The sequence below is a fragment of the Prunus persica genome, chromosome G1, assembly GCF_000346465.2.
Source record: "Prunus persica cultivar Lovell chromosome G1, Prunus_persica_NCBIv2, whole genome shotgun sequence".
Classification (NCBI taxonomy): domain Eukaryota; kingdom Viridiplantae; phylum Streptophyta; class Magnoliopsida; order Rosales; family Rosaceae; genus Prunus; species Prunus persica.
This window is the reverse complement of record NC_034009.1, coordinates 10,470,238-10,539,524: the sequence shown is the minus strand read 5'-3', so window position 1 is coordinate 10,539,524 and position 69,287 is coordinate 10,470,238. Positions and strand designations below refer to the sequence as shown.

General features: G+C 36.8%; 9 protein-coding genes across 14 annotated transcripts in view; 4 read left to right on the top strand and 5 right to left on the bottom strand.

Annotated features, from left to right (window-relative positions):
* Positions 1-261, bottom strand: part of LOC18793444 (bidirectional sugar transporter SWEET17) — a 6,483-nt gene extending 6,222 nt beyond the window's left edge. The window contains exon 1 of one of the 3 annotated variants that reach the window (XM_020554416.1): positions 1-261. In XM_020554416.1, the coding sequence (XP_020410005.1) occupies positions 1-34 (34 nt within the window). In that variant the 5' untranslated portion in view covers positions 35-261. The other 2 variants (XM_020554417.1, XM_007227484.2) reach the window with 2 other exon arrangements.
* Positions 3,837-4,378, bottom strand: LOC18788490 (heme-binding protein 2). The gene has a single exon (XM_020569374.1). It carries the CDS (start codon positions 4,368-4,370, stop codon positions 3,837-3,839), a length of 534 nt encoding a protein of 177 aa, XP_020424963.1. The 5' UTR covers positions 4,371-4,378.
* LOC18792635 (glyoxysomal fatty acid beta-oxidation multifunctional protein MFP-a) lies at positions 10,938-16,769 on the bottom strand. Its single transcript, XM_007221904.2, has 18 exons — positions 16,384-16,769; positions 16,110-16,181; positions 15,966-16,034; positions 15,821-15,874; positions 15,659-15,726; positions 15,499-15,580; positions 14,924-14,979; positions 14,502-14,804; positions 14,331-14,417; positions 13,619-13,793; positions 13,285-13,406; positions 13,021-13,184; positions 12,684-12,938; positions 12,449-12,570; positions 12,168-12,289; positions 11,896-12,044; positions 11,674-11,812; positions 10,938-11,250 (listed from the first exon to the last, which is right to left on the bottom strand). Exons 1-18 carry the CDS (start codon positions 16,484-16,486, stop codon positions 11,215-11,217), a joined length of 2,178 nt encoding a protein of 725 aa, XP_007221966.1. The 5' UTR covers positions 16,487-16,769; the 3' UTR covers positions 10,938-11,214.
* On the top strand, positions 17,707-25,005 carry LOC18789914 (Fanconi anemia group I protein). Its single transcript, XM_007226225.2, has 13 exons — positions 17,707-19,162; positions 19,408-19,489; positions 19,604-19,795; positions 20,181-20,245; positions 20,322-20,481; positions 20,849-21,094; positions 21,173-21,289; positions 21,467-21,658; positions 21,841-21,922; positions 22,447-23,372; positions 23,473-23,974; positions 24,054-24,244; positions 24,364-25,005. The coding sequence occupies exons 1-13, from the start codon at positions 18,138-18,140 to the stop codon at positions 24,814-24,816; spliced, it is 4,233 nt and encodes a 1,410-aa protein (XP_007226287.1). The 5' UTR covers positions 17,707-18,137; the 3' UTR covers positions 24,817-25,005.
* LOC18790080 (dynein light chain 2, cytoplasmic) lies at positions 25,497-28,279 on the top strand. Its single transcript, XM_007223417.2, has 3 exons — positions 25,497-25,941; positions 26,085-26,190; positions 27,928-28,279. The coding sequence occupies exons 1-3, from the start codon at positions 25,771-25,773 to the stop codon at positions 28,008-28,010; spliced, it is 360 nt and encodes a 119-aa protein (XP_007223479.1). The 5' UTR covers positions 25,497-25,770; the 3' UTR covers positions 28,011-28,279.
* Positions 32,446-33,975, bottom strand: LOC18794053. Its single transcript, XM_007223593.2, has 2 exons — positions 33,168-33,975; positions 32,446-32,970 (listed from the first exon to the last, which is right to left on the bottom strand). Exons 1-2 carry the CDS (start codon positions 33,434-33,436, stop codon positions 32,772-32,774), a joined length of 468 nt encoding a protein of 155 aa, XP_007223655.1. The 5' UTR covers positions 33,437-33,975; the 3' UTR covers positions 32,446-32,771.
* Positions 42,967-45,242, bottom strand: LOC18788654 (protein DETOXIFICATION 55). Its single transcript, XM_007227661.2, has 2 exons — positions 44,919-45,242; positions 42,967-44,796 (listed from the first exon to the last, which is right to left on the bottom strand). Exons 1-2 carry the CDS (start codon positions 44,964-44,966, stop codon positions 43,309-43,311), a joined length of 1,536 nt encoding a protein of 511 aa, XP_007227723.1. The 5' UTR covers positions 44,967-45,242; the 3' UTR covers positions 42,967-43,308.
* On the top strand, positions 50,382-54,018 carry LOC18788401 (lipoamide acyltransferase component of branched-chain alpha-keto acid dehydrogenase complex, mitochondrial). The gene is made up of 8 exons (XM_007222082.2): positions 50,382-50,881; positions 51,041-51,193; positions 51,317-51,442; positions 51,808-52,181; positions 52,327-52,574; positions 52,703-52,791; positions 53,074-53,301; positions 53,621-54,018. The coding sequence occupies exons 1-8, from the start codon at positions 50,684-50,686 to the stop codon at positions 53,732-53,734; spliced, it is 1,530 nt and encodes a 509-aa protein (XP_007222144.2). The 5' UTR covers positions 50,382-50,683; the 3' UTR covers positions 53,735-54,018.
* LOC18791053 (protein GAMETE EXPRESSED 2) lies at positions 53,802-60,820 on the top strand. Of its 4 annotated transcripts, none has more exons than XM_020568698.1 (18): positions 53,802-53,897; positions 54,280-54,381; positions 54,472-54,792; positions 55,016-55,315; positions 55,682-56,011; positions 56,106-56,312; positions 56,401-56,486; positions 56,602-56,743; positions 57,072-57,380; positions 57,565-57,689; positions 58,120-58,337; positions 58,413-58,640; positions 58,787-59,016; positions 59,282-59,520; positions 59,830-59,986; positions 60,094-60,257; positions 60,342-60,433; positions 60,524-60,820. In XM_020568698.1, the coding sequence occupies exons 2-18, from the start codon at positions 54,306-54,308 to the stop codon at positions 60,666-60,668; spliced, it is 3,369 nt and encodes a 1,122-aa protein (XP_020424287.1). In that variant the 5' UTR covers positions 53,802-53,897; positions 54,280-54,305; the 3' UTR covers positions 60,669-60,820. The 4 variants fall into 4 exon arrangements, with proteins under 4 accessions (XP_020424287.1, XP_020424285.1, XP_020424282.1 ...); XM_020568696.1 differs by having other exon boundaries at positions 54,971-55,315; positions 55,685-56,011; XM_020568693.1 differs by having other exon boundaries at positions 54,971-55,315.

Sequence of the window (69,287 nt, the reverse complement as noted above, 5' to 3'; positions counted from 1 at the left end):
CTATGACCCCAATAAATATAATTAATCCTTCCATGTTTAGAAAACTTTTTCCTCTTCAATTTGGATCAGGCGCCAGGAGAGAGCTAGCTAGCTAGGAGGTTGAAGAGAGAGAGAGAGAGAGAGAGAGAGAGAGAGATAGCTAGCTAGGAGGTTGAAGAGAGAGAGGGAGAGAGAGAGAGATAAAGAAAGCTTGTTTCTTCATTTTAACATATACATGGTTTGAACTTAAAGCATTTATTTGACAACAACCAAAAAATAAAAAAAATAAAAAAATTGAAGCATTTAACAATATCAACATGGTTCAATAATTTATGGTCCATGTTCTTTGAGAATTAAAATTATATTTTTCTTTGGCCCAAAAGTTGTGGGTCTACTCAAGTGAGAATTATTTCTTTTCTTGTTTGGGAAAAAGTCTTATGTCTAATTAGTTTACTGTATTAATTAAACTAAAGAAAGAAGACTTGAGTGAAGTCACGTGCTAGCTAGACGTAACTTTAACCTTCAGGGAAGAAATAAACCCAGATCATTTGGGATTTAATAAATATATTACCATCAGGATATAAGAGCTCTTATATTCTTGTCAGTAGCAATGTAACCTGTATGCAGAAGTTTTTCTTTTTATGTTTTTGATGAATTATTCTTGCATATGTGTCAAACTGTGATTCTCAAAAAAAAATAAGTATCTCCTTACGGGAAAGAAAACAAGCAACATCCTTATCATCATAATCATGTTCCCCATTTATTCATATAATTGGTTTTTTTCTTTAATGTTTGTGCTTGAGATATTTTTTTAACTTTAAAAAAAAGAAATATAACTAGATTAAGTGCCCGTTTGGCATTGCTTATTTAGGGTAATAAGTTATTTTTAAAAAATTTTGAGAAGCCCAACCCGTTTGGTAAACTGTGAGAAAATCACTTATTGTTAAAAATTGTTGTGAGAGAAAGCTATAAGGAAAAACAGCTAATTAGCTGCTTTCATTTTTTGATTATGCAGGAATCAGTTTTGAAGAGGCGCTGGGTTTAATGATTATGCGGCAATCATTTTTTGATTATGCATAAAATCAATACCAACAATACTTTTAACAAGATTTTACCAAACGCCAAACTGCTTTTTCTCACAGCTGATTTCTCTCACAGCAAATCTGACAGCGATTATTTTCACAGCACAGTAATGCCAAACTGGCCCTAAGAGTTGTTGGTTATATAATTGGTTCGAAAATTAAGATTTAAAATAAAGAAAGTGCAATCATCTTCTTTTGTGCTGAGGTTTGATTAATACAACCTTTTTTTCAGTTTCTTGTGGAAATAAGTAGAAAGGTGCACGAAACCTTATGATGATTCTCTCTCGCTAGCGAAGAGAGTTACAAGCTAGGATTAGGGTTTAGTCTATGTGCGTCGTCACCTCCTCTACAGTTTCGTCTGCCTTCCTCAGTCGTTCTCTCTACCCGCACGCCTTCTAGAGTCGTCGTTCCTATCGCCCTCGTCACTTTCTTTCGCTCATTCTCTCCGCATCAATACCCTCGACTTCGCCTTCTCGCGTCGTCGTCACAAGCCTTCACCATCCAGCGTTTGTAGGCCTGGCATCCTCCGATTGCATTAAAGCTTGATTTTTGTCTCAAGTTAAGTGGCACAGGCCAGTTTTGTCTTCCTGATGCATGCTCTCCCTTTATATTCTTCTTTCCTAGCATACCAGTGTGACTTTGACTGCCTTATCGACTATGTTTTTCATGGGAGGTTTCCTTTGACAATGTAAAGAAGTTTGAGTGTGTTTTTTGGGGTTTTTCTTTTCTCTAGTCTGCTCGTGTTTTTGAGTTGTTTCTCTGTTGGTCTCTATGTTTGTTTCTCTTATAAACGGTCCAGCGTGACCTGAATTGGACTCTCTTATTAGTTATTGACATATGTAATACTCTTTCTTTGTTTGAATTTTCATAAGAAAATTTTAATAAGACTACTATTTCATGTCGTTATATTCACGTTGTTGATATTATGAATCTTCTAAAAAAAAGTAGAAAGGTGCATTGTGGGCCTAGTTAAAGCTTCATTTTCAATAGTATAAATATTTAATTACAGGGTTTGTGATTATTTTAGATGTTACTCTCACTCCTCTTTCTTTTTTCCCCCTTTAATTCGATGGTCCAAATTATTTTAACTTATTTATTGCTGTAGTGTTGTTGATAGACCAAATAATTGGTACTGGCGGGGCCTTGTACTTGACTGGGATGACAATATTTTTTGTACTTTTTTATTTCAGAACAGATATTTCTGTGGAGATTGTATATACGTACATTAGATTTTGGACAATAGGGAGGGAAAAAGGAACCCTCACCACATTACATGAAGAGTCAAACCGATATTTATATTTCATATTTTTTATTTCAAGTGTAAAAAAGACGTATCACTAGATCAATAGCTAATTAAATATTTAATTTCAGACTAATTTAGCTTGATAAATTTTTAACTTATTTCTTATTACTTATAAATAAAAAATAAAAAAAACTAATTTCTTATATATGAAATATTGTTGGTGTATTTGGTAGTTGGTTGTTACTAGTGTGCTGTGCATTTGATGTGCCATCCATGTCTCACCAACTCAACCAATTCATTACAATTTACAATCTACAAAAACAGATCATCACATAATCAGATATTGGAGCCTTTAATTTATTAATATTTATCACATATATAAATTTGATTTTGCCTTTTAGTTGGCCAATTTCTCAAACGTGTGCAACGTGCTGAAATTTCTGCCCTTCATTTTTCCATTAAAAACAAAACAAAGGAAGGTGGATGGATTCCTTGAAATAATTATAGGGGGCCATATCCTTCCAATGCATTATTGCTTTCCGAATTCTTTTTTTTTCTTTTCTTTTCTTGTTGTTTTGGTGGAATATTGTTTTAAAACTTTTCTTATTAAGAGAGTAATAACATATTAAATTCACACACACTGTACCGATGCTAAGATTCGAATCCAAAACCTATCCTAGAAGAGCAATTTATCGAACCTCAAATTGTAGGAATAGTTTGGTGTAATGCGGACAAAAATGGACAGGAATATCTTCAAAAGCAAAAGATTTGGAGATCTGATGTTTTCGTAGTATAATATAGCAGCGACAACACAAATGACAAGTATAAAGAGCAAACTATATATTATGAAGGCTTTTGTGTTTTAATATTGTACTAACATGCGTACACTCATCACTTCATTCTTCTTCTTTATCAACGTCATCATTTTATCAATTATAAATTATGAAATATACACGTTTCTAAAGCTTCATGCTAGGGTTTTTTTTTCCCTCCTTTTCTGTAAGCAGAAGGAAGGAAAAATAAAAAGTGTTGTAAAGTCAAGGATGGATTCCAAAATAGTAAAGCCCACTACATGATTGATTGAAGAGTAATGATGAAGCATGTTTGCCATCATCTCTTGAGAGCCAACCACATCTCTTTAGAGCCAAACACTACCAGATTTTGTTTCCTATAAAAAGAGGCTTCCTCCTCACTTGTAATAGATAGAACAAACATTCAATGAATATATTGAAGAGAGTAACCAATCCAAGGGTTTCCTCTGCTTCTAAATTCTCTCCTCAATACTTTGGTTTTATAACACGTTATCAGCACGAATATCTCTAAAGATACCAGCTGACTTTTATGATGAAACCCAGTCAGAAAAACACAACTGATACACTCTCTTTCTCTCTGTTTTCCTCTCTGATTTCTTCTTGAGCTCAAATTTTGCAGAGCTTTCAAAACAGAGCCAGCAGCAACAGCAACTTGCTTCAGATTTTCCAACCATGCCCGCAAGCCAATCACTCCCAGTCTCACAAGGCCTTCAAGATCCATTAACAGAGCAGCATGACCTGCTCTTCATTGTGCTCCCTCAAATTAACAGTATAAACTGAAGTATGATCAGCTGCATGGCTTTTCTCGATGGCGGCAGACCAAACAGTACCTGCAAGACTGGCCTTCAAGGCAGCAGCTTCTTCTCCAACGCTGTCGTCTGATACAAACCCACTGAATTGTCTCACTGCAACATATGTGGTTTTCCATTTTTGGAGATGGAGGCCTTCTGCTGGTGGTGGGTTTTCTTGGTTCTTCTTTGGCACATAGAAGCTCACCACAAATGAAGATTCACAAAAGGGTCCATCGCTTGGTGAAACTTCACTGAGCACTGGGGCAGTCATCTCTATTTTCTCTCCGTACTTGTTCTTCCCTTGAATGTACTCAAACAGCCATTGATCAAAAGCCCATGGTCTGTTTAAGACAATATATCCCCGATCAAGACCTGCAGGAAGAGGATCAACGACCATAGTTGGGATCTCATCCATCAAGTTGTCAGGATTTCCTGAATGCAAAATTCGGGTAAAACCTCCCATCTCCGATCCAGGCATCCCAATAATGGGGTCAGACAGTAACCCACCATTCGAATTATCACCTACCCACTACCCACTTCACGGATTTTGACCCGCAGTAGCCTCTGCACCTTGGAGCCGAGCAAATCACCGAGAGCTCTCCCGATCTGCGCCACATCACCGCCATCATCACAGGAACTTCGTCTCCACCAGAAGACCAGGTCAAGCTAGCTCATCCGACCTTTGCCATGACAGCGGAGGCGAGGCTCCTCTGGTACTGAGACTACAGGCATCCGCCCTCGTCGACCATGTGGCCCGCGTCGATTGGTCCTTGCTAGATCAACTCCCAGGCGCTGCGTGGTGAGATTGCTTCATGGGAGAGAGTTCATCGACTTGTTCAGAAGAAAAGGCACTTTCCTTATTGTTCAATTTTTCTGAAAGGCTATGAGTTCAAAGAAGGAAATCCAGTTTTACCTTGGGTGGCAGAAGGGTAAACTCCACAAGCGGAGAGTTGGCTGTCTCTGTGTTTGGGGCAAAACGATCAGATCTGTCGCTGCAATTTATTGCTGAGATTTATCTCCAGTCGGCAGGGACAGCGAATAAAACGGTGTAAATGCAGAGGCAACTTTGACAGACCCATGATGACGGCCACGACCGAAATGATGAGCAGCACCCACCGATAAAGAAGATCCAACAGCAAACCCACCGACAGAAAGAAAAATAAATAAATAAATATATATATATTAAAAAAAAAAAGGCAATCATCTTGCTCTCAGACACTCAGCAAGGGCACTGACTCTAAAATAGCGATAAGATCTCTGCTCCCTGATCTTCCCTTTTATTTCCTATTATATTTATCTGTTTTTCTATTACTAACCATTAACAAAAATGGACCCTTGGTAATACTAAACATATTATCAGTGGGAGACCGTTACTAATACTAACATTTTTCTTATTTTATTCGGTGGTGATTTTAACCCCACATTTAATTTTATTTAAAGTATGGTGCGGGATTAACGTCCATACAGCAAGCAATTTAATTTATGCATTTAATTTACCGCACATTTACATTTATTTAAAGGGTGGTGTGGGTTTATCGTCCACGCCTTTACTTTTATTTAAATGTATGGTGCGGGTTTATCGTCCATACCAGTAATTTATTTACCAGCAATTTATTATATGGATTAAATGTGCTATATGATGAGTTTTTACAGTATGCAGATCAGGACCAGAAGTTCCTTGATCCTCATCATACAATTACATCAGGACTTGAAGATCCTTGATGATGATGTTAATATGAGAGCTGGCAGTCTCTCCGGTACTATATTTGTAAACATGTGATCGGACTTGAGAGTCCTTGATCCCTGACATGTAAATAAGGACCTGGGGTTCCTTAATGATGTAACAGTACCGTATTGGTTCATAATGCCGTACACATGGATGATAACTGTACTGGCAAATGTACTGTACACATGAATAGTGCCGTATACATGAATAGTGATGTATGCATAAATATTTACCATTTTGGATAAACCATCACTATTCAAAAAGGGAACCTGCAGTTCCTTAAACTCATGGATGAGCAATTAAATGAGATGCTAGAAGTTCCTCAAAATATGGACAATTATGTAAGGGCTTGAAGTCCAGAAATATGTACAGAAAATTGTAAAAATGTCCATACCATGAGAATATGTGATTTTGGCCCGAAGTTCAAAATCTAAGAGGATTGAATGTCCATACCATGAGAATATGTGATTTTGGCCAGAAGTTCAAAATCTAACAGTGTTGAGAACCTGAAGTTCCAACAATTAAATGGACAACCCTTGAGGTATTATTGCAAATTGTGGTACGCCACATATCTCTTTGGCATAAGAGAATGATGAATTGAGGCTCCTCACATATTTTGTTATATCTGGGCCGGAAGCTCATGAACCAAATATATGAGATATTAGCGTGGCTTTTACTCAATTCATATTTCATGTCCATTTTGAAAAGGGCAAATAAATTCTGAGTTTGTGTTTAGCCCAGGCCAAAAGTTCCGGGCTCCCATACGTTGAAATATGAAATTTGGGAGAGTCGATGTGGTTATTTGAACCTATAAGGCACAAGGTTCCAAACCGTCATTTTGAAAAGACGTAAAAACCACAGGTGCAAATTTTAAGAATGTGCGCAATTATTATAACAGGAAAGGAGCAAGTTGAAACGCAGTTGCTCCAATCAAGTTTTGCAAAGGCCATATCTATAGGAGGAAATATGGCTACAGTTTCCAGGATCCCAACATTATCTCAGATCCCCATATTATCTTTTTCTTTCCCAGAGTCCAAAACTTCACGTGGCCTCTGATAATGCCTGTCGGCACTTTCGGCTTTTTCAAGTATTATTTTCGTCAAAGCTGATCTTGCTTTACGGATTTCACAAAGCTACTTTTTCAAAAGTGCCCCGAGAATCTCGCAATTTTCCTACGGTTAATTTGAAATTCACCAGTTCTACCTATTCATCTTATTTGTGTATAAATGTGTTACTAACGAAATTTTCTTTGCAGAAGACATCCAGTTTTCTCCATACCTAGTGATGCGATATCTACTTGTTTTTCTTATCAGTGAGCACTCAATATGCCCGAGAAGCAAGACTATCTCTGATCATCCATTCAGGAAGCGAGACTATCCCTAATCACGTTTCCGCTACATCAGGAAACTGTGAAGGCGATCTTATGCTCTAATCTCCGGAAGTCCTTCTAGACTAGGAGAATTGAGAGCTTATTGTCTGCTCCCACCAGCTTCCTTTCTTGATTGCTTACCTTCTCTTGCAATCAATATCACATTATTTTCGCATTTTTTCTCTTTCTGTAACTCTCTGAGGATTATTTGTTTTTGACAGCGAAAAGAGTTGTGATTTTACTCTTGCAGGATATAACTAGATCATCAAGCGCTACATTTACTGGGCCGATACAAGCTTGAATGATACTTGAGAAAAGTTTCTCCCACCTAAGGATGTAAGCAATACTTGTGTTATTTTGTGCTTATATACTTATTTGATATTTTATCTTGAAAGGTAACCAAATGGGAAGATAAGTCTGTTCCAAAAGAATGGCTTGTATGTATCCATGAATTATTAATGCAAATTTTACAGATTGTAAGTTGGATACATTGATAATACACTGCACAGATTAAAGTCCCATAAGCACAGAATATGGGTATAGCAGTGATCAATATGATGCACGCCTGTTGTGTAGCAAATAATGTGGATTGAAGTCCCGAAAGGACAATCCTTTGACATGTCAATATTGATATTATGCACGCCTAATGCGTAGTAAATTATATGGGTTAAAGTCCCAGAAATTAATTGACATGTATGTATTAATCTGTGGCATGCCTGCAGCATGACAGATATATGTATCCATGAATTATTAATGCAAATTTTACAGATTGTAAGTTGGATACATTGATAATACACTGCACAGATTAAAGTCCCATAAGAACAGAATATGGGTATAGCAGTGATCAATATGATGCACGCCTGTTGCGTAGCAAATAATGTGGATTGAAGTCCCGAAAGGACAATCCTTTAACATGTCAATATTGATATTGTGCACGCCTAATGCGTAGCAAATTATATGGGTTAAAGTCCCATAAATTAATTGACATGTATGTATAAATCTGTGGCATGCCTGCAGCATGACAGATATATGGGTTCTAAATGTTCCAACTCCCTAAATGGAGATTTTCCACGCCCTATGTAAAATAACGCTCCATTGGAGGTTATAATCCACATTCTCACATAATAAAAGCCCCATGAAGTGGCTTGGGTACCCAAAAGCAAAGAAATGCTTATAATTGATGCAGGCGCATGCAAATGAGAATGGTGGGATCATGAATTGATGAATGACAATTTTTAGTTTTGGAGTAGCTACTCAAATCATCAATGGGCTGTGTTGATTGGAACCACGTTCAATTATTAAATGTCGACAATATCATTGGCCAAAATGGAACGAGGTAATTCCATTATAGATGAGAATGAACGTGAAAGAACAAACCCACAGTACGAACCCCAAAAGATGTTAATACTGAAATTTATACTTGGGTGTTCGGAATAAAAGGGAATATACCTACTTTGTATGACACACTGTTTCTGGCAGAAACAAGGAATGTTGGGTTTTCTCCATATTTACAGATTCAATTGTGCTCCCCCTTATTACACAATTACGGAGACCAACATATTATCTTTAAGGGTTATTAAATGCACGGAGCATATCGCCAGAAGCGATTCCCTAAAGATGTATAAATAGCTGGGTTAAAGCTATATAATGTGTCATAAAGCTTAATCTCTTTTAGACAAAATCCGTTGAGAGGATTGATATTGCATAAAGCAAGTCCCTAAAGGACATGTGCTTGAAGCACAAAATTTGTACTCAATATTAATATGCATAAATTACCTCAGTGAGTACATTGATTATAATGTGATTGCAACACATTAAAGCTTCTGCAGAATTCATGAAATATTTGTCTCGATCGAGCATTATGCCAACGAGATTCTTGCTTATACTAAGAGAGTCTTATCCGTTGATCCTTAAATGTTTTTTCTGGAAGTATACTAGACCAGATAGAGCTCAGCTCCATCACCACCACTTTGGGATGATACTATGAAAATTTTTATGGTCGCTTACTGGACAAAAGCTAGTCATAAATTTTTCAGGGGGAGATATTCATCAGGGGGAGCATGGTTTTAATAAAGACCTCCATACACTGTACTCTTTTTCCTTCATCCAGGTTTTTATCCCACTGAGTTTTTCCTGGTAAGGTTTTAACGAGGCAGTGTCGCTCAAGATTGACTCACAGAAGCAGTGTCAACTACGATATTCAGAAAGGTGAACAACAGTATGACTTAAAGATATTTTGCCAAGCATCAGGGGGAGCGCGCTATCAATAAAGATCTTCAAACACTGTACTCTTTTTTCTTCGTCCAGGTTTTTATCCCACTGGGTTTTTCCTGGCAAGGTTTTAACGAGGCAGTGTCGCACGCGCGTCAATATACACAGAATTTTATGTTACACATGATTATGTACTCTTTTTCCCTTTGACCAGTTTTTGTCTCACTGGGTTTTTACTGGCAAGGTTTTTAACGAGGCATATTCCATACCATTTGTGGTCTCCAAGGGGGAGTGTTGTAAAGTCAAGGATGGATTCCAAAATAGTAAAGCCCACTACATGATTGATTGAAGAGTAATGATGAAGCATGTTTGCCATCATCTCTTGAGAGCCAACCACATCTCTTTAGAGCCAAACACTACCAGATTTTGTTTCCTATAAAAAGAGGCTTCCTCCTCACTTGTAATAGATAGAACAAACATTCAATGAATATACTGAAGAGAGTAACCAATCCAAGGGTTTCCTCTGCTTCTAAATTCTCTCCTCAATACTTTGGTTTTATAACAAAAAGAACATTGTTTGCAAGCATTTTAACCCAGGTAGTGAAGGGAACACAAAAGGGTTGGGACTTCAATCCCATCCCAATGTATCAATTTGTCAAACGAAAAGAGAGAGAAAAAAAAATATTTGGTCTTTTTGTCAAAATAAAATTTTGCTTTCTTTTGTTGGATGACATTTGCTAAAGTAAGACATTCAAGATGATTATTATCTAATAATATAAAATTACCATCAAAAATTGTTTTTTTCGTTGTCTTTTAAGAAAAGTAGAAGATGTCAACGGGGTCTAGTCTAGTAGAAAATGGTATTTACTTGTAGAGGTCTCAAGTTCGAACTCCTATAGCATTATAGTTGTGTATATTTGTGAGAAATTTTCCCTAATTTAGACTATCGCTTATACTAAAAAAAGAAAATAAAATAAAATAGGAAACAAGATATTTAGAATGTGTGAGGAAGCTCAAAAGATGCCCCACAACAATCATTGAACTTTTCTATCATACTGTATGTTTGTAAAGTACCGTATAAACGCACAAATGATGATATGTGCAGTTCTGCTTAAGTTTAGAATGGTTGAGATTTAATGTTCACTGCATATAAAACGGTGAGGTTGTGAATCACGTGGCTCGAGTCTTGACTGGTAGATGAAGTCGCATTTTGATAATCAATTCCCCAAAGTCTACAGAAAAAATATGGTTCACAATTTAAATTATATCACCCTGTTACTGATTTCCCATGTCCCTACAAGAAAGACAGGGACATGGTGATGTGAGGTTTGTGTGCTTACTGGGAGGACTGAAGATGATCATGCAATCCGACAATAATTTTTTTTTTTTAATGATCATGGTTTGACAAGTCAAGGGGTCAATCATATGAACAACGTTACGATTAGTCCGCACACACGAAAATGTAGTCAGTAAGTCATTCACACGAGAAGAATGTAATTGTCTCGAATGACTGTCAACTGTAACATTCGCGTGCGCGCCTCGACACGAATGACTGTCAACTGACCTTAACATTCGGGTGCGTGCATGGGATGTGACACAGCTTTAAAATCATAAATCAGCAGGCCGATGGATTACAAGGAACCTGTAGCCATATACTCTTTACAGTAGGATGACGAAAAGAAAGAGTATAAATCTTCAGCTGGCAAATATATTACTAACATTAATTTAAAACAATGAGGAATATATATATATTACCCTTTCTGGGAAAAATCCCATATGAACTATATATGAAAATGTGAAGTATTATCATCCAAACTTCTCTTATAAAAAAATTATTATTATCCAAGTTAATCACTTGTTTACATATCCTGACATTCCCATATGTTCTTATCTCCTCGTGTACATTTTTATTTATACCTAAACCTTACTTGTTGCTGAGCCATCTTCAACATGGCTAAAGAAAATTAGAACCAAGAACTCCAAAGCAATGGGAAAACTTTCTTATAACCGAGAATTTGCTTGCTTCGACGGAGCACTCTGCAAGGAAGCAGTGGAAGGCACTGTTAGACAAGAAACAGATACCAAATATACAATAACCGGTACTCTAATTTATACTAGCCCACAACCCACGATTGTTACTGTGTTCATGAAGCATGAGATAACATTCAATTGTACAATTTTTCATGTGTTAAAGAGGCTTTTTGCAGAAATGATATTCCAAGAATGTTTACAGGAAAAAGGAAATGTATAGGAATATAAGCCTCTTGCTTTTTGAGTGAGCTAAGCCCTTCACTGGCCTGTAAGTTGCGACAAACTTCAGATTTGTAACATTGTTCAACAGGAAATCGACGAAACTAACAGCCAAGGAATACTATTGATAAACAATTTTCATGATGAAACACCGAGTTTGTTTCAGATAGTCACCGCAAGATAAACATCACATAGTTTCAAATTTCTTACCAGAGAAGCCCCCTTTGCAGCTCTTTCAGCCAAATAGGCACAAGGCTTGAAAAATTCACCATAAATATTTGACCATTCCTCCAATCTTGAATATATGTATTTGGATCCAAGTAAATCAGCCCAGAACAAGATGCCTCCCCTGATCAGAAATGCCCAAACAAGTTATTGGTGCATTTTATGGCGTTTAAGAAGGTATTCCCAACAAAATATATAAATACAAACCTGTAAGGTGGGAAACCCATGCCCATGACTGCAGCAATGTCAAGGTCAGCAGCTTTTACAGCAATACCTTCAGCAAGCACTCGACAGGCCTCATTCACAACGGGGAAAAATATCATCTCCACAATGTCCTTTTCTGATAGCTTCAATAGCTATTGTTCAGATGGCACAAACATGAGTCAGATTCATAGTTTTTATATTTCAGATACTGTCATCCAACTTGAAGTAGCACGAGAGGGGGAGAGAGAGAGAGAGAGAGAAAAAAAAAAAAAAACCTTAGAATCTATTGAAACACCAGAAATGCTCCTTGACTTCTCAATATATTTTTTCAATTCAGGATCTGGGCTAGCTTTGCGTTTATCACCATAAGTATAGAACCCTTTTCGAGTACTTTCACCTAAAACAGTATAAAACCATATCATGAGATTATTTTTTATTTTTTATTTTTTGTTATGAGAGAAAATGAGAAATACATACTCATCTGTGCTGAAGTTTAACAGAAGTTTGTAAATAAATATTTTTACTAGCCAAGTAAGCTTCAACAACAAATTATTACCTGCTCTTCCATCCTCCTGCATCAGAGGGATAAGCATTGATTTATATGTCCTCTCAGGAAAATTCTCAATAAATTGCATGCCAGTTGCAATAGCGACACCAAAGCCAACCAGATCAGCCAATCTGCATGAATAAATAAAATATAAAAGTCAGTTCAGCGGAAAACAACAGGGTTTAAAGGTGGGGAAAAACAAAGGAACCACCAAGTCATAATTTTTCATAAAAGTATTATTGACCTGAATGGGCCCATAGGCATTCCAAACTTGGTGATTACTCTATCAATCTGATAGACGTCAGCACCGTGTTCAACAAGCAAAAGACCAGCTTGTGTATAAGGAAAGAACATTCTGTTTACAGCAAATCCTGTGCAGTTTCCGACAACAATTGGGGTTTTCTTTATCTTTTTCCCAACTTCTAGCAAATCAACAACAACTTGGGGAGAAGTCTGATTAGTACGAACAATTTCCAAAAGTGGCATGACATGCGCGGGACTGCATGGAGAGCACAAATTAGTTATCAAGTTAACAATTTGAGGAAGATAAACAAGGGAAAACGTACACTTTATAATATTACCTAAAGAAATGGGCGCCAATAATCCGATCATGAGACTTTGTCTTCTCTCCAATGAGGTTCAAGTCGATTGTGGAAGTATTACTAGCAAGTATGCAGTGTTGTGGGCAATATTTTTCAAGATCCGCAAAAATTTGTTGCTTTAGAGAAACCTTCTCAATAACCGCCTGCTCCAAGCATAGAAGATGAATATTTCAGACCTTTTCCCCTTGTTTTCAAGCAAAATAACATAACGGTGAACCAAAAACAACATGCTTTGCGAACTACCTCTATGACAATGTCCACATCTTTAAAGCTTTCATAATCCAGGACACCCTTAAGAAGAGAGATGGTCTTTTCAAACTTTTCTTGAGTCATTTTTCCTTTCTTGACACGGCTCTGTAGATTGGCTGGACCACAACATTGACAACTTATAGCAGACTCGCATTACAAAAACTTAACAAAGAGCCGTCATTATAATTTATAACACAGGAACCAAGACAACTAGTATATATAATTTATTATAAAATATTAGAAGGATAAAGCTTTTAGAAGCAAATATGAACTGAACATAAAATACTAAAGTAGAAGCTCTAATCTTAAAAAGGACTTCAAGCCTCACCTCTGACTCTACCAATCCCAGCCTGCAAGAACTTATCATTTACTTCTTTCAGGATCACTGGATAACTACTAAGAATCAATGCTGTTGCTATTCCAGACCCCATTAATCCTCCACCAATGACAGCAACCTTAGTAACTCGTCTAGGCACCAAACCACGATCAGTCACCCCAGGTACCTATATATGGTTATGAGAGGACAAGTATTAAGAAGTAAAATTAAAGAAAAGGTGGTTAATATTGGTAAGGCTGAATTTAAGTTTGCAACTTAGAGAGTGTAATAGTGTTACTCTTATCCAAGAATAATCGGTTGTAGCAATGGAGCAGTATCCATTTTTATATCATTAATATACCAAGATTTTTAGATTAATCACATGACTGAAAAGCTTATATACATTATAATAGATTATTTTGCAGTTCAGATTTTAAAGACATGCCTATTCTTGTGAATTTTCAACCTACGCCAGTTAAATTTCAGTCACCAGGGTATGGCAGTTTAACAAGCACGGCTCAAAACTTCTTAAACCTTCCATTGAAAAGCAACTAAATGATAACATATGGACAAAAGTTCCTCCAGTTTGGTACCACGCAATCATTCTGCTTCAATAGGAATCAAATCTGGTTGAATTGATCAAGTATATATCATTTTAAACTAACAGTATAATATAATTAATGTCAGTGATCTACTTTAAAAATGCTATTGCGGGATGTGAAACCTTTGATGTTCCACGTTGAGCAAAGAAGATATGGATCAAGCTTTTGGAAGTGTCAGAATGCAGAAGTACTTGAAAAGCCTCAGCCTCCTGCAAAATCCAGAACACAATGTCTCATAATTGCACGTCAATAATTTTGGCAAGGCCAAGGAGAATATTGAAACAGAAAAAAACCTTCCAAAGTCCAGACCGGCCACCAGAGGCTATACCCTCTTCAACAACATCAATGCAAACCAATGGGTGTTTGAGATTTGGAGCCTGCTTCCTGACTTGAGCTCTTGCAAATTTAAGCATTTCCCTAGCTTCTCCAAGGGGCTCTAACTTGTCAGTCTTGTGAAGAGTAACAACCCACGGTCTTCTACGCTCCAAGATATCCAAGGCCCACTGGCGTGCAGTGCTCACCAACTGATCAGGTGAAACAATAGCATCGACAAGGCCTAAATCACAAGCCTCTTGCCCTTTAACTGGTTTTGATGTCTAATAAGGCACACACAAAGGGGAATTGGGGAGGTAATGTGATCAGTATTAATAAAGTTAGCATGTCAAAACTACATAAGTTATTAAGATGTTGAGAAATGACCAAATACACAACAGACCAGCATCATCTCAAGTGCCTTTGCGATTCCCACAAGACGTGGAAGCCGTTGCGTCCCTGAGAAAATTCAGGATCATGTGATTGCAATCTAAAAAATGAAAGGAATATCAAGTCAACAATGCCAATATGCCATATACATTCTGATATGATAATGCGACTATTTTTTCTCTTTTCATGGCTAATAAGATCAGCTACAGAACAGGGGATGGCCTCGACCGCCAATCCAGGTGAAGGAAGTATTTGATACTAGGTCTTAGTACAGTTTATTGAAAATTAAACAGTTCTTGAGTTAAAGCCTTCAATATGAAGGAATTTCAAGATAATATCTCAACAGGTTTTGATAGCATCATTTTCAACTCAAATTTGCAGTGAAAACATAATGTTAGAATTTTAGGGAGATATTAAGAGCAGAAAATGGTAAGCTAGGTCAAGTAAGATGTGGTAGGCATGAACATCAACCGAAAAGTTAAATATTACTCCAGACTCAAGAGTGTTAAGCATTTTAGTTCCTCATTTTCTCAACCATAACAGCCACTACCAAATATAAACAAAATTTCTTAATCGATTTAGCCATACCTCCGAATCCAGGAATAAGTCCAAGCTGTAGTTCGGGCAGGCCTAATTGTGCATTAGGAGTTGATATTCGGGCATTGCACACCTAACACAAGAACATCAAAATTTCATCAAACAAAATCCAGTATTAAAACTTTCAGTCAAAGACAATATCAACACATACCATTGCAACCTCCAATCCTCCCCCGAGTGCAAGGCCATCAATGGCAGCAACTGAAGGTTTACTAGTACCTGGGAAATTAAGCAACCCATCGTAGGTCAATTCAACGTACTCTTGATTAGAAAGAAAAAAATGTTAAGAAAACAAAACAAAACAGATATATACCTTCAAAAATGTCAGTGATGACTTCCACAGACATTAACCCAGGCTTTGACTCGTCTGTAAAAAAATAACAAGAACAACTTCATAGAATATGTAGTAATGCATTATTTTTTACTAGAATATGAAAAGCATGGAAAAGCAAACATACCCTTCTGTCCCCCTTGGAGTCCACCAAAAGCAGTAATATCAAAGCCACCAGAAAATTTGCCTTTTGCACCTGTTCCCCAATAACAGAAGACATCAATTAGCACCACCCCAGCTGTTAAAAAATAAGAACCAATTGCCCACTTACCCGTAATAACAATTGCCTTCACATCATTTCTGCGCAAAGCCTCTTCAAAATTGTCCTTCAAGCTGTATAATACTGAAAGAGAGAGAGGCCGTTTTGGGTTATTGCCAAATTGCCAATAGAGTTAATTGAATCAAATTATGGATCAACGAGCAATTATTTCAGCTAAAAAAACCCAGTAACAATTCAAACATATACAAAATATCAGTCTAAAACGCACCAAATAATTGAAAGGGTGTGATGGGTAAAATTGGAGAAAAAAAGAAAACAAAAATACCATCAAAAGAGAGGGAATTGACAGGAGGGTTAATGATGGTGATGAGAGCCACGCCATCAGCTCCTACTTCCAAAACGGTACGACCCTTTCCTCTGCTACCCATTTGCTAGTTTGCTCTGCTTGCTTGTTTCTCTCTGGTTCTCAATTTGAACAGGCGCTGTTCCTTCTTTAATGGAAGTTTGATGGGTTCGTTTGGTGGGCGTTTTAATTGTTGTGTGTGACCGATTGTTTCAGAGTGACGTTGGAAAGGTTTGTAAGGAAACTGAATTTGGCAAGATCTGCAGTGTAATGGACGAGCAAGCGACGCTCTACTTTTACTCGCACTTCTGGGGAGGGAGTGACCACGCTCTACTTTTACTCGCATTTATGAATAGAAAAAAAAAAAAAAAAAATTGGTAATCAACCAGAACGGGTCGTTGCATGACACGCATATTTCTTGCAATGGTGGCGGGGCGGGGAAGCCCCGCCTCTTCTGTTCACTAAAAAAATACACTTTTTCTTGAAGTTTTCAATATCAGAAAGCCACGTCAGACATCTAAAAGCCCAATCCATATATTATCATAATTAAGCGATTATTGTGCTGGCGGCTCCTGATTGGCTGGCGCTTCGGTGACCCATTCGCGGGGGAACGTGGAGTAATATTCCCTGGAAGATAAACGGATCAGATCAGACACTTGGACGAGTCGGTTGCTCATACTCATACCAAGTTTCACGAATTACGATGTCGTCGTCGTTTTCATACTCTGTAGATAGAAGAAAGACAGCGTGCCCAAATCAAATTCGGCAACTTTTGTGCTAGCTGCACTCCAGTTTGGGACACGCGTCGTATACAGAAGCAGAAGGAAGGTGAAGATGGACTGCATATCCATACCGGATTAAGCCTCAAGCTCATGTTTAGATGCTGGTGAAAGTTAGCCAAGTGACTCACGTAGGCTCGGGTGTTTCTCATGTTATGAATTGTGCACCTGCAAATTTGATCAAAGCACCCATAATGTATTTTCTTTTTTATTTTCAATTTTAATCTTGCATTTTTGATCTATTGAAACACTTCATTGATGACATTTGAGCTAGTCTACATGTCACTTATGTCTAAGTAGAGAATATAATGTCATGAATTGGTAATTATAACTGTTTTGCATGTAAAAAAATCAATAACAATTTGGCGACGATCAACTGAATAAATCAAAACTGTGTTTGGGTGTCGTCATTTTCTTTCTATTCTAGTATATTTTCAGTGCTCAAAATTACTATTAACGTTCACAAAATTGAATGTTTTTAGGATAAACTTAAAAACTTCGAAAGAAAATTGAATTGATCAAATTGCTAAATGAAATACTATTACAACAAGATATTGCATCAATCTTTGCGCTATCACATTTAGTTTTACAATATGATTTCATTTTCAATGCATGTCACCAAGAGTTCACTTTGGTTCACAATGTATCAAAAAAAAAATTGTGAATCCAAGCGCAAAAAAAATGATTTCTAAAACTTTTAAATTCTCCCCAACCAAAAAAAAAAAGAAAGGTACTTTTCAATTTAAAAACGCTTGAGAAAAAAGGTACGATAACCGAGTGTTAATAAGCGCTTAATAAATTTTAAAAACCCCGGCCAAAATTCCGCACGAAACTCTTCCCGCGCAACAGAGAAACAAGACCCTACTGTAGTGTCCACAGCAAGCTTCCCTCAACCGCTCTCCACCACCACCATCAAATTTGCGGCGACTGAGAATTTCAGAGAAAACCCGAGCAACCATGAGCCCAACTACAACCACAGCCCCAAGGGAACCGCCGCAACCTCTATCAGACGCCGATATCATACGATTGGCCCAATCCGGCTCACCAATCCCCTCCTTCCTCCTCACCACCTCGTCCCACCAAACCCTCCTCTCCTACCTCACTTCTCGCTCTCAATCCTCTTCGCCGTCGAAGCCAGTCTCTGATTACACTCTCTCTCTCCTCTCCCTCATCTCTCTATCTCCCCAAACCCACTCTCTCTCTACCCTTCTCTCCTCCGTCCTCCTCTCCTACACCGACCTCTTCACCTCCTTCAGAATCCCACACGATCCAAACTCCCTCAAGACCATCCAGTTCTTTCACACCCTCTTACCCTACGTACCCATCACCGAACTTCCCCAAATAGTCGAACCCATTGTGTCATTTTTGCCCCAAATCGTCGATTCCGAGAATGCCCAGATCCTCGATCTCCTTCCCCGCTGCTTCAACTTGATTCGTAATGCCGAGGAGATCGAAGGCGGTGGGCATTTTGTCAATTCGGTGATTGATAAGATTCTAGGGATCAATTGGTCCAAAGGGTTGGTGAGCAAGATGGTTTCGATTGTCCGGGACTTTCCGGTTCTCGATAAAACGAGGGCTCGAGAGTTTGTCGAAAAGGTATTTGTGGGAATGTCTAGCTTAGACTTGCAGGACTTGCCGTCGCTTGTGTACCAATTGCTGGTTTTGGCGTCCAAGGGGTTTGTTAAGAGGGAGGTGATTGAAGGGATTGTGACGTTTTTTGGGTCTAAAATGGCGTCTAAGGCGAGCTCCATAGTTAGGCAAGTTGAAGGGACTGTGTTACTTCACGTGAACTTTGCAGTGAAGCAGGACCCTTCATTGGGACAAGAGGTGATAGGGCTTGTGAGGTCGGATCTCAGAGCTTTCAATCATTTTACCGTTGCTGTTTTGTTGTCCGTTTCTAGGGTTCGGAAGTTCGGCGAGAGCTCGATGGGGGCTTTGAAAATAGCTCTGCTTACCGCGTACCGGGATTACAAGTTTGTCGAGTGAGTTGATGCCTTGTCTCAGTTTTGTTATTTGTTTAGTTTTCTTTGAAGTTGTGGTAGTGAATGCTTACTATGAAAAAGTTGTCTCAGTAAGTGTCACATTCGTTCATCTTCAGCACAATATGTATATAGGTCCCCTTTTCTTTTTCTAGAAAACATAAATATGTATATAGTTATGTAATTATTTGGAAACTTTTTCTTTCCTTCTTTGGGACTGAATTTGCAAACTCGTTCTTATCTTGCAGAGATTGTAAGTGGATACCTGATGACATGAAGGAAGAATATCTGCAGAATGTCAAAGTGGTGGAGAAGGCCATGTTAAGAGCTGTAATTGCCTTTCGTCTGTTACCTTTTATATGTAGACATCTGTTCTTTCAAGTTTAGGTAATTGTATCTAAATATATAACAGTTATACGTATTCACTCTTCCGTTGAAATTTAGGTGAATGAGAGCAACTATGGAAGGGAACATATTGTGCCCAGCATTTTGGAGTTTTCTTTTTTATTGCTAGAGTCAATGGAAGGCGGAAATCATAAAGACCCCTGCAATTCAAGTGGTTTGTTAGGCATCGAGGAACTTGCTGTTCAGATGCTGAAAGCTCTATTTGAGGCCCATGATATGGCAAGGAATGAGGTCAGTACAGCAGTTTGAATATGGATTCACATTACTAACTTTTGAAAGTGCTCAGTCCTTATTTTGTAGTTGGGGAGGGGGAAAGAATAATATACGTGTATGGAATGTTATTTACAAAGACATATCTTCATTTGTTGTGCATCACTTGGCCTTTCTAGCCACACATGTTTAGTTGTAGGATTTTTAATGGGTTTAAGCATATCAGTTTATGAAAGTGGGTCTGAAAAAGTATCTGCCAAGTGTCTTTTGTCATATAAAAAAATCAATTTAATAAAGCTGATTCCATGTAATTGGAAAGCAGAGCAAATTATGTTTAACCAGTTCATGTCGCCATCTAACCATCCACAATCTACAACATTAGTTGATTGATTTCAATGTTTTATAGATTATCGAGCAATGCAAATTTCGCATCCTTTCTTTAAAGCCAGAGCAGAGCGTGGCAATCATAAGGTAATTGAAGTGACCTGCTTAAAAATGATGTTTATACTATGTTTTGTGTTAAGGTTTAATTATTGTTTATGTGCAGACTGCTTGGTAATCTTGTTCAAAGTTATCCTTATCCCATGTTAGAACATGTTTCCCGTATGAAGGAATTGTTAGATTATTTCACTTTCATGCATGGCAAAGTTGCTGCGGAAGTTGTTTCTGTTTTATTGCCTCTCATCAAGTTCAGCCGTGATCTTCAGGTAGTCATTGTTCCATTGCCTAATATGTGTCAAAATTGTACATTTATACTTGTGAATTGTGATACAATGTTCTTAAGCTCCATTGAAAAGATTCTGTTTTTTTTTTTTCCAATAAATATTTAAATTTATTTATAATTACCTGGAATATGCACAGAATCTACAGTTTTTTAACATTGAAAAGTTCTAGAAACAATATGTTATATTTAATGCAGCCTGGAAAGGAAATTTGAATTGTGGGGTATGAAGTACCGAATCACCCTGATACAGTCATGTTTTGCGCACAAAGTATGCTATTATAGAAGTGAGAATTTTTGTTGAAGTTGTTAATAAACAAAGTATTTTTATTTTCTTGTTTAATTCAATGCAGGATTACACAATTTTGGTAATGCGTAAGGCAATGTTTAGACGAGAAGATGCAGTTCGTCTGGCAGCAACTGCTGCTGTTATTGATCTAATTGTTGCAGAAAAACAATCCAAGAGAGATGACCCATTATCTTTTCAAGAGTCATCAAGCCAAGCTAGTAGCAGCCAGCAATCTGAGATACGCTACAGCGTGGGGGGAGGCCTCTTTCAAGAGCTTAGTGGTTTGCTACAGAGATGTCTTTATCAGCAGGTTTTGTATTCATCTTGATAATGTTATTCTCTTTTAGTTTGAAGAATGCCTTTGAATATATTTGGGTCATGTTTTTAGGCAAATGTCAAGGAAGTCCTGTATCATGGACTTGTGAAGCTTGTGCTGGTGGACCCGTCAAGTGGGAGGGCTGTCTTTGATTTTCTGTTGCCTCACTTCCTCCAGTTCTTTAAGGAGGTAAATGCAGTTGCTTGTGATTGCTTGTTTTCTGATGCTTTATGTTGTTTCTGAATTCCAAGTTTTGATCCCTTATTGAACAAAGCTTATGGCTTATCACGTCAAATTTCATGGGAAGAAACTGAAACATTGGTTAGTCTAAATTCCATGCTTTACATCGAAGCACTATCTTGGCAGGATGAAGACGTTCAACTACAAATTAACTGCTGCGTCAAATCAGAGAGTGGCAAGGCTTATATTGGAGAGCCCTTACATTGTCTTCTATCTTGTATCTCTTGGATGCTACTTCTACAACTGCATGGTAAAACTGAGCAAGCCTTGGAATCGTCATGGGCATGTTTAGGTTTCTCCCTTTCACAAGAAAACGAGGTATCTGATTAGTGAACAAAACTCATGATGCTATAGATAACATATGGTTCCTTGTTTCTTTCTTCTTATTTATTTATTTGATACAATATGATTTCTTGTTTTGATGAAAAAAAAGAAGATAATATATATATATATATATATATTTTTTTTGTCTTACAATGTCAAAATGAAACCACTGGCAGGCAGGAAGAAATTCGTCTGTTGACTCCTTCTGTACTGCTTTTTGGAAGATACGGAAGTCTCTAAGAAATCAGAATTTGGAAGGTTTGCAGAAATACTTGATTAACCTATGCCATATCTTCCCTCCCTTGTTTTCTCTTAAAGTTGTGTGAGGTATCATTGGTCTATCTTTTTCAAATTTGGGGGTATGCATACTTTGTAATGTTTCAAAAGACTAGTTTTTGGGGAATTTGCACTTGGTAAAACATTAAGCAAAAGGAAAAAAAAAGTTTATCGTGCTTTGTTAGACGCATATTGACTGTATCCTAGCTGAGTTCTTTAAATTTTCTCAGCTTATTTATCTGGATGGTTTTGAAGTGAAAATTAAAAGGAGATTAACTGAAGCATTAGTTTACCTCTATTTGGTTATGTGGTATTGGAGAAAGAATAAGGTCTGTCCTCAACACCCAGATTGATTCAATATATATATATATATATATATATAAAATATATGAGTCAGAGTGGAAACTACTTAATTCCCTTAAGAAGGGGTGAACTAAACATTAATTGATCATTCCTTTTTAAGGCAGATCCTCCTTAACAGTTAATTTCTTTATGTGTCAGATCAGGCATCTTTGGTCAAACTCAGGATCCAGGATCTGCATCTGTTGAAGAGGACAAAAGAAAATGCTGCTCCTTGGTTTTATCAGGAATTATTGAAGTAGTCTTGAATGCTGTTGCTACTGAGTTGGAGAAAGCAACAGATAGAAAGAAATTGGATTTGGAAAAGGAGCTTATTGAGTTTGTTGACCTTCATGATTCATTGGATAAGGATACAGGTTTCTCCAGGCACAGTACAGTTATCAGAAGAGGAAATCCTCGCACTTCCGCTCATGATGTACCAAACAACATGGAGTCAGGCCACTCAAAAGTGACACAAGGACGAATTTCTTTCTTTGCAACTTCGAGTATATATCAGATATTGCAAACAGTATTGAAATTACTCAACACTGATAATCCTAATCACGTTGCAGCTTCCCAAAACAATAGCCAGCTTACTTGCAAGACATCAAAATGCTGCTCTAAGATGATTTGTTTTGTCTTGAATGCGTCCCTTAGTCATATAAAATCTTCCTCTGTTCTGCAAAATGACGATCCATTGAGAACTTTGATCTATGGAGAAATTAAAGTGCTAGGTGCCCCCTTGTTGAAATTGATATTTTTGCTTACATCACGGCCAAAGATGGTGTCAAATCAAAACAAAACGGAAGCTAAGGGAAAGAAAGATGTTCAAGAACAAAAGGAACATCTTCATCTAGCCTTGATTTGCTTGAAGGAATTGATAATGATTTGCTCACGGACTTCACACTTGACTGGTTTGCTTGAAGATATGGTTTCAATCTCCACTCTTCAGCATGCGGGTTTGGATAATGAAATTGAAACAATCTCCATAATCGAAGATCAACATACAAGAAGCAAAGAACTGTTCATTGTGAAAACCTTGAAGCCTCTATTTTCTGAGCTTCTTGCACTTTCATTTTTTAGTGAAGTTGAGGTAACCAGCATCTATGACCTTGCTGATTTATACCTTTCTTTTTTAATTTTCCTTCTAAAAGACATTTATTGATTTCTGAAAAAACTATTTTTTCTTTCAGATTATTTGTGACATGATATTGATCTTTGGGGGCAAATTGCCATGCAAATTAAGTAACTCCCACGGAGCTTGGGCCATTAGTGTTTGCAAGAGCAATGAAATATTAAACTCAAAGGTTGGAAAAAGTCTTGTGACACTGGCTATATGCTTAAGCTCACCTCCAAATGATTTAATAATATGTCAAGATATGGCTAGAGCGCTGTTACAGGTTATTGGATCAGAGGGAAATGTCCCAATGAAGGTATCTGAAGTATACCCCCTCGTTAACCATCTGACAAGTCCCACAATAAATTCTTGTATCCTGCACATAATTGAAGCCGTTATAGTTGACATGGATTGGGCCATCAAAAAGTTGAAGACATTCTCTTTAGTCTCTCAAAAAAGCATTCATCTTAGTCAGAACATCGAGCAATCTCTGGTGTTGGCACTTGAGGAAAATCTTTACGCTAGGGCAGAAGCAGTGGTGAAAGTACTATCATCCTTCGCTTCAATGAGCCTCAACGGTATGTGTGCAGTTTGTACTATGAAATGAACTTAAAGTAGGTCACTCCTGTTTATGCATTTTTGCTTTGAATTGTGCAGATACTCAAGCTGAGTTTTTGCTGCGATTTTGTGCAAGGTTTTACAAGCATTTAGCTCAGATGTCAAAACTTAGGATTGCTCCTAAAGGTTGCAAACAGATTTTTCCTAGCCTTAAGTTTCTGAAGCTTGTGGAGGTGACCTGCAAGCAGCTTACGAATCCTCTCTATGACTTTGTGGCAATTATGCAAGGGGTATGATAATAGTTCTCAGGGCCTTTTTTTCCCATTATCTCATAGCACTATCAAATGTTTGCTCAATTGTAAAGGTTTACCTGATGATGGTGTTCCATTTCATCATACTTGTGTTGCAGAAACATCAAGAAAATGCTAATGCAAAGGGAATGATCAACAAAATAAAGAGGGAGAACAGATGCATCCCGGAGCTGATATTTCAAATAGAAGATTATGAAAAGTATCTCATCCAGCTTAGCAAAGTGTGCAAAGTAAATTTATTAAGGCACGCGAAGCGTAGTACTGCGCGGGATTTCAGAATAATCCCAAACAACATTAACAGGGAAGAAGATCCTCCAGGTCAAGAACCAAACCAGGACAATTCCAATGCAGTTGAAAATGAGTCAGGTGAGGATCTCGGTGACAATGAAGGAGATGATGATGGGTCAGAGCATATTTTATCACCAGAAGACAATAGTCCTCTGGTTGCAGGGGACTCTGGCTCTGATAATGAAGATGGAGATGGCCTTCCTAGTGCCAAGAGGTTGAAGAGAAGCAACAGAGTTGTGCAGGACTCTGATGATGAAGCCTAAAACAAAATGCATGGAGCTGATAAATGGTATATACACTATTAGTAATTATGTTATACAGGAAATTCATAGTTGTCAGTTGGCCATCTTTCAATTTTGATACTTACGTTTTCGGCCAACTCAGTTTTGATATTTTGCCTACTGCTACTTTGATAAAATTTTAAGCAAAAGTAGTGATTTGCTTGTTACAAATTAGTGATCTTCACGCTCTCATTTTAATTTCTCGTACTATTCATAAATGTATAAAAAATAGTTACTTTAAATTAGTCTAATTAGAGTTCGAATTTGAGTGCAAAGAAGTGAACTTATTATTATGACTAACTGGCCTAATCCATGTATTGGCTCATAAAATTTTTAATGAGGCAAAAGAGGCCTATTGGTATGTACCATTTGAATGATGAGTTGGAGCTGAAAGTACAAAAGGGTAGAAACACAGCCATCATTACACAAAAAATGAAATGATTAAATTTGGTCGGAGGTCCAAAAGGATTTAAATTCCAGAAAGGGCAAAATGACATCGTCACGTCCCATTCACACGACTTACCTAGCCGTAAAACTCGTTGATCTTCAGGCATATCATGGATCGGGGAACCATTTTCCTGTTTCCGTACGCGGTAAAAAACCACCAAACTCAAAACGCAGTAAAAAAGAAAAAGAAAAGAAAGAGCCCCTAACCCAACAAAAGTAAAAGAAGGCATCTCCATAATTTCACACTTTCATTCCACTCATTACAGTCACGGTCAGTCACAGGCTCGCAGAGAGAGCGAGAGAGAGAGAGAGAGCAGAAAAAGGGTGGATGTGGAGGGTGTTCTTCTTCTTCTCTCTGCTGAAAAGAACAAGTCTCGTCCTGCTTTTGCAAGCAAACCTCTGATTTATTACCAAATCAGAACCAGACACAGTCAGACTTTCTCTCGCTTTGGAAAGCAAAGCAAAGCGCAGAAGAAAAAAGAGCACAAAATGAGTGAAGACGCCAAGAGAAGCGTCCCTGGAGCTCTGTCGGCGAAGCCCAATTCCGACGACCGGAAACCCTCGCCGGCGGTCACCACAGCCACCGGCAAGCGTGTCATCATCAAGAGCGCCGACATGTTCCAGGATATGCAGAAGGAGGCTGTCGACATCGCCATCGGCGTTAGCTCCTCTCTTTCTCTCTATATCTTGTTTTTATTATTATTATTATTTTTGTTGAAATTTCTCATTATGAATCTTTGGGTTTAATTTACAAATGGGTTTTTTGGGAAAACAAAAGTATTGAATTTCTGGGTTTTATTCAGGCATTTGAGAAGCACAGCGTAGAGAAGGACGTTGCGGAGTATATTAAGAAGGAGTTCGATAAGAGGCATGGACCCACTTGGCATTGCATCGTCGGTCGTAATTTTGGTAACCCGTTCAATTTCTCTCTGCCCTTTTCTGGGTATTCTTTTGCTTTTTTCTTATTGGGGTGTTTTGTTCAGATTTAACATTTCAGAATTTTGGGTGATAATGAACAAATCTAATGCATGGTTTTGTGCTTTTAGTTGCTATTGTTTTTCTAGTTTGATGAGGATGGGTTGTGCTGTTTGAAATGAAATAGATCTAAAACATTGTAGCTCTCTCAGATTAAGAAATTCTCGGTAGAATGGCTGAAAAACTTTGATAATATATATTCCTTTTTTTGTTGATATGGAAGGGTGCTTAAACTCAAGAGTGGAAAACCTGATGACCAATGTTTATTCTTCAATGGATCCTGATTTTGGAGGGATCTTTGTTATTATTCTTTCTTCAACCTTTAGAAAATTAGATATTCAGCTCCGGTTGAATGGTTGAAAGGGTTTTGTAAGTAATAGAAAATTGGGGATTCAGTCTTGTATATAATCTCTATGCAATCCAAATCATGTTTATCAATGATTGAAATTAAGTTGTCGGTTTGGCTTGCTCATTGGTTGTGTACTTGATGTTCTAGGTTGAGCCTAATATGCTATAGCTAGATCAATGTCTTATTGATGCCTTAGGAGGAGGCACATAACTAAATGTGCTTGGGGTTTGGCTTCTGTACTTTGTGCGACAACATGCATCCCTAAATGCTTATCTGGTTATTTGGAGGACAGAGATTGTAGGTGGTTATCCGGAAAAAGGTTTAGGAGAGATGTTTGAGTAGTTCACTTAACACAGCTTGGGTTGGGAAAAATTTATTCATAGCCCATCCATCAAAAAAGGTTGTGCTTGTAATGTATTACCAGGCAAGAGGCAACCCATCGAGGCGTTGATTTGCTTACAGTGAATGTCCGTGTATGCCATATTGTTTTGCTCTACTTCTGCATATGGCATGATATTTGATTTCATGTACATTCTATGTGTTTTCCTCTGTTTACATTTGCACATGCAATGGTTTAAGATTGGTGTAGAATTCAATATCAGGCCTCGGTTTTAACAAAGTGTCCGTATTTCCTGTTTAGTAAGAGTATTAGTTTGTACCAATTCTATTGAGAGGAAACAGTTTCTGGGATTCCCATGGAGAACCAGAGTGTCATTTTGTTTAGTTTCTATTCAACCAACTTGTCAGCTTCACATAGTTGTAATAAAAGCGCGAGGCACCACCTAGGTTGAATAGTTCGTCATTGCCATGTGAATCTCCTATTTTCTTCCACAAGTACCCTTTGGGTTAATTATGAATCTCACAAGCATTGACATTGCTGCTTCAGAGTTCAGAGTGTTCACACTTACATTTGGTTGTTGGGTCTAAAGTAGCTGCGACCTTTTCTTTTCAACGTATTCCTGACATATGTATGGAATAGCCTATGTAGCAGGCAAAGGCTTGTGTATAATGCCTTCGATGATCTTTGATATGGCATCCAGCGCCTGTTGAAACAAGGACTACCAAGGGCAATTGCTGCTAATTTTTCTTGCTCCACTCAGAATGCAATATATAGAAATTGTCTTTAATTTGGGATTTTCGGAATCCCTTTTGTTTTCCTTGCTTAATCTGAATCCAGAGATTAAATCATTTAACATAGAGTTGTTTTTATCTTGCTTCCTTAGTGGTAATCTTTAGATTGTTCTTTGTATACCAAATTACAAAAAATTTGTAACATAGAATAAGAATCATTCACAATTATGATTTCGTGTTTCTTTGTGCAGGTTCATATGTGACTCATGAAACAAACCACTTTGTTTACTTCTACTTGGATCAGAAAGCAGTTTTGCTATTTAAATCCGGTTGAACACGGTTGTCATGTTGGCAAAGATGGAGATGAAAAGAATGACGAGCCTGAAATTGTGATGCCATAAGTTGCACCTGTATGTATTAGTTGAAATCTGCTAGCTTGCAAACCGCTTGCTTAACATTTTCTTGTGCTTAACTTGTATATCTAATATCACTTCTACGGGCTGTGAACCTTGGGTATGAATTTCAGTCTTTCAAATTAATTGTGTCTCTAAACTTGGCTCTTTATCAGAAAGCTCTCATTTTTCTTTGTTGGGTGAAGTGAAAATATGGAACTTGTATGGGGACTTCTGAACTTCACATCACAGTAACTTAATTTGTACCATTCTCTTCTGGTTTAGAAGAATGGTTTTTACTAGGAACTCACCAAACATCAGAAAAGTTGCTACTTTTTCTTTTCCTTGATTGGATGTAGACATGAATTTAAAACCTAATGGTTTCTCCAACTCTAATTATTGATTCAATTTCATGCTGTGAACTGATTATTTTCCTACTGAACAAACAAGGAACAAGGAAAGCTATACTATTTCAATGAACGTACGAAATCAAGGGGAGATACTATTATTGGTTTAAGAATGATTGAATTAGTGGTGGTAAATTACACATAGTTTATTAGCTAGTTAATAGCATATATTCCTTTGAAGCCAAGCAACAAACCTTTGCCATGAAGCCCATGGCTAAGCTAAAGTCCAATGGTTGTTTAAAATTTCAGTTGCCTTTAAATAAAGTCACTCCCAAACAACATAAGAATATCCTCTTCTTTTTTTCTTTTTTCTTTTTGGTGGGATACATGAGCTTAGTCAAGTTGGTTAGAGTGGGTATGCTCTTCTTTTACACCCGAGTTCGAATCCCCCTCCTTGTAGTTTAGATTAGATTAAAGTAAGAATCTCTTCTTTGAGTAATATGATTAGATTGAAATCTCTTTTAAACAACTACTAGATAAACTAGCACTTTCAATTCAATAGGCTTTTTGGGGGGCAACTATTGATAATTCTTCTTTTTTAATGAAGGAAACGAATCTTGCATGGCAACCCCACTAAGAGCTAGCTCACTCTTCTATCGGCTCTAAGCAGGGACGGATCCACAGAGGAGCAAGGGTGGTCAATTGACCCCTGCAACTCCAGAATCCGCCACTAGAGGAAGAAAAATTGACCCCTGCAATGGCTGGATGGCTGGGCAATTCATGCCCGCCATCTGTTCGAGGAAATGCCTCAAAGGGTTGCAGCAACTTCAACTTCAGCGCAGCAAGCAGCATTGCACGCAGAGCGCTTCCTTTTTTTCGTCTTTTGATTCATGGAGAAACGACACCGTTTCATTTAAGTTTTTAAATTTTTTTTTTAAAAATAAACAGGGGCAACAGCAAGCAATGGAGCTTGCTACCCGATAAAGCCCACAATCCCCAATACATTGGACATTTCAAACGCAATATGCTATTATGTTTTCAATTTTTTTTTCTCTTTCCAATCTTGCTTTTTCTCTTCTTTTTCATTTTAGTTTTTTCCTTTTGCTCTTTTCTTTGTGTTTACTTTTTATTTTACATTTTTTTCCTTTTCATGTATTTTTCTTTATTATTTAGCTCATTCAATTTTATAATTTGTTTTTGTCTTGCTTTTATTTTTTTCAATATTTTTAATACATCGATATAGTTGTAACCAAGATAAATTACATCGCCGACTGTCCTGCAATGTTTATAATATTTCTTAGTAGGTTGATAGGTTTAAAGTTTGTTACTTTAGGAGTTGAATCTTTGTGCATTTTAATATAAGGTTTTTGTTTTTGTGGATTGGTTAATATAGTTAATAAAAATATGGTGGATTGATTTAATATGTGGTTTGTAATGTTGTTTTCTCAGTGAATTATATATGAATGATAATTTATTGTTTTATTTTTAAGGAATAAATATTGATGTTTTTCTTGATTAGTTGTTGAGGTTTTTTTTTTTTTTTTTTTTTTTGCCAAGGAGGTTTAATTTGGGTTAGTTACTGTTAGTTTGAATAAATTAAGGGTTTTTTTAATATAAAAAAATTTATGGATCTATTTTGTATAGAAATTTTTTAGCATTTTAAACGTTGACTCCTGAAAGGAAAATTCCTGAATCCATCCATGATCTGACATGTAATTGTCACGACAAAATATCACAGTTCATGATACATATATAATTCTTGTATAAAAACTAATTCAGATTTTGTGGTTTGTTGAGATCAGGGAGACATGCGAAGAATACGGTCGAGAGTTTTTACCCTTTTAGACGTTGACCCCTGCAAGGAAAATTCCTGGATCCGTCCCCGGCTCTAAGCCACCCAGAATTTAAAACCACATGCTATATCTGTCTGCCCAAGAATCTTTATAATGTTTTTGGCAATTCTAATCCAAGAATCTTGATTATTTGAGGAACATAATCAAGAAGATTATTATATTTAATCTCTTTTACAAAAAGTTTGTAGAATTCTATATATTGAGTTTGGCTACTTTGTCATATTTTATATAAAATTCTACAGAAGCCTCTCATTTTCTCTCTGTCTCTGTCAAGTCTGCGAAAGTCAGAATTCACAGTCGTCTTGAAGCTAATTAAAAATGGTTCTTCTCAGGCAGCAGCAAGGTTAAGACCTAAAATTGCAGTGTCGTTTTGCAGGGAGGGCTTATTGTAAATACATAGGAGGGAGGGAGGGCATAAAGACAAATAAGTGGCAAATCCTATTTATTCCAATTAGCATTTCCCAAATTCCAATCTCTCTTTCCTTCTTGTAGTGCTCTTTCTAGGGTTCCAAGTTCCTACTTTCAAGACTGCATGAGCAGATAAAAAAGCATATAGATTCCATTCCGAGGTCCTAATTCCTGTGCTTGTTTTTTTTAATCCATGTTCATTCACAGAAGAAAAGTGAAAGAAATATAAAAAGAGATTCACACCCACTATTTTCCCCAAATGATTGATTCGTACCAGAAACCCTTTTCCTTGTTTTGTATATTTCTTTATGGAACTGTTTCCCAATGTCAATTTGTGTAGACATGATGTTTCAACTTCCAATCATGCATGCATCTACCTTGCCTCACCTAAACAACCATACAAAAATTACTCGAGTGCTTGCAGATGAAGCCATGGCAGCACTATATATCATTGGATTGTGTAGGAAAAATTATTGTATCGATTCTCCCATAATATGCACGTAAAGTTCATTATTATGCTACCTGATCTGGCTTGGCAGGTACCACGTGTATTGTTCGGTGAAAGTTACATATAATTGATACATATAAAATACAAAATATGTTCCTTAATACGATACTGATAAATGCTAATAAAATACTATCCATTTACCTTGTTACAGGAAAGTTACATATAATCAGTCCATACGAAACTTTACCTAAGCCAACTGATAACAATCAACTTTTCCTTAATGCGACACCGATAAATGATAACAATCAACTTTTATTCTAAATTGACAAAGAAAAGTTACATATAATCGAAACATATATACATAATCTTCCCCTAATACAATACCGACAACAATAAACTTTTTTTTTCTACATTGTTGGAGAAAAGTTACATATAATCGACACATGCAAAATCTTCACCTAATGCGACATAAATAAATGATAAATTTTTCTTCTACATTATCAGAGAAAAATTACTTATATTTGATGCAAACAAAATTTTTCTCAAATGCGGCGCTAATAAAACAATATACTTTTTATTCTGCATTGTCAGAGAAAAATTACATATAATCGGCGCGTTCAAAACAGTTCCCCTAATGCGACATCGATTAATGGTGACAGTCAGCATTCCTTTGCAAAAAAAAAATTGCAACCGTTGTGATATTTATCCTTGGATGTTTTCTACTTGATGAAACATTTTACCTTCTCTTTCGTTGGCTTTTCCTTCCCCATTTCTTTTAATGATCAAAGAACCCAAGACCATTCACCGTCCTTGGCAAATTATTGGACAGCCTATCTTTGTCAAATGCAAGAATGGGAACCCATGAAATTAAAACGGTAGCTAAAGGATCAAAATCACACTCATTTCAAGCACTAAATGTATTGTATTCAATGTTGCAAATTGCAATCAAATCAAGAGGGACTCAGATTTCAGATGCATAAAAGGGAAGGGCCTATAAATTAAACCAGAAAAGTGCAAGGGGTTGAAAGAAATATATTCAATCTTATGGTTCCTTCCTTGGTGGTAGTAATCTTTTTTCTCATTGGGCCCATGACATTGTTCTCCAAGTACTAATTCTGCACTATGTTGTCCACCAATATATACTATTGTCCCCTCACTCAGTGCGCAATTTAGACATTCCCTCTACGATTCCACTAAAAATGCGCATCGGATCAGAAAAAGGAACAACAGAGATTTTCCATTGTTGTCGTCGTGTCAAAGAAAAGAACACAAGCAAAAAAGTTAACCTTCATGCTCCATCTCATGAGCAGTATTACCACACTCAAAAAAATTTATAAAATTTCAATAGATAAAATCATCAATGCACAATAACAAAATGCCATTAATGCCCTCTTACCTGTCACAAAATCCCACCACTGTCCTCAATGGTTTCTGCTCTAAACAATGGTGGAGCAACCAAAACCGTGGGCTATTACAGATAAAATGTTTGGGGGCAAAACAGGTTGGATCCTTTTGGCCTCTTGGCAGGAAGCACAAAAATAAAAGGACAGAGAGCATCATAGTCATTTCGAAACAAACCAAGGGGTAAAACTGAAAATACAACTCAAAGAAACCAATTCTTGGTTTCCAACTGGTTCTCTCTCAGTCTCAGTAGGCAAAACCACTGCCTCGGTTTCTGGTTCCTTTCCGTTCATTGGAGGCAGCAGATGAAGAAGAAGATGATGAGGAAGCCGAAGTAGGTTTCATGGCAGCCATTGAACACTGCTTCTCTTGGCGAAGACTCTCTTCCTCGTCCATGAAAATCTGCCTGTACCTGCACTCCACGCTGCAGAAGCCCCTATCACCCCTGCATTTTCAAAACCAAATGAAAAAAACCCAAATCAAGATCTTCACTTTTTTCTCCAAAACCGCCATGCAATGATGCAAAACCAAAAACAACTTCTGGGTTTTTTAAGAAACAGTAAAATCAGAGGTGATTGTGCTTATTTTAACAAAAAAGTGTGGTCTTTTGTGTTTTTTTTTTTTCATTGTGGGCAGACTTACTTGTACATGTAGATGTCTTTGCCAGGCAAGAGTTTCTGTCTGCACAAAAAACATTGGTCAAGAAAAGTTGGGGCCAAGAAAGGTGTCTGAGGAGAAAGGAAAAGATTTTTGTGGCTTTGTGAAGGGTTTGAAGGAGAAGGTAAAAAAGAAGAAGAAGATGAAGGCTTGTTGATGACAACCATGTTGGTTTTGTTAATAACTTGTGGGATATTTTTGCCCACACCACCACTTCCCTTTTGACCTTCCAATACTATGCTAAGTCCTACCATATCTCATTCTCTATGTGTGCCTTCTTCAACACAGACACACACACACAAACACTCTTTGAACCTCTTTCTCTGTAAATTTGGTGATGGGAGGAAGGGAGAGAGGCTTCTGGAGGATGAAAAATTTGAGGAAAATAAATAGAGCAGAAAGACAAGGGATTGGTGGGTCCCCTAACAGCTATGGAGCAGTAACAAGGACGATTAGCGTAGCCATTGATTTGACTCCTTGTGCTGGTTAACTGCCACATACCCCCTTCTCTAGTTCCCAATTCATTTTCTTTGTTTTTTTCCATTCTTTTTTTGGTGGTTTTTTTCTTTTCTTTTGGGCTATTTTTGTTTTTGTTTTGTCTGCTTATGTTTACGTTTTAAATGTGATTGCTTGTACAAAACTCGTCTCATAATTATTATTATTATGGTCAGAAGTAAAAACGAAAAAACAAAAAAACCCAGTCGCATTCGAACAAAGGCCAGAAATGGGTCATGTGATCAGTTGCTCTCTTCTGTGGAGGGTTGCATGGGTTGTATGATTTATACATGAACTGAAGACTGGCAGAAAAGCATGCTTTGCTTTTGTCTATATGCCTAATTGCCAAAACAAACTAACAAGCCTTTGAGTTTATTACACACCTTCTAATAATTTTGTGTGCTATATTCTACAAATTCTTTCTTGGTTTCTTCTGTCTTTTTCATAACGAAAGAAAGATTATTGTTTACTTAATTCATTAATCTATATTAATGCCCTAATAGATTATGGTAAACATTGTTGGTGAGGATGATTGGACATTGTTTTGAAAGTTCTATCTCAACCCACCCTGGGTTTTTTAAGATTTATTTTCCTTTTTCTTGACCAATGGAAGTATAAATTTCTAACCCAATCCAAACCCACTAACAGATAGGGTGGGGTTTACTAATTGCTTTCCTAAAAGGTCTTCAATAGTGTTATATAGACTATCTAAATGCTTCCTAATCCAACTTTAAAATATATAAACAGGACATTCATTGCTTTTGTTTTATGCACAATCAATGTTTTTAAATATAAAAAAATCATTCGGATGAGCATTTCGAGTTTAGATGTTTTTCAATATTAATGGTGATTTAATAGATGAATAAAGATATATAGCACTAGTTCCTTTGAAATTTGGCAAGACAATTTAGATCATTTTTCCAATAATTCAGAAGTTTTTGCATGAACTACTAGACATAGGCCTCTGGTAGCAGAGAAACTTATATGAAACGGAGATAACGTTGTTTTGCTATTCCTAGTCAATCAAACTATATCAAGTGGAAAAATTATCATGCGTAGTGTGATTGGCCAAAAATAATAAGGCCATCTCCGGTCATATGGCTAAATGTAGTCTAAGGCTAAATATTTAGCCCTCCAAAATAATAATTTTTTAAAGAATAGTGCAGAGCTAAATTTTTCCATCTCTAGCCATTCATGGCTATATTCTAGGGTCCTTCATATTTTATTATTTTGAGAAAAACTATAGTACAACACTATACATTCCACAACTATGTATTGTTTAATTTAATTAAACTACTATTTAGAGACAATATTCCATGACCAATAATTTTTTTTAAACAACACTTGAAAACATTTAAAAAGGCGATAACATTTATTTAAATAAAATATAAAAAAAGGATGGATTTCAATGGTCTGACCTCCAACGGTCGTGACTAGTAATTTTTTATAATTTTTTTACGAATTTAAAACATTTAAAAAGGTGTCCACATTAAAAATTAAAAAAAAATGGTTGGGTTTAAATGGTTTGACCTCAAATGGTCATGACCAATAATTTTTTATAAATTTTTATGAAACAACACGAATTGAAAACATTTAAAAAGACTTTTAAAATTATATCGATGACGTCAGTGCTTTTATTGTTGGTTGTTGGATATGCATTTGCACGAGATGATTCGTGCTCTTGCCCACACTTGATAATTTATCTTCTTTAAAAGCACATGCATGGGGTCCACAAAAATTTGGCCTAGGCCAAAGCTGGGCTAAATATGGCCCGGTTGGAAGGCTAAAAGGCCAAATATGGCCCTCCAAATTTGGTCAAAATTTTATTTTGCCCATAGTTGGAGATGAGTTTTGCATTACTTTAGGGCTATATTTAGGATATAGCTCATGACTAGAGATGGCCTAAAAAACTCAAATGTTTCTCATATGGTAAAGATGTGGTCGATAACTTATGGCTTCCATCCCCACCCCAACAACATAAAATAAAGGAAAAAAAGAGGAGGGTGAGCACTCCTGGATGGAGCAGCTGTAATTATACCAGAGATTAGAGTCTGATAGCAACGTTTTATATTCATTATATTGCATCCTTCTCAGTCTACCCATCCCTATTTTATTTAGAGTGCTGTTAAACGAACTCTAAAATTAACTGAGTACACCCTACTATTAAACTATTTATTAAATTACTAATTTATCCTAATATAAAATGATCAAAATGGATATATTGAATTATGAAACAAATTATTTTAATAAGTACACCCTACTCACCATATTCAACCCTAATTAAACGCAAGGAAATGCCATGAAGTTGTTTGTTTGATACAGATCTTGGTCATTGGTGGTAGATAACACTCTAGCGGATACATGCTCCATGGAGTCCACTCCGACAGGTTCTTTAAGGGGTTGTGGATGATTCATATGAGGAGGAAAAATAAATAAATAATTTATTGGATGAAAGTTGAGTCCTCCAAACTTAGAACATTGTCTTGGTTTCTTTTTTCTTTTTTTTCTATTTATTATTTGGTTCTCGAACTACAAAAAGGAAGAAGGAAGAGTAATTAAAAATAGGGATCTACGGAATAGATTTAGACGACCAATATGAGCATTGGCTGCCTATGTAGAAATTTCAAAGGGTAGAAGGTTAATTTTAAATTCATTCAGTAATAACTAGACATCAGAAAACAAATCCAAAACAACTTACAATGGCTGTAATATCTTCAACAAAATCATCTCCAGGTGTTGTGTGATAGAGTGTATAGGTGTATTTTTGGTAATTGAATAGGGTGTGCTTAGTTAATTTTATATTTTGATTTAAATATTAGGGTGTACTTAGATTATAGAGTGTATTCAGTTAATTTTTGGGTTCGTTTAGCAACACTCTTTATTTATACATATATCTCTTAGACTTAGAGCTATTAATTGTTTATTTTATTTTACTCTAATTTCAGGTATAATTACAATTTTACCAAGGAATTATTATTTACCATATATATTTACAAGCCAAAAGGAAGACTATACTGACTATTTTTTGTAGGATAGTATTAATATGTTCCGAAGAGTATTGACTGTTTATCCATATATTATTAAGCCTTTGGTGTTGTTCCGGATAAATAGTATGGCCAAGTTATACTGTGTTTGGTGCTGTTCCGGATATCTGGAGAAGAGTGAAGAGAATAACCTGCGGAGAAGACAGAACGTTCCTTAGGGAGAAGAAGATATGAAAAGATAGTAGAGAAAAATCCTAGGGAAAGAGAGAGAAAGAGATAGATGGATACCTGAGAGAGAGAGAGAGAGAGAGAGAGAGAGAGAGAGAGAGAGAGAGAGAGATGGATACTTGGAGAAAAGTGAAGATAATAACCCGTGAAGAAGATAGCAAAAAAGAACCCTAAGGAGAAGACTATGAAAATAGCGTTGTCTGATTTTTCAAGTGAACGTGTGTGTTCTTTTTCCCTAACTGTATAATTAAGCGTGTATTATCTAAAATGAAGTGCGTGTGTTGTATTAGTTAGTTAGGTAAAGAGAGTAATACGATGTACCAAACATATTCTTAATGCAATAAGGCCCAACACTCTATCAAATCCTTTTCAAGCCTTTGATGATTAATTAATCCTATGACCTAGCAAGATATTATTTTTTACTTTTCTGTTTTTGCAAATTTTGACCAAGGGAAAGAATTACGTACAAGAAAAATATAACACATATGAATTAGGATAGTTAAACACCCTTTAATTGCTTTCACTTTCATGCTTATCAAGAATAATGAATCAAGTAACTTAATCTTAAATCTTTAAGGCCTAGTCCAATTATAGGTGAAAACGAAATCACACCCGTTATGCATGTAAAATAAGATATAAAATAAGATGAGCATAGGGAAAATGATTTAGAAAAGTGACTAGATGAAGATATTATTTTCAAATGGGGAAGTCCAAATTGCATGGTGTTTTTGTTTACACATAAACTCAGGTTACTATCAGATTAAGTAGAAGATAAGATCTAATAATTATACCCCATTTGTTTAATAATCCATATCAGATTCAGAACATTGGTAAGTAACCAGAGAGAGAAGGAAATTAACCATGTAATTAGATATGTACGAAAGCTCTAAGGGGGGGTTGGGGTGTAAGTATTTATTATTATACTGTAAAAACTGGTTAAACCCAGCTGGGTGGTCTTGAAGCAAGGGAAGAAGGGATCGTATCATATCAGTTCCAAAATGGTAGGGATAGTTTGCTGACTAAAAGAAAAGCCTCGAAGACATAAACGAACAGATGGTTTGATGCAGTTAGCGACTTTGTCCTTTTTTAAACACACACAAAGTGGATCGACCATGGAATTAAATTACAAGAAAGAAAAAAAAAGATTGAGATAGGTCATCATATCTTGTACGTACATAGCTTATATAGCTGAAGAGAGAGAGAGAGAGAGAGAGAGAGAGAGAGAGAGAAGGAGAAGGTTAATGCTTTGCATTGTGGAGCTCAGCTAGCAAAGCAAAGAAAAGATTAAAGGAAGGGAGGAGGAGGCCTGCTTTTTCCAGGTGTTGGTAATGAGAGGATGATGACGTGTAAGGATAGTGGGGGCTTGCTTCATTGTGTGGTTAGTTTAGTCTCTCTCTCTCTCGAATACAAAATACAAAACAAAACAAAAATTGCAGAAGGCCGTACGTAGATTCTTTATAATAAAGCCGGCGCCACAGGGGGACAGGTGGCTCTGGTTATTTCTCATCTTGACATGCTCGTCTACTCGCCTGCCATCGCCCGAATGACATTAAGGGTTTGCTTAGGTTAGTTCATTTGGGTATTAATTATGATCATACGACCCATGTTAATCCATTAGAACTACTACTGACTAGACTTATGGACTCTAGCTAGGTTAGCTAATGGTTATTGACGCATTAATTGTCACATTACACAGTCAGTTAGCATGATTTGATTAGATTTTCTTTTTTCTTCCTGTTACTACTTTGCTAAAATCTATAAACTCATCCCATTCTAAACTTTTTCACTTCCCTCCCTTCCAAACACACAGGAAGATGTATTGCCTCATAATGTATCATACATTCCACAAGTGTGGAATATGAATCATAGAAACGATTTTCAATAAGTCTTATTTTCTGTATCAAATTTAACCAGACTAATGTTGGGAAACTGTAATTTTATTGTTATCCTGTAATTTTTTGTATCGATAACGACAAAAATGACAATAAAGATAAATTTTCAACTCTAAAAATTGTGTCGATTCTCTTTTTATCCTATGTATATATGGAATCCTATGGTTAATACAAATTTCAATAGATCTTATCTTTTGTAGTAGGTTTAGCCCCCACTATATTTGACAAAATGTCATTTTTGTTGCCATTAGTAAAAATTAGGGTGATAATAGCTTTCGATCTGTACCAACTCTCTTTTGTCGCATGTATGTATAAAATCTTACAGGAAGAATTTCAGTAGATTTAGTCTCACTATAGTTGAGAGCTGTCATTTTTGTCGTCATCGATAAAAGTTATAACGAAGAGAATTTCCAGCTCCAAATAATTAATTGTGTCCTCTTTTTGTCGTATGTGTACAAAATCTCATGGGACAACTTTCATTAATAACTCTTACCTTTCATAATATATTTAGCTTCATTATAGTTTGAGTACAATTCTCTGACCTTATTTTTAGGTTGGCTTATTATCACAAAACGTCCATAAGGTTTAGAAAACTATCAGATTGCATCCTTAATGGATTTTTTTTTTTGTCATTCGTAGTCCTCAAGGTTAGTATGCATGATCACAAATGGTCCATGCCGTTAGGTTCCATCAAAAACTCCGTTAGTTTGCTGACGTGACATATATGTATATCACAAAACATTCTTAAGGTTCATACACCTATCACAAATGGTCCTTACGAAATTTTTTAATTTTTAAAATTTAAAATTCATAAAATTTTTGTTTTCTTTTTAAAATTTTATGAATTATAATTAGTTTAAAATATACATTAAATTTTAAATACATGTGACACGATATTATTGTAGATGTAGGCTCCATATATATTGCCGCATCAACAAACTAATGAAGTTTTAAAAAAATAATTTAAAATTAATAAAATTTAAAAATGAAAAAAACTAAAGGTTTAGGGTTCATAAATGGTCCTCAAGATTAAAATCCTTCTATAAATGGTTTTTTCATTTATAAATAATTTTAAAAAGAAAACCAAAATTTTATGAATTTTAAATTAAAAATTAAAAAAAATTCGTAGGGACCATTTGTGATAAGTGTTTAAACCTCAGGAATGTTTTGTGATATATATGTATGCTACGTTAGCAAACTAACTGAGTTTTTGACAGAACCTAACGGCGGGGACTATTTGTGATTGCACATACTAACCTTGAGGACCATAAGTGACAAAAAAAAAAAATTAAGGATGCAATATGATAATTTCGTAAACATTAGGGACATTTTGTGATAATAAGCCTTTTAGGTTTTGAAATCTTAATTTCTTCAATTATACCCAATATGTAGATAGAAAATGGTGCTTGTACAATATGTTATACATCTTACAATTTGTTGATTCGTGTAAGAGCTTATAATGTGATAATATAAAATATTAATATTTTTAAATCGATTTAAAAAAAAAAAAAATTTGAAATAACATTGAAAAGAGAAATAACATTAATTAAATTAACAGGTAGACAAAAGCGATTTAGTATTTCCAAAAAGTTTCTTTATATACTTTAGATATAATTACATAATAATAGATCTCCTTCTAAGAAGGAGGTTTGAGAAAAAGCTAGCTGAAGTGATTGGTAGATTTGAAAGCTGAATGATGCTCCTTTTCTCTTTCGCTAAATATTTTGAACGTTGCCATTATGATCAAATATTAAATAACTCGTTGGCATATAAAATCCTACACAATCTTTCTTTTCTAATGCAATGAAATTAATATACAGCTAGGGTTTTGCATATTCCTTTTTCTCTTTTTGGTAAACTGGCTTTCGTATAAATTCCTACATCTGCAGGGAAGGCATCAATGGTTACAATATTCATCTTAACTCCCCATTTATGTTTAATTAGATGTGGGCGCAAGATCACATCAAGTCCAACTGACGTACAACGAACCCCATCCCCATCCCCATGCCATGGTGGTTTGGTTTCAATGAACCTTAATTTATTATGGTCCCCATGGATAGAAGAAAGAAACCAGAGCAGTGCAGCCAGTCACCATCGTCTTCATCAGTTTGCCTGCCCTGCCCTTAACTGAAAAAGGAGAAAAGCAATAGTTATAATTTAATACAAATCATGATTTGACACATATACAAAAATAATTCAAAAAAAAAATAATACAAAAAGATCATCGAAATGAATACAATATCTGGTTGAGGAGACTGGATAGGTATAGCCAGCGTAAAAAGGAATAATTCTAAAAAAAAAAGAGGAAAATGTTGAGAAGTCGTTCAAGAATTTTGATCCAACTATTAAAAGATATGACCTCAATTAAAGGCCATATATAAATTGACTCTATAATATAATATTATGCAGAGATATAGGTTGACAATTGTGAATAAGATGCTAAGCCCATCTCTTTTTCCAGGGCCGGATGTGTTTTGCTTATTGGACTAGGCAGGTTAAAAGCCCAAACTAATCGAACTTCAAGGGCAGAGCAAAGAGGCCTTCAAAATGACAACAATTTGAAGTTCGAATGTCTCAAGTAACAAGTAAAAGTTTTCAGAGAGGTGATAAAAAACATCTTATGGAATAATTTTTTAGATTGATAGTTCGGTCACTTATAAACGACTTTTCTTTAGTTTAGCCTGAATTATAGGAAGAAAGATCACACTGGAGCTTTTGCAACATAACGCGTCTCGGGTTTAGGACATTAGTTTTTATGACTTTATAATATGAACATCTTTCTCTTTTTTCTTTTTCAAATAAGAAATAAATAATTCGGTGTCAGTCAAACTCGAGAATTGTTGGTCCTTAATTGTATTACAAAGCCAACAACTCCTGAAGTCGCTCTTTCCTTTTCAAAGGACAAATGCTAACTTGCATCGTCAATCAATTCAATTAGTCTAATGCTAGATTGATTAGACTAGTTGCGGGAGCATTAAAGTATGAACTATTGACCAGAAAAGGAAAAAAACAAGGTATGAACAAAACAACCGTTTAAAATTGGCTAGTTTTTGTCATATCGGCTGGACCTTTTACATTACACCGCACACGTCTTGATCTTAATTTATAGTCATATGCCTAAATTTTCTCTGTAACCAGATCGAAATGTCAGAGTTTTCAGACCACCCATGATCCCTTGGATTCAACTCCAACCTCCAGGAGCGTGACATTTTATATCTCTTTAATTACGTCGACACTTTACAATTAGTTTTTAAAAAATTTCTGAAAAGAAAAATTAATCCCCTGATGTCTAGAACCAGTGAACCAGCAATGACCAGCTGGGTCAATTTGATGTGTCTGGAGCCCGGGCACAGAAGAAGCAGGCTTCAACATCACGAGCCGGACCACCCAGTGAGAAAGTCTTCATCCTGATAGTTGTATGGGTCAAGCATACATGTATTGCTTCTCTTGGGTCGGAGACTCTTTCATGGAATTCCAACACCATCTCTTATTTTAAAGTATTTTAGACCTAAGTGTAATAGTAATTTTGTGGGTCACCTCTATTTCTTCCGCAAACATTAACTGTTTTGTTTTTTTAAGAAAAAGTTCCATCGGTGTAATACCATAAGAGCAAGTACAATTCCACTTTAATATTCAATGGTATTCTCGTATTCTGTCTATTTTACAACAATATATATTTATATGCCAAGAAACAAAAAATACTTGGTAAAGTAAGAGTAACAAAAACTTCCCACATACATATCATATATATATACCTTTCACTTTCAAAAAAAAACTTCTATTTTAGACTTTTCAGAGGGAGAGTCTTCAAATGTTAGCAACACACACGTGTGTATATATATATATATATATAATTTCTTATTTCCGCACGCAAGGGATTTCCAAAGGATTGGGGGCCATAACTCATGATGTGAAATATTAATTGGAACTAATTAATCCATATTATGTGAAGTATTCAATAATTCAAAAATTATTCTCAGTCATCGTCATCGTATAACTTACGCAAGAGACCTATCAATATTAATTAAGGACAGAAGAGAGTCCAAGTATGACTTTGGATGTATGTATTTTAGCATATGATAGTTATAAGCTCATCAAATATGATAAGGGTATACATGCATAGCAAAAAGACCAACTAATATAGTGGTTTGGAGCAATTGTTATCTGTGTAGTATATGTGAGTTTAATATATTATCGCCATTCTCAATAACAAAGGTCCTAAAATAATAATAATGACGTATACATGCATACAAATTTTCTAACGTATATGTGAAGATATGTATGTAGTTGGACAAAAAGTAGATCTAATATTACATATATGGGCCAATGGAATGGAAATATAAATGTGAGGTTGTCCTATTCAAATAAGAATGTAAATTACTAATTTCTTTCCTCATCAAAATCATTTTCATCACTTTTTCAAGATTCTGCTTTTTTCTCTTAGAAACTTCAAAATGGAGCTAGCCTCTTCACATTCAGCCCGACTGTTCGGTTTTCCACGAATTGCCTTTCACATTTCAAAATGTTCTAATTTTGCAACGTACCCTCTTCACATTTGACTGTTTCATCTGCATGTGGAAATGCTGCCACTCTGTTGTTACTCTTTCCCACAAACTCCCTACTCTTGAGCCATTCTCTCTCCCAATCTGTCTTGTGTACCACTGTTAATATGGAAATCACACATGTGATTTGAGCCGCTAGAAGTCCATAACAAAGCCCTTGAAACCCTAGTCTCCAAACAAACGCCATGACTACTGCCACAGGAGCACCCACCATGTAAAATGAGTAAAAGTTAATCCATGCCCCGATGCCCGGCCTAGCACTTCCTCTCAAAATCCCACAACTTGTAGTTTGTGGACAATTAGCAAGCTCACATAGTCCAATTATGGGCAGCACAGCCATGGTCAGCTCCAAAACCTCACCATCCTCTGTAAAGATTCTCCCCCATGTCTCTCTTCCTAAGGTGGTCAACGACAAGCCCAACAATGAGCTCACTAGGGCCACCCCCACCGCCACCACTGCCGCCAAACGTGCCTTTTTTGGTTGGCCTGCCCCGAGTTCGTTGCCTACTCGTGTTGACACCGATGCACTTAGTGATGTTGGCAAGGTGTACATGAGAGATGTGGTTTGTATCACTATGGCTGATGTTGCAAGGGCAATGTGAGGTTTGTGAAGGTAACCGGCTAGAAGTGTCATGAACTCGTACCACCACCATTCTAAACAAACTGCTAGGCAACTTTGTATAGAGAGTCGAATTAGCATCCTCCATTGATCAGCCCCTAGCTCGGTCGGTACCAAATTTTTGGGTAATAATGGTTGGGACAATATCGGTGCTGGTTCAGAATTAGTAGTGGACAATAGCCAACAATACTTACGCTCTTTTAGGACATGATCATAGACCATGTAACCCAAAAAAAAGAAGAGAGTGATGAAGTTGGAGAGAGAACTAGAAATAGCTATCCCTTTGACCCCAAGAGAAAGAGTGAAGGTTAAGAAGATGGTGAGGGGAAGGTGTAGGACAATTGCTAGTAAAGTACACCACATTAATGGCCATGTTGTGCTTTGACTACGTAAAAAAATGCGTATAGGGTGGAGAAGGCTATTAGCTAGAAGATCAGGGATGGCAAATTGGCAATACAAGCTTGCAATTCTTGTGATATCAGGGTTTTGATGGAGAAGGAGCATGAGAGGTTCAAGATTGGCCCAAAGGAGAGCAATAGGAAGAGAAGTGAGAAGTAATAAGAGAATGGTTCTTTTTAAAGTGAGGAATGCTATGGAGAAGTTTTGTGAGCCAAATGCTTGGCTACATAAGGGCTCCATACCCATGGCCAAGCCAGAAAGGACCGAGTAGCCAGTGATGTTGGTGAAGCCAATGGCTAAAGCCCCACCAGCTAGCTCAAGACTTCCTAGCCTTCCCATGCATACAACTAGGACCATGTTTTTGAGGTAGCCCACTAAGCTCATGGCCGCAATAGGGAATCCAATATCTGTCATTCTCTTGAGTTCTTCCACCACCTAAAAGGATGTTAAAAATTGGAAAAATATCAATCATAATGAAAATGGAAATTCCCAAGAGTTCAAATGAATTGGAAAAGATCAAGAAGATTCTGCGGATAATGTTTAGTGAGATTGTGTACCTCTGGCATTGTCGGGTACTTTCGGGATTGCTCTGCTGCTTCAACCATTATATCTTTGTTTCCTTTTGCTTTGTTTCTAGCTTGCTTTGTTTAATTTCCTCTGCTATGTGAGAGAGAGAGAGAGAGAGAGAGAGAGAGAGAGAGAGAGGGGTAAGTGTGTTGGGAAATTAATGAACGTGCAAGGTTTTTATAAGGATATATGGGTGTAGTGTAGGACTGGTGGGGGTTTGTTAAGTTTCTTTTGTTCCGTGGAAGTTAGTTACCTATAGCTGTCTATTTAAAGCTACAGCCTTCCAATGCAGACGTACGACCAGTTGGCCAGGATTGTCAGCATGCCCGGTTACACTCACGTTTGAGTTTTTCTCTTCGTAAATTAGATTAATTTAGAATAATTTAAATTATTATTTATATTTAAAAAATATTATAACTTCTCACTTATAAATTAAGAATATAAGAGGAATTGATTGGTACCGTAAAATTCGTGGATACCAATTTACGAATTCATAAAGTGTAATTTTATTGTGAATAAGATAAATTTTTTTTTAAAACAAACCTCATATCATAGCCGCTTTGACGCATTTTATAGAGTAATTTGCCCCTCAACCTTAGGGCATTTTAATGTACACAAATATTGGTAATGGTCCCTAGCATAGAGGGATGGACGGGATCAATAAGGCATGTTTAAACCGTGTGATATATTTGAGCAGTGGCCTCAAGCCCCTCATGCCCTCATGCCCACGCTCCTCTATTGTTTTTAACCACATTTTGTCAGTTTTCAAAATAAACGAGAACACATCCACCACCACTTTTAATAAAAACCAAGTACTAGTCGATTCGTTCTTTCTTCACGTGAGGAAATTTGGTCGCTGTCGTTATCATTTTACATTCTTATTATTATTATCTTCAATTTTACTTTCAAGTCTTTTGTATTTGTACTGAAATATATTCATTATCGGTCAGTGTCACAATTGCTAAGTTCCTATCCTCTTTGGTGTGCTGTCTACTTTTCCAGCTTCTGTGCACTGAAAAAAGTACTATGATTTTCAAGCAAATTGTCAGCAAACGAATCATACTGTTAAATGAAGAGTAATTTAGTAATTTGCTTTTTGTAACTAACTAAAAGTTTGAAACATACTAGACGTAAATCTACGAGCGTATCACCGTATATTTTTTGTTGTGTTACGGACTCTATATTTGACTTACACATCATTACTTCTATCAAACCACCTACATGAATATCTTCCCTATATATCTCATAAGCGCCTAATCGAATTAGGCACGAAACTGATACATCTATTCATCAAGGAACTTTTAGTTAGTTAATAACTCTAATTAGAATTCTTGAAGGAAACGTTGTAAAACCTTCTTGATGAATTGTTTGTATATATTAGGTCACTTTCTTCTTCAATCCTCTATCGATCGCATGGCCCCTTTGAAATAAATTTGGGCACAAGGTCGCCTTCATGTGCACATGTGTTACCTAGAAAGTAAATAGAAAATTTAGGTAGCGATGGAAGCCTTTTCTTTTACATCACATGCTTTTTTCAAGATTCTTCGATATAACCCAAAAACCCATAAGAGGGAAGCGGACCAAACAAGCCAAACCCCCACGTTTCTTTTTGAAGCACACACCTTGTTCAGTAAAGTTGCTACAACCAACCCTCCTTTCTGTATCATCTCTCTCATTTTCTTCTGTTGCAAAAAACCCTAGGTTTGATCACTAGCTCAGGAAATTAACAAACTTAGCTGATTAAAAGATAAGCTACTTGTTGAGTTTGGTCAGTAGAGAAGCTATATTCATATTCGACACCTTAGTTGTTTTTAAAGTACTTGTATTTGTTTTTGTTTATCTTATTGATAAAATACTATCGCCGATCTTTAAAAGATAATACTTAAAAATTAAAATGATAATGAATATGTGCTGAAAAGCTCTGCAGCTAGCTAGCAGCAGCCACGTCATAATTGCCATCTTTCATATGGTTCTTGCTCCTTTTGCATGCAACTGTTCAGAAACGACTTTTTGGTCCTCTTGACCAAAAGTTCCACTAACATTGTACAAAATGCGGCATTCTTTTAAGACGTATTTGTTTTGATCTCTCTAAACCGTTTCAAACTTTCTATCAAACAGTTTTACCTAGAGTTTTTCTTTCTGGGGAAAATGCAAGTCGTCCAACAGTATTTTCCTTTTCAAACTTTCATCTCATCCATACTTTAGAAATTCCCATGTTTGGCTACTCTTCTAAATAGACATTAGCCGGAGACTGTTCATATTAACTCCTTTCTTATAGTAATAAAACTTACTTACGATAATGTGATGAATAAATGTGATACATATAGATTTTAATTATTAAAGCTTATAACAATATATTCACGACACGACTATAACTTTTCTATTCTCTCTCTCTCAAAACACTTGTCTTATTGTCAAATTAATTGATATTAAGAATCATCACTACCTCTATGAAACTCTTTCTCTCTCTCTCTCTCTCTCTCTCTCTCTCTCTCTCTCTCTCTCTCTCTCTCTCTCTCTCCAAACACTTGTCTTATTGTCAAATTAATTGAAATTAAGGATCATCACTACCTCTATGAAATTAATTATCCAAGTGACGCTTGCATGGAACCCTGCATGTGCGTCTAGTTACACCGAATGACCAAAGCGATCCTTTTTCCATTCATAATTATTACACCCACCTTCAATAATATTCTGCTTTGTCGACAGATTGCTTTTCAATCACCTTTTTCTTTCATGTCCACACATATAAATGTTCTAGGATGGGATTCTTTACCTTCAATATTCAACAAATCTCATGGGTGGTTGTTACTTGTTAGGGGGAAAGGATGGAATATCCAACTCTCTTTCTCATAGTTTTTGCGAGCTTTGTTGGAAAAACACTCTTTCTTTGGTCCCAAGCTCGCAGGCTTTGTTGGGCAGAACTCAAACAACAAACACTATTCTCACTTGCCCCGCCATGAGTGACAGATTGCATGTTGTAGGTATTTTCTATCAAATCATCAACTATGTTCTAACCTCCAATTAGTCCCTTCAAAATTGAACGAATCAAAAGAAGATCTCATTTCTAAAAGCTTAAGCAAATATATGCAATTATTCTACATTACTTGTAGCACCATAGTTGACATTTGAATCCCACTTTCCCTGCCCCCGCATTTATATATATATATATATATATATAGCCGATAGGATCATTATATATGGCTGACAAATTAAAGACCATAGTTCTTGAAAAACTAATGATATAACTGCAAGTTAAAGAGATTCGAACTTAATTCCATGCCAAACATGTAAATTTGGGTTAGACCACTTGACCAGGTTGTATGTTGGCTCTCTTACACCCGAATTCGAGTCCCCCTCACCATAAATTATAGTAGTTTAGAAAAAAAATTCCATATGCCAAACATTGGTCAATAGAAAATTAAGCTCAAATTAAGCGAGATTGGGGATCTTAGGGAAAAAAAAATCCTTGGAGGGCCCACGAGTTCGACATTTCTTACTTTAAGTGTAGCACTAATTCCTCTTTGTTCTATTAGTCAACAAACTCTCATGTCTATTAAACCACTAACTGTGATGGCAGTAGCTCTGGAAATCCTAGTGGACAAAATCTCTAATCTGCTAGATTGTCCACATTACTTGGTCTTTTAAGTGCCAAATATACTATAGGGGTGGATCGCTTGGGTCAAAAGATCATGAAGATTAGAGTGCCATAGACTTTTGACCACAACCTCTTTCGAGCAAAATAGAGTAATAAAAACCAACGTAACTATTTGTAAATCATATTGCTAATCACACATCTTACTGACTGATACTTGTATGGTTCGGTTCTGTATATAAAAGATGGGATTGCTTGTAAGATGTAACGAGGAGAGTCAATTTATTATAAATCATTCACATGAAAATCTAGGTCATGCTGTTAATAGGGTTTTTTCTTGATTACATTTTCTTTCAACTATGCATGTATTCTTAACTTTCATGGAATGTCATGCCTTGTTATTAGTCGCACGGCCCCAAAATTGGTGATTCTTTCCCTTCAAATCGTGATGTAAATAAACGAAACGAACTGACTTCATCGCGATATACATTTCTAGTATTTTCAAGTGCCCAATATAACAAAAAACGTAGACAAGCTTTGCTTTAAGGACATGCGATGGTTTTGGCAAGCACACATCTCCTGCGAGTCTGTGACTTACAAGATTAAAAGCATTTCCATTAAAACGGTTTTTTTACTTGAGAAGCAATATGTTAACAAAAGTAAACTCATCACCTCTACCGAGCACATCATGCATATATAATGCGTCAAGGGGATTTGAATTTGATGATCGATCGCTGAAATAGAAAAATGCATGAGGTAGAGTAGAGAGATGCTTAAATGGTATGCCCTAAACATGAAATGCAATATTTAGAAAGATGGGTTATGGATGGGCATGGTTTTCATAGTTCAATTTGATATAAAGTCAGAAAATTATGATGTGATGAAGGATGAGTTGTGCACTCACTTCACTTCACTGCACTTCACATCACTTCACATAAATCTAAAGTTTTCATCATCCATCCCCCTTGTTAAGATGAATTAATAGAGCAATGTATCTTGCTCCAAAATACATGTGAGCTTAATTTGGTGCATGAAAAAGGCAAATAAAAGCACATTTTGCACAAGGGAAGACATATGACTAAAAAGATCATGGAAGTTTGGTATTTGTGCAGTAGCTTATTAGCATATATGGAAAAACATTATCTACGTGCGGAACCCTTTTGTGCATGGAGAGGTGATCAGAAATAACAACTCACTAACATGTAATTATCAACACAACGTGGCATTGCCGACAAGCATTGATGGGTCATTGGTCTAATCTGATTTCAACTTTGGTTGGTGTGGGCAGCCCATGGGCTGAGCTACTTGATTGAACTCGATTTTGGTCTGCAACCCAACCCAAAAGCCTTTTATGGTCCAACTACTATCAAAGCTTTTTTCGGCTCGAAAAATTCTTAGGTATAACTGGATGTACACTAACGGATCCACAGCACGGCCAGTGAATGCAATTGCTCTCACCTGGCCATGTTGCTACACATGAAATTGCGAAATGTTTGATAAAATGCGGCAGAGAGGTTGGTGCATTGTAGTGTAAGGTAGGAAGCCAAGGGTAACTCATCTTGTTACAAAGAAAAATTTATAGATACACCACTGCAATGTACACACTCTCGTTTCCGTGATTAGCACAGAACTACTTATTGTGGGAGGAGCGTGGCTCATAACGAGTCAGATTTGGGCTTGTTTCTTGGTGTTAGTTAAAGGGTCAGACTGGTGGGCTTTTGTTGTTTCGTTGCCCTTTCCTATTGTTTGTGTTGTTGGGCCTCTGCCTGGTCTTCGTCTTCGCTCAGTTTGGTTTACCCAACCAAAAGAAAAAAAGGAAAAAAGAAACCCATTCGGGAACGAATTGAAAATCAGAAGTGGCTGCTTACGCGTCAGCTGTTGAGTCATGTAGATCCTGCACTTTGCAGAGCAGAGCTGAAAAGACACCAACGTATGGCAAAACTTATCTGATGCTGTCATGCTGATGCGGCATACGATAAAATTAAACTCTCAGAGCCAAATCGACAAACTGTACAGCTGGACCTAACGTCATCGTCGTCATCTATATACACTGATACAGAGCTCAGAGCTTACTCCCCAACAATAATACTCTACTCTAAATTCAATTTAATCGACTAATCCAATCATTTTTGAGCTCTCGTACGGAAACCAAAAACGAAGATGATCGCTCGGCGGGCCTGGCACAAGCGGGCTTTGGTCTCCGGTCGCCGGTGGCTGTGTCCGTACACCTCTTCAGCTCCGTCGCCGGCGACGGTGCACTCGGGCCGCAGCCCTCCGTTTCGAGCGTTGACTTCCGAGCTTGTTGCATTCTCCACCGTCGCTTCCACTCCATTTCGCTTAGCTGATCCGATATCCAATGTAAGTCTCTCTCAGTAGCTTTAATTCTTTGGTTTTGAGTAAAATGATTGGTCGATAATCAAAATTGTGAAAATTGTTGAAATTTGCATACAAAAATGGATTCTTTTCGAATATTTTATAGTAAATTTGTTAGATTTATTTATTTTTGCAATTTTGTAGTGTAGCGTTGCGTATAATGTGAAGAGCAGCTGGTTTTCAAGTCAACCAATGGCTGATGTTACAGCAGCTGGTAATGGCATAGTTGATGTACCATTGGCTCAAACTGGTGAAGGCATTGCTGAGTGTGAGCTCCTCAAATGGTTTGTGCAAGAGGTCTGCATTGAAAAAAAACTGACCCTCTTCATTTGCCATACAATTGGAGAGGCATTTGATATGAACTACGTTGTTTTGAGGAGAAGTATTTAGCCATAAAGGGTTATTTTGTGATTTTGGCAGGGGGATCAAGTTGAAGAATTTCAGCCACTTTGTGAAGTTCAAAGTGACAAAGCAACCATTGAAATAACAAGCCGGTATCAAGGAAAGGTTAATCAGCTTCTCTACGTTCCCGGTGACATCGTTAAGGTGAGAATTTGTATATATCTTACATCCTAAGTTTTGAGGAATAGTGGAGAGAGGTTCATATGTGTGAGAGAGTGTTAGAGTAGAAAATAATTGCTGGATCACATCCTAACATCGTAAGTGTTTAGGAATGGTCGTAAACTTATCAATTTAAACTAGGTTACGGGGGTGGGATACTGGGATGTGTGGGCAGTGGTTAATAGCTCTGCCACTGGTTATGGCCTTTCTTTGTTTCTCCTATGCTGTATATTTGAACTTGTTCTTTTAGAATCTTGATGACAACATTTCTCTATTTGGATTAGCTCATTTAGCTTTTAATCCTAATTTGACACTCTGATTTATACTTTAGAGTTTAAATGAAATCTTAGGTTGGAGAAATTCTTTTAAAGATGGCCGTCGAGGAATCTCAGGTTCCAAAGCAGATTTCGGAGAATTTTGAAAACACCAAGTCTCTAGATTCTGAGCTGAACACTCAGAACATAGGTGGAGTTTTATCTACACCTCCTGTTCGGAATCTTGCAAAGCAATATGATATAGATATAAATGAAGTTGATGGAACTGGTAAAGATGGGAGAGTATTGAAAGGAGATGTCCTTAAATATGCTGCCCAGAAAGGAATCATTCAAGACCCATCTGCCTCTTTGAGTGCTAGTTCTGATAAAGTTTTGGGAGACGAAAAGAGTTACTCACATCCATCAGCTGAATCCGGATGTAATTATGATGATAAGACAGTTACCCTGAGGTAAAGTATAGTATACAATTACGAACTTGGAACACCTCCTCCTTTCATTCATTTGTATGATTCATGGCTGAAACTTATGTGGCATAATATTGAATTCTAAAGGAAGTGAAGTATGCATCAAGTTACTTATACTCTGTACTTTCAGGGGATTCCAACGAAGAATGGTTAAATCGATGAGTATGGCAGCAAAAGTTCCACATTTTCATTATGTTGAGGAGATAAAATGTGATGCACTTGTAGAGCTGAAACAGTCTTTCCAAAGTAATAACTCTGATTCAAATGTCAAGCACACGTTCCTTCCATTATTGATAAAGACACTTTCAATGGCCATGGGCAAATATCCGTTAATGAATAGTTGCTTCAATGAAGAGTCACTTGAGGTCATCCTCAAAGGTTTGTACATTAACTTCTGCTTACTCTATAGCAATTATCATCTGTTGGCTGCGGCAATGTTTTAACTTGAGCTTAGTCTTTATCTTCTTGAAGTGGGTTTTAGACTTAGCTAATGGATATTGTTATAGGTTCCCACAATATCGGAATTGCCATGGCTACTCCATATGGTCTAGTTGTGCCAATCATAAAGAATGTCCAGTCTCTTTCTATTTTGGAGGTTAGTCTATGTGACCCTCAACTGAACTTACACTGTGTATCAGAAAACGTGCACTGCTTGGTTTATTTGTTGGAGATCCAGGATTTGGAGAACAATTTTGTGGTTGTAGCTTGAATTTCAGGATTTTATGATAATTGATGCGTGCAGTTTATCTCTATATATGCAAAACTAATGATACTCTATGCTTGGTCATATAGAATGACATATACTTATATTTACATAGGAATCAATTTTCATTTGCATACCTTGTGAGCACGCTTTATTAATTATATATGTATGTAGATAACAAAGGAACTTTCACGGTTACAACAACTGGCATTGGAAAACAAGCTTAGGCCTGAAGATATATCTGGAGGAACAATAACTTTAAGTAATATTGGAGCAATTGGTGGGAAATACGGTTCGCCTCTGCTCAACTTGCCTGAGGTTGCCATAATTGCACTTGGGCGGATTCAGAAGGTTCCACAATTTGCAGATGACGGAAATGTATATCCTGTGTCAATTATGACGGTGAGAGTTAAGTTTTTCTATTATTTTTCCTTTTCATTATTTGAAAAGTTAAATCTACAAATTACCTTGTTCTGAGCACTGCATGCCAGTGCCCTTACTTGGCTGCCAGTTTGCTGAAGAAGCAAGAATCACCCTTGAGAAAAGAGAGGCCTAGACCCTCACCCTTGTAAGCCCCATATGCACGTGCGCATCGGATGGTTCAAATGAATCATTTGGCTGAATGATCAGAATGCTGATCTGAACTGGTGATGCCTACTATATGCGATGAAAGAGTTGGCCTGACTAAATATGACTTTTTATTTTTTATTTTTTTGCTCAGGTCAATATAGGGGCTGATCATAGAGTGCTGGATGGAGCAACTGTTGCGAGGTTTTGCAACGAGTGGAAACAATTTATACAGAATCCAGAGCTGGTCATGTTGCATATGAGATAGATGGCTGGTCATGTTGCTTGAAATATGCACTTCTCAACTTGCTAAATATTCGTTACTTAGCAGCTGGAGTTGCACCCAACATGTTACTACTATGCATGGATAATTTTCAAGCTGTTTACAAGCAAGATTCCCGGCTCAAGAGAAGTTAGGCAAAAATCGAAAAGTAGGCCTTTTTACAGCGGTTCAAGCTTGGAACTGATAATCTCAAATGATACACATGTAGACCTACTTTTTTCTATTAATAAATTTGATGAAGTAATTTAAAAAATAAATGATGTTTTACTTCAATTACAAAAAATGGAGAACGATTTCTACTGCTGGTAAAAAGTACACATTTTTTGGTTGAGAATACAAGGGTTAAAATAGAGGGGTCGAAAAGAAAGAGAAAAAGAAAACTCGTAGACAAAAAGTAAGAGGAAAAGCCGCGCCACTAGTTAAACCGTTTTCAACCGTCACCAACCGCTCAATGAAATCTAACGGACATCAACCTCCTGTTTAAAACCAAGTCTTCCTTCACAAACCTGAATCTGTTCGTTCCTTTGCAGATCCCAAACCTTTTGGTTTTCTCTCAATGGCAATCAAAATGCACTTGCACATACTGGTTTCGCTCTTGGCTCTCTCCTTTGGCACCGAACTTTCAACTTCAGGTATTCACAGACCTTCTCCTTTCTTTCTTCAGAAATTGGTTCACAATGCACCATGTCTTTAGACGTCTTCTTTGTCTGTGTTTGTTTCAGACGAAGCAGCGATGCCTGAGTTCACTTTCAGTTGGATGGATGACAAAGACACTTTCCAAGCCGGCGACACTGCAACCATAAGGATCAGAGCACTGAACAACTTTGACAAGCTTGACAAGAATGCGTTCAAGCCTACTCTCACAGTAAATGGGAAGCCTGGGAATAGCTCTTTTGTATCTGGGGTTTTGTCAGATTTTGAAGGAGACCCTACTAGTTGGAAACTTTTCTTCACTACGATAACTGCCGGATTGTTCAACGTTATGATCAATGAGGATCGCTACAAAGTGTTTGATTCTTCTCTGCATTTCCAAGTTCACCCAGGTGCTTTAGTTTCTTTAATTTCACTACAAGAATTGAGCTATTGATTCCCACAGCAACTGAGCTCTTTTTTTGTTTTTCATTTCACTGGAGTTGGTGTAGCTATTGTTTGCTACATCTCTGCATGTCTATCTCTCCAACTGTTTAACGCAATCTGTTTTGTCTACTTTTTTTATTGAAGGGAAAATGTACCCATCTGGCTGTGTTGTTTCTTGGATGGGTTCAGGTCATGAATTTGAAGCAGGGACTATAGCTAGAGTGCTGATACTTCCCAAGGACGCATTTGGCAATAATATTAATATCTCTGAATCCAGTGAAGATCCAAAGTTACATAATTTTACAGTGTCTGCATTCTACGCAAACGAGTCCATAGCAAGCCTGCCAGAAATCACCCATTTGGGTTGGAATGAAATTGGTTGTATCATTGTCGAATTCCTTGTGGTGAAAGCTGGAGACCTCTTTTTGTATGTGGGAGGTGGTAATGAGACCTTGAATGGCTCTCCACTACCATTTAAGGTGAACCCAGGTGGTGTATCATAGCAATAGTTATACGTTAACTTTTGCTAAAGTGAAGTTATCTCTAATTTGTGATTCAAGCATTCCACATTCTATTCATGTTTATAATAGCAATGATTATGCCCATTCGCGTGCAGCATAGATTGGCTGATTGTGTTATTACTTCACACTTCACAGATGCATTCTTCTAGACTTTCCAATGTTGGAAATGTAAATTTCATAAGATTTAAGATAATGGGAAACAAGTACTTAGTTGTTACTTCCTACCCGTTTGTTGATTCTGATGCTTTAAAGGCTATTTTCTTATCTATATTTGTTGTAAGTAGCTTATTAAGTACCATATTTTGTTTGTGATAAACTTTCATTTCCTATATAGCAGGACCACTAGAAGTTTCCAATTCTGTGGCCAAGTGGGATTTTGAACCAAATGCATGGCAATTATATTCCAAGATGGAAGTCCTTATACATCAGCAAGATCGATATGGGAACCTTGTTCCGGGCCTGTATGCATTTGATGCTGAAGTTGTTGAGATAAAGACAAATTTGTCTATACCTCTTGCAGATTTGCACTTCGAAGAAGTGGTGGCTGGAATTCAATTGTTTTCCTTTAGTAATCTGGAACCGGGAAACTTCTTGCTCACTATATCTGATATGAAGCATGACAAAAGTATCTCTAATATGCCATATGCTTATAATGTCTTTGTTGGTGCGTGCCGTTTAGCTGTTGAATCTTGTTATTAATAACCTATTGGTGTTTTCCACTTCTATTCACATGCCTCTCTCATGTTTCATTTAAATAGGTTATTGCAATGGGACAAACAGTGTTGTTAATGGATCTGGTTTAAATAGTTCTACTGCTGGAGAACGAGCAGAGTTTTCAGTTTACTTGAATGATGCTTATCAGTATCCTTCTCCTGCTGAAATAGAAAGGCTTGAAGTACAAATTGTAAGGGAAATTGACTCCTACCGAGTGCAGTCGAGCATATTTCCTATGCAGATCATCAATGGTATATATGCAAGCTACCAACTATTGAAGTGTTTCCTTTGATAAACATTTTTGTTATAATTTTACAAAAGTTTGTCTCTCTAAGTTAGGGACTGGACCTGCTCGTGGGATAAGATATGGTGCAACCAGCCAGATAGAAATCACTCCTTCACCATCTATGGACTCAGCAAATTCTGTAAGAAGTACCTGTGGATGCATGAACTGAAACACAATAAACATATAAATACATAGATATATGCATTATTGCTTTAAGAGTTTTGTATTCTAATTGACTTTCTTTCTGAATTCAGTCTGTTGGGAGCTTCGGCACTCTGGCAACTGCTTTCAATGTGGTTTATACACCAGACAAGAGTGGGATTTATAGAATCTATGTACTTTGTGGAAATATTCTACTGAATGGTGGTCAACCATGTACAATGGAAGTAAGAGGAGGTATAATTTCACACCTGACATTTTCTTTTATTTTTCATGACCATCATGTCAAGGAATTGCCTGAGAAAAACTGAAAATGAAGGAACCTAATGCAAATAGTGCATAACTTGAGCTGGAAGTTTTACCTTTAGAAAATGATTTTTATTTTACCCTTTACAATGTCTAGTTTCAGTTGAATTAAATTATACATGATCTTGATAATTCGTCACAGTTTTTATTCATCATCCATATTGGTTTGTCGTACTTGGTAATTGCATGAGCTATCATATTGTTTCAGCCTCTTATTTCATTTGTGATGAATGAATTCCTAACTTTTTTTTTTCCGCAGGAGAGGTTAATACATCACTCTCACAAGTTGTCAAATTTTCTCCCAAGGTGCCAAAAATGATTAATAATGACGTAGTAGTGCAGCTCGTGGATTCATTTTTTAACCCTGTCTTGTCTCAACAATCCAGGCTGAAACTAAACATTGTTTCAGTTAACAGTTCTGGGTTTTCAAGTTCCATGTTTGTGGATAATAGTAATGGCTCATACACGGTTCACTATCTGGCTGAGGATGTTGGAAGTTATGAGATGTGTGCTTCATTTGAAGGCAAACAAGTCTCTCCCTGTCCCTTTGGGGTCAATGTCTACAGCAGTAAGAATAACGAGAAGTTATACAAGAATAGTAAATTTTCTTTTTTTTGGGGGTTCAAGCATGCTAAATGATATATAATTGATGTTTATTGTCCTTTGTTATTGATACCAACCAATAATTTTACTTTCATCTTTAATATTATAGTTGATTTCTAACTTCGATTGATGTTCTTTGCCCTCTGCAGGTGAGTATTTTCCCAGAGCCTACATTGATACAATATCTGTATGGGAGGACGAGTCAATTGCTTTTGATGTTTTAGCAAATGACTACTTTGCTGGGAAAAATGCAAGTGTTGTTGAATTCTCAAAGGTACACTATAAAGTAAAAGTATTTTTCTAATGTTTCCCTTCCCCACCCCTTCCAAAAGGATCGTTTTACCATTATTACTATGATGGTGAGCCTATTAGAATGAGCAACTCAATTGACCTACCCTCGGTGTCTTCTTTGTTGAACTAAAAGAATGCATATACGTCTGTTACTTCAACTAAAAGGGAAACAAAATTCTCTGAATTCAGAACTGACTACTTCAAGTTTCTAGATGCACAAAGTTTTTGAATCACTGTTTCCTATGTAGAGAAGGTTGGAAGATTTGCATCATGTTTTGAAACTATTTATGTACTCTCTCTTCTTTACAATGGAGCTGCTACTAATCAATGATCACAAGTAGGCATTTGCACACAAACAGCACCTACCATTTAAAGGATTTTTCTTGGAAATTTGACTGGCTTATGTTTGTCAGCCAGGTCATGGTTCCCTTCTCGAGTTTGGAAGGCTCCTCCGGTATACACCTCAAAAAGACTATTATGGGAATGATTCATTTGTGTACACAATGTCTGATATAAACGGGAATCTTGCTACTGCTGCTGTAAACATATCTGTTCTCACTATCCCACCCCAATTTGTTTCATTTCCAACTGAACTGCAAGCAACTGAAGATGAGATTAGTCCCAGATTTGGGTAAGGAACTATTAATATATAACACTTCCTAGAAATTTCTGTATGATAATATGTTTGGCTATTTGCAAATTGCAGTGGTTTCCCAGGGTTTGAGATAAGATACTCAGACATGATGGAGAGCATCTCTGTTAATCTCAGCGCACAATCTGGGACGGTCTTTCTGGCTCCCATGCTAATGCAATTCTGGGAGCCAGTTTGGACGGGACTTTCTGTATACACAGAGGATGGAGAAGTGAAGGGTTTGATTTTAGAAGGCAACGTGGAAGTAATCAATTTTGCCCTTCAGTCAATTCAGTACTACGGGTAGGGTGTCCTTATGGCCCTTGTAGCTCCGAGTAACAAATTGTGGATAAAATTACCATTTGCAAAGTCTCATGTTGAATTGTTCTTTATTGCAGTTTTCAGGATCAGTAACTTTCTTTTTTTCTTTCTTCAATTTTCTTCTTCAGAAATGAGAACTTTTGTGGCTATGATACAGTTCGAGTCTCTACAAGGAACAGGAATGGAGTTAATGTATTGGATGTTCCAGTTTTGGTGGAACCTATTAACGATCCTCCATTTATTCATGCCCCTGCATATATTATTTTGAAAAATAATGAAGATGAGTCACTGATATATGACAGAGAAAAAGACAAGTTTGAGTTCTGCATTGGAGATCCAGATCTTCTTGCCTTCCATGGTATGGTTAGATAAGATCATATGTCTTATGTATTGGGTCATGCTGGAGATGGGATTATTGACTTATGTTAAAACTAAGAGCATAGTACTGCCAATATAGACATATTTATTAGTACTATGTCCAAGTGTTGAGTAAGTCAAATTTTGGTCATCATAAGTGGATTCTGAAATCCTGGACTGTATCACTATTTTGTTCTAGGCTAAAAGACGTCTTCAACCTCTGAGTTAGTGGATTGATGTAACTTATTGGCTGGATAATCTTCCAGGTAATGAGTCCCTCTTCGCAGTCACATTTTCTGTGGAAGTTAATGATGGATTTTTGGTAACAAGCCTACCGGCTGCGCTCATCACTACAACTGAACTGAAGCTCAAGAACAGTTACCAGTGGCTACCTCTTCAAACATATGTCAGCATCTCAAAACATTTCAAGGTCAAAGCTAAGGGAGTTAGATTTCATGGAACAGTAAATGACTGCAACAGTGTAATGCAACAGCTCTTTTATCATGTAAGTTAGGTTCTTCACTTTGGACTTGATTGCAGCCTTGTTAATGGATTGATGAACCCCTGGTTCTGTGGAAGGCCAGGATTTATCTTGCAGTACCTATGGAAGATGAAGCATATACAGAAATCTTCTTGCTGCAATAAATTACAGCATCTCAGGCCCTACCAATACCCCCTTCCTTGATTAGGAACACCAGAAATATAATATCTATAAAAATCTTAGAGTGTACTGTGCTTTTTCAACCAAGCTAGCATTGCAAGTTCGGAATTTAAACCGGTCATCGTCTTGATTCGTTGCACTTTTTTTGTACAGGGAGGAGAACAGGATGCCATCTTGACAGTGACATTGAATGACATGGGAAACTATGGATGCTATTTTAATTGTGCTGAAAAGATATCAGTGCCTTTGCAGGCTGATGCTTCTGTTAATCTAATAAGACGAAGGCCAATGAGTTCACTTGTGGCTCACGGTAAGCGGCAATCAACGTACATTGATTTCCTGAGTGATGATCTCAGAGATTGTCTAAAGTGCTTCTTTATTGAAACAGTCCATCTGTTTATTTTGTTTGCAATACAGGCTTGGGATCTGCTATTGTGCTTGAAGCCATTATAGTGTTTTCACTCGGATCAGCACTACTATTTTTCACCTGCAAATGTGCAACTCGCCTTGTAAATGAAAGAAGAAACAAAGCTACCAGGGGTCCTGAACCAGAAAGCACACATAGTTTGCGCAAAGGGACTGTAAGTGTGCCGATAGTTCCTTCTAAAACATTTGCCTGAAATGCTCACCTCTTGATGTGCAATGCTGTGCTGATTTATGTGCAGCCAAAGACAAACGTATCAGAGCATGCAACTCACCTCACTGGGAGTTGTTCAAGCCCTTTGCTTGGCAGCCAACGTCCCAACTTTCGCCAACGGTAAAAACTTTTCGGGACTCAGATTTAGAGGCAATAGCAAAGGATTGTGAAGGATATTTTCTGACGTGTAATTTCTTTGGATATATTCAGGTCGTCCTGCCGTCAATCTGGAGATGAGGAATCTTCCAAGGCAGCATATCAGAGGTTCCGTTCTATTAGTGGACGCAGTCAGCACACTCCTGCGCCTAGCTTTATGCCCCTTGCTATTGAAAAGGAACAGAGTGAAACAGTTTAAGCTTTTGACGTTGTGTATTGTCCAAATTACTCAATGTAAGACCTGGTTTTCTTTTTCTGGAAACAAATGGATGTACTTTTCTTTCTCTTTTTGTTGATCTCCTCTGTTTTTGGCTCTATGCTTAATTTTATGAAAGTAAATTGTGGCTCCAATGTGGTTATAGAGATGTGGGTTATGTCAGTTGGCTAAGACAGTGTGCTCCACCTCTTGCACGAAGTTCAATCCCCCTCTCCATACATCCGTACATTAGAGTAGTCAAAACAATGATTGTAGGTTGTGTAAATTCTGCCATACAATACAACCACTCTTTTAATCGTTAAATGTAACAGATTCACCGTTCTTTCTTATTTAGAATAATAACTCCGAAATGTTCTCTTACGATACAATCGGAGAAGTTGTTTTGACATTATTTTTACAATTCTATCGATTTTGTAACATGGTGTAACTGAAAGGCCAATACGCCTCCAATTAGAAAAGAAAAAAGAAAGTTAAAATTGGATTATTGTTGTAAAGAAGGATAAGTAAAGAAGAATAGGTGAAGCCCACATAGCCAACTAACACCCACCAAACCTAACCACACACCCACCAAACCAAACCACTACCCAATTGATTGAAGAATATTAATGATGTTGTTGATTGAAGAATATTAATGATGTTGTTGATTGAAGAATATTAATGATGTTGTCTACCAATTATATTGTGAGGTGAACAACCAATGTCTTAGGCCTATAAATAGATACCTCTATCAAGAGAAGTTTACACATATAGAAGAGGAAGAGAAGGAAGAATTAGGGTGAGTGAGTTGAGTAGAAAGAGAGCAAGAGAGAAATTCTCCAAGAGAGAAAATTGAGTGAGCCATACATATTGTAAACACAAAGTTGTAGCCCTATTATTTTACATAGTGGAAAAGTTACTGCTGCTTCTCTCCGGGGATGTAGGCATAGCCGAACCTCGTTAAATACTGTGTTTCATCTACTTTACGTGCAGCTCAATATTCGCACATATACCAGTTCATTTTATAACACGTTATCAGCACGAGAAGCTCTCAGGTATAATTTTTGTGTTGCACTATTATCTATACTACTAACCCTTATGTTGATGTAAGGAAGAAAAGTAGTGGAGGAGCTGTGGTCTGCAAGAGAGATATACGAGCAAACCAACTGTGTGCAGATTACAGGTGGAAAGCATTTGATTTAAGAGACAAGCATGATGCCTTCCACAAACGATAATAATATTATCTGCTATACTATTTGATCGTGGTGTTGATGAGAACCCACCAATAATTGCCTTTACTTTACCGCAAATTTACTTTTACTTAAAGTAATATAATATATTATATTTACTGTATGGTGTAGGTTTATTACCCATACAACAGTATTTATTTAAAAGGGTGGTGCGGGTTTATCGTCCATGCCTTTACTTCTATTTAAATGTATGGAGCAGAATTAGTGCCCATACAAGCACCATTTACTTTACCGCACATTTAATTTTATTTAAAGTATGGTGCGGGATTAACGTCCATACAGCAAACAATTTAATTTATAAATTTAATTTACCGCACATTTACATTTATTTAAAAGGGTGGTGCGGGTTTATCGTCCACGCCTTTACTTTTATTTAAATGTATGGAGCAGAATTAATGCCCATACAAGCACCTTAACTTTATGAATTTAATTTACCGCACATTTACATTTATTTAAAGTGTGGTGCGGGTTTATCGTCCATACCAGTAATTTATTTATCAACAATTTATTTTATGGATTAAATGTGCTGTATGATGAGTTTTTACAGTATGCAGATCAGGACCAGAAGTTCCTTGATCCTCATCATACAATTACATCAGGACTTGAAGATCCTTGATGATGATGTTAATATGAGAGCTGACAGTCTCTCCGGTACTATATTTGTAAACATGTGATTGGACTTGAGGGTCCTTGATCCCTGACATGTAAATTAGGACCTGGGGTTCCTTAATGATGTAACAGTACCGTATTGGTTCATAATGCCGTACACATGGATGATAACTGTACCGGCAAATGTACTGTACACATGAATAGATACGTATTCATGGCTTGATGAATAGTACCGGATATATGAATAGTGACGTATACATAAATATTAACCATTTTGGGTAAACCATCACTATTCAAAAAGGAACCTGCAATTCCTTAAACTCATGGATGAGCAATTAAATGAGATGCCAGAAGTTCCTCAAAATATGGACAGTTATGTAAGGGCTTGAAGTCCAGAAATATGTACAGAAAATTGTAAAAATGTCCATACCATGAGAATATGTGATTTTGGCCCGAAGTTCAAAATCTAAGGGGATTGAATGTCCATACCATGAGAATATGTGATTTTGGCCTAAAGTTCAAAATCTAACAGTGTTGAGAACCTGAAGTTCCAACAATTAAATGGACAACCCTTGAGGTATTATTGCAAATTGTGGTACGCCACATATTTCTTTGGCATAAGAGAATGATGAATTGAGGCTCCCCACATATTTTGTTATATCTGAGCCGGAAGCTCATGAACCCAAATATATGAGATAATAGCGTGGCTTTTACTCAATCCATATTTCATGTTCATTTGAAAAGGGAAAATAAATTCTGAGTTTATGTCTAGCACAGGCCAAAAGTTCCATACGTTGAAATATGAAATTTGGGAAAGACGATGTGGTTATTTGAACCTATAAGGCACAAGGTTCCAAACCGTCATTTTGAAAAGACGTAAAAAACCACAGGTGCAAGTTTAAGAATGTGCACAATTATTATAACAGGAACATACAACAGATAGATTTTTTCCCACAATGAAGGTGCAGGCCCTGTAAAATCTATAAAAATATATTATGTTCTGGAAGCCTCTGAAGGAAGAGGACGACGCCTCTTAAGCTTAGCCATGAGCCTCTCATGGTCTCCCAAAATTCTTTCATTGGAGACCTGCAGCATGTCTAGCCTTCTCAGTGTATCAACAGAGTATGAACTCACCAGTTTCAACAAGGCATTATTCTCTCCTTTAAGTTTCTCAACCTCCTGTTGAGACTCATGAAGCATTCTTTGGAGAGACGAATTTTCAGTAGCTAACCTCTCAACCTCGTTTGCTCTGGCACGCAAACGATCAGCCATATTAGAAACAGAAACAGCACTCTGAATGCTAAAAGCCATTGAGTCATCAATAGCCTCTTCCTCTGATCTCCCTGTCAACAACATTTCATCCATTGGAGTAATGCAATTCCTAGCTACTATGACAGCAGTAGCATCATTCATCATCATAGAATCATTAACTGTGAGATGACGATTTTGGGATACAAAGGATGGACGCCAAACTTGGGCGTCATTGGTTGTTGTGGGAGTATCATTTAAATTGAGATAATTTGGGCAGGAAGAAGAGGAAGCCATTTTTAAGAAGGTTTCGAAGAAAGTCTTCAGAAAACTAAAGTTTCAGAAAATGAAGGAAGTTGAGTTGAAACGCAGTTGCTCCAATCAAGTTTTGCAAAGGCAATATCTATAGGAGGAAATATGACTACAGTTTCCAGGATCCCAATATTATCTCAGATCCCCATATTATCTTTTTTCTTTCCCAGATTCCAAAACTTCACGTGGCCTCCATTAATATTTGTCGGCACTTTCGGCGTTTTCAAAGTATTATTTTCGTCAAAAGCCGATCTTGCTTTACGGATTTCATGGAGCTACTTTTTCAAAAGTATCCCGAGAATCTCGCAATTTTCCTATGGTTAATTTGAAATTCACCGGTTCTACCTATTCCTCTTATTTGTGTATAAATGTGTTACTAACGAAATTTTCTTTGCAGAAGACATCCAGTTTTCTCCATACCTAGTGATGCGATATCTACTTATTTTTCTTATCAGTGAGCACTCAATATGCCCGAGAAGTAAGACTATCTCTGATCATCCATTCAGGAAGCGAGACTATCCCTGATCACGTTTCTGCCACATCAGGGAACTGTGAAGGCGACCTTATGCTCTAATCTCCGGAAGTTCTTCTAGACTAGGAGAAATGAGAGCTGGTTGTTTGCTCCCACCAGCTTCCTTCCTTGATTGCTGAGCTTGTTGTCTGCTCCCACCAGCTTCTTTCCTTGATTGCTTACCTTCTCTTGCAATCAACATCACATTATTTTTGCATTTTTTCTCTTTTTGTAACTCTCTGAGGATTATTTGTTTTTGACAGAGAAAAGAGTTGTGATTTTGCTCTTGCAGGATATAACTGGATCATCAAGCGCTACATTTACTGGGCCGATACAAGCTTGAATGATACTTGAGAAAAGTTTCTCCCACCTAAGGACGTAAGCAATACTTGTGTTATTTTATGCTTATATACTTATTTGATATTTTATCCGTTCCAAAAGAATGGCTTGTATGTATCCACGAATTATTAATGCAAATTTTACAGATTGCAAGTTGGATACATTGATAATACACTGCACAGATTAAAGTCCCATAAGAACAGAATATGGGTATAGCAGTGATCAATATGATGCACGCCTGTTGCGTAGCAAATGATGTGGATTGAAGTCCCGAAAGGACAATCCTTTGACATGTCAATATTGATATTATGCACGCCTAATGCGTAGCAAATTATATGGGTTAAGGTCCCAGAAATTAATTGACATGTATGTATTAATCTGTGACATGCCTTCAGCATGACAGATATATGGTATCTAAATGTTCCAACTCCCTAAATGGAGATTATCCACGCCCTAGTGCTAAATAACGCTCCAATGGAGGTTATAATCCACATTCTCACATAATAAAAGCCCCATGAAGTGGCTTGGGTACCCAAAGGCAAATAAATGCTTATAATTGATGCATGCGCATGCAAATGAGAATGGTGGGATCATGAATTGATGAATGACAATTTTTGATCATGAATTGATGAATGACAATTTTTGGTTTTGGAGTAGCTACTCAAATTATCAATGGGCTGTGTTGATTGGAACCACGTTCAATTATTAAATGTCGACAATATTATTGGCCAAAATGGAATGAGGTAATTCCATTATAGATGAGAATGAACGTGAAAGAACAAACCCACAGTACGAACCCCAAAAGATGTTAATACTGAAATTTATACTTGGGTGTTTGGAATAAAAGGGAATATACCTACTTTGTATGACACACTGTTTCTGGCAGAAACAAGGAATGTTGGGTTTTCTCCATATTTACAGATTCAATTGTGCCCCCTCTTATTACACAATTACGGAGACCAACATATTATCTTTAAGGGTTATTAAATGCACGGAGCATATCGCCAGAAGCGATTTCCTAAAGATATATAAATAGCTGGGTAAAAGCTATATAATGTGTCATAAAGTTTAAATCCTTTTTAGACAAAATCCGTTGAGAGGATTGACATTACATAAAGCAAGTCCCTAAAGGACATGTGCTTGAAGCACAAAATTTGTACTCAATATTAATATGCATAAATTACTTCAGTAAGTACATTGATTATAATGTGATTGCAACACATTAAAGCTTCTGCAGAGTTCAAGAAATATTTGTCTCGACTTAAGGATCGAGCATTATGCCAACGAGATTCTTGCTTATACTAAGAAAGTATTGAAGCATTTTTATGAGGATTATCCGTTGGACACTTTAATGATTTTCCGGAAGTATATTGGACCGGACATCATATTTTCCAGATAGGGCTCAACTCCATCACCATCATTTTGGGATGATGTGAGGTATATTTGATGCTATCTCCGCATAACACCATGTACGGGCATATTCTTTCAAGTGAACTTACAAATAGCCCAAGTTTTGTTAGAAACGCGGACTTTGAAAATTTCTATGATTTACATAGAGATAGCTCACTGGAAATATATTTACTTACTCAACTATGAGAATTATTAATGGCTATATCCTCCACTCACTCCGAAAGATTCTCACTCCAAAAGATAGTCATGAAGACATCAGGGGGAGATATTAATCAGGGGGAGCATCCAGAAGTATGTTATACAGATTGCTGTACTTTTTTTTTCTTCCTTCCATCAGTTTTCTACCTCACTGGGTTTTTCTCCAAGCAAGGTTTTAATGAGGCAACCAATCTAGGGACATGTGGTCTCCAAGGGGGAGTGTTGTAAAGAAGGATAAGTAAAGAAGAATAGGTGAAGCCCACATAGCCAACTAACACCCACCACCAAACCAAACCACTACCCAATTGATTGAAGAATATTAATGATGTTGTTGATTGAAGAATATTAATGATGTTGTTGATTGAAGAATATTAATGATGTTGTCTACCAATTATATTGTGAGGTGAACAACCAATGTCTTAGGCCTATAAATAGATATCTCTATCAAGAGAAGTTTACACATATAGAAGAGGAAGAGAAGGAAGAATTAGGGTGAGTGAGTTGAGAGGAAAGAGAGCAAGAGAGAAATTCTCCAAGAGAGAAAATTGAGTGAGCCATACATATTGTAAACACAAAGTTGTAGCCCTATTATTTTACTTAGTGAAAAAGTTACTGCTGCTGCTCTCCGGGGATGTAGGCATAGCCGAACCTCGTTAAATACTGTGTCTCATCTACTTTACGTGCAGCTCAATATTCGCACATATATCAGTTCATTTTATAACAATTATGACATAGAAATATGATCCTAGTGGCTTTTGGGCTTATGGCTTTATTACATGGAAAATTCTGTGGTGCCTCAGCTGTATCGGTACAGCCCGTTATCCAAGGGTCAGTATTGCATCTTAAAAATAAAGGGTTGAGATTGAATGACCTGAAGACTTGTTGAGCCCTTTGTTATTAAATATCACGTGACATACACGTGACTGAGAAAACAAGTGAAAAGCTTCAACGAACGTGCGGAAGCCCTGGCGTGCATTGGACCTGCTTATCTCTGGGATCGATCTCTCTCTCTTGGAAATCCAATCCTCATCTATGTCCCCAAATCAGAATCTGGGCGTCTCACTTCTGCCGACGCTGAGATGCAACAGTCATCGGACATCGCGTGCACTGGGAGCTGCTTCATCTTTGCAATATATCTCTCTTTCTCTCTCTCTCAAATCCAATCCTCATCTTTGTCCCCAAGTTGGAATCTGATGCATCTCCTCTCTGCCGACACTGCGATGCAAGAACCATCGGAGAGGAGACAGAGTGGGTGATTCAGTCGAGTTCGACGGGGGTGGTGTGAAAGGCCTTTATTTGGGTAGAAATTCAACGACTTAGTATTGAATCTGGAGTGAGGATGTCTGTGTTGCAGAGCCTTTGATGGGAGAAAAAATTCAACGCCTTGGACTGAATCTTGGTGATTTTTTTTCCCTCTTTTAATAATTTTTAATATTTTAATATTTTAATATTTTCTCTGAATTTCATCACAGCATCAGACCCACTGTGATCCTTTCTCCATCAAACCCATGTAATTTTCGTTTTATGGAGGATTTGTTTTCTTCCATGTATGAGGTTATGGATTTGTGCTTCAAAATAAGGTATGAAATTTTGAACAATCAGGTTGTTGATTTTCTTTAAAGTCTTGGATTCTTGAATTTTCTTCCTACTTTTTTTTTTTTTTTTTCAATTTGAAATTTGTTTTATTACTCAAGAACTCTGGTCATGATGAATCCAATTGGAGTTTTCGGGCTTGTTAGTGGAGAACTGAGGTTGGCATCAAAAGAGAAAGATGAGTTCTTTAACTAAGAAACCTCATAACTGGTTTTGGTTTTGGCTATATTATTTCTTATGTGCAATTGCATATAGTTTTTATGCAATTGCATACAGTTTATGCAATTTTTGACCCCCTGTATGCAATTAGCGACAGTGTGATGTTTAAAGAAACGTTTGACTTGAATGCTATGTCATTGAGTTATTTACCCATTAACAATCTAGTAACAATTGAGGTTTCGTTCGTTGAGTATGTTGCGGTCATTTGATAAATTTAAATGTTGGTATGTTCGGTAAGAAAAAATAAGAGTTCACGAGAAAGAAGAAGACATGATATATATATATATATATATGTATAATTTTTTTTTAGGTGAAGTGTCTTGGGTTGCCATTACCATTTCAAAGATTGTATTGCTAAATCTGTAAGTGTATGGTTTAAATGTGATGTTCATGATTGATATTGGTTGTTGTGATTGCCGTAATTGCTATATATTGGTTGCTCTGGCTAAGGAGTCAGGAAAAGAGCAGTTAAGACAAGTGCATTTTTGTTACACTGAAATATGTGTTTTGAGATACCATCACAGTGTTTGAATAATCTCTCTCTACCTCCCTCTCATTTGCAGAAAGGGGTATGCTCACTTGGACTTTTCATGCATACTTGGTGAGATTCTCACCTTCTTCTGAGAGCCTAATATTTAGGGGCTAACATTTGTGTACTCTACAAGTTATAAATTGAGCTAAACGTATTACAAAATATTTTAGGTGAAGTGTTTTCTTTGTTTATGTTTCTTTTTTGAGATCTTATTTCTTATTTATGTGACATGTAGTCTTGGTTAGAGAAAATAGATGATATCACATATAATTTTCTATAGCTTTTAGGTAGTAGTAGATTATCCGTATTGTCATGCAAATGAACACACACACAAAAGAGGCCCTCTAGCCAAAAAGAGGAAATTTGGTGATCTTTGCATACGTTATAAGAGTGTGAGCCAATGA

What these genes read in the sequence shown, in the direction of transcription:
- LOC18794053 (XM_007223593.2), bottom strand. Translation starts at nt 33,436, where the DNA reads ATGGTAGGACTTAGCATAGTATTGGAAGGTCAAAAGGGAAGTGGTGGT. An exon ending in AAAGACATCTACATGTACAA is followed by an intron (nt 32,971 to 33,167) that starts GTAAGTCTGCCC and finishes TTGAAAATGCAG; the next exon opens with GGGTGATAGGGGCTTCTGCA.
- LOC18792635 (XM_007221904.2), bottom strand. Translation starts at nt 16,486, where the DNA reads ATGGGTAGCAGAGGAAAGGGTCGTACCGTTTTGGAAGTAGGAGCTGAT. An exon ending in CAATTCCCTCTCTTTTGATG is followed by an intron (nt 16,182 to 16,383) that starts GTATTTTTGTTT and finishes TCTCTCTTTCAG; the next exon opens with TATTATACAGCTTGAAGGAC. An exon ending in ATGTGGACATTGTCATAGAG is followed by an intron (nt 13,185 to 13,284) that starts GTAGTTCGCAAA and finishes TGCTTGGAGCAG; the next exon opens with GCGGTTATTGAGAAGGTTTC.
- LOC18788401 (XM_007222082.2), top strand. Translation starts at nt 50,684, where the DNA reads ATGATCGCTCGGCGGGCCTGGCACAAGCGGGCTTTGGTCTCCGGTCGC. An exon ending in TAGCTGATCCGATATCCAAT is followed by an intron (nt 50,882 to 51,040) that starts GTAAGTCTCTCT and finishes GCAATTTTGTAG; the next exon opens with TGTAGCGTTGCGTATAATGT. An exon ending in AGTCTCTTTCTATTTTGGAG is followed by an intron (nt 52,792 to 53,073) that starts GTTAGTCTATGT and finishes ATATGTATGTAG; the next exon opens with ATAACAAAGGAACTTTCACG.
- LOC18791053 (XM_020568693.1), top strand. Translation starts at nt 54,306, where the DNA reads ATGGCAATCAAAATGCACTTGCACATACTGGTTTCGCTCTTGGCTCTC. An exon ending in GCATTTCCAAGTTCACCCAG is followed by an intron (nt 54,793 to 54,970) that starts GTGCTTTAGTTT and finishes TTTTTATTGAAG; the next exon opens with GGAAAATGTACCCATCTGGC. An exon ending in AGATCTTCTTGCCTTCCATG is followed by an intron (nt 59,017 to 59,281) that starts GTATGGTTAGAT and finishes ATAATCTTCCAG; the next exon opens with GTAATGAGTCCCTCTTCGCA.
- LOC18788490 (XM_020569374.1), bottom strand. Translation starts at nt 4,370, where the DNA reads ATGGGAGGTTTTACCCGAATTTTGCATTCAGGAAATCCTGACAACTTG.
- LOC18788654 (XM_007227661.2), bottom strand. Translation starts at nt 44,966, where the DNA reads ATGGTTGAAGCAGCAGAGCAATCCCGAAAGTACCCGACAATGCCAGAG. An exon ending in AGTACCCGACAATGCCAGAG is followed by an intron (nt 44,797 to 44,918) that starts GTACACAATCTC and finishes ACATCCTTTTAG; the next exon opens with GTGGTGGAAGAACTCAAGAG.
- LOC18790080 (XM_007223417.2), top strand. Translation starts at nt 25,771, where the DNA reads ATGAGTGAAGACGCCAAGAGAAGCGTCCCTGGAGCTCTGTCGGCGAAG. An exon ending in CTGTCGACATCGCCATCGGC is followed by an intron (nt 25,942 to 26,084) that starts GTTAGCTCCTCT and finishes GGTTTTATTCAG; the next exon opens with GCATTTGAGAAGCACAGCGT. An exon ending in CATCGTCGGTCGTAATTTTG is followed by an intron (nt 26,191 to 27,927) that starts GTAACCCGTTCA and finishes TTCTTTGTGCAG; the next exon opens with GTTCATATGTGACTCATGAA.
- LOC18789914 (XM_007226225.2), top strand. Translation starts at nt 18,138, where the DNA reads ATGAGCCCAACTACAACCACAGCCCCAAGGGAACCGCCGCAACCTCTA. An exon ending in AGAAGGCCATGTTAAGAGCT is followed by an intron (nt 19,490 to 19,603) that starts GTAATTGCCTTT and finishes GTTGAAATTTAG; the next exon opens with GTGAATGAGAGCAACTATGG. An exon ending in AGAGATGTCTTTATCAGCAG is followed by an intron (nt 21,095 to 21,172) that starts GTTTTGTATTCA and finishes TCATGTTTTTAG; the next exon opens with GCAAATGTCAAGGAAGTCCT.